Source organism: Emydura macquarii, unplaced genomic scaffold, assembly GCF_026122565.2.
Source record: "Emydura macquarii macquarii isolate MOO-44397 ecotype Brisbane River unplaced genomic scaffold, CSIRO-AGI_Emac_v2 contig_670, whole genome shotgun sequence".
NCBI lineage: Eukaryota > Metazoa > Chordata > Testudines > Chelidae > Emydura > Emydura macquarii.
In genome coordinates this window covers 345,448-417,233 of record NW_027130807.1, presented here as the reverse complement: position 1 = coordinate 417,233, position 71,786 = coordinate 345,448, and the positions used below count along the sequence as shown (strand labels likewise).

The following is a 71,786-nucleotide window of genomic DNA, read 5'->3' as shown; positions in this document are numbered from 1 at the left end:
AATTTTGAGAGGTATAATCTGCCTCATTCATCTCAGTGAGGGGTTAGCTCAGATGGCCAATGATAACTGCAATCTCAAAACTTTACTATTACATTCCTCATGTCAGAAAGGAGAAGGAAGGTCACAGAGCTTCACAATTTACTGAATGATGTTTTATTTTGGTGCCATAAGTGGGTGGCATTTGGGAGATCTCATCTTTTTTTTCCCTTATTCAAGAAAGAGCCAAGATCAAGTAGCCCTGCAGGGCCTGTGGGCATATTGAAGCTGCAACAAGGGGGAACCAAACTCAGGGAGACTAGTTGAGCCAACAGCACACATGATCATTTATTGAACATCTGCATAATTTACTGTGAGAGGTGTCTCATTCTGGCAAATCTCCTGGGCAGAGCACTAACACCATTTTTTCCCCAGACTTGCCCTCTCTTGCCTCTGTAGCATATCAACCCTGCCCTTTTAGCACATGAACTCATATTTCTCCAGACACATCCCATCTGAAGATCCTGTATATGCAGTAAATCCTGTGCAGCAGTACATGCTTCTTCTCCACATATTTAAATCTGTCTCCAGGCTGGAAGGAAAAGTCCTCTCTGTCTGCTTTCTAGGAGGATTTAAATTGGGAGGCTATGGCAATTGCTGGGTGTGAACTTGCTCATTCCACATGCACGTGCCAGTTGTGTGGATGGGCCTATCTTACCCCTTCTATTAGCCTTCATTGATTAGAGGATGGACAGAAAGTGGAATTGGCTTCTCTGCCCAGAGCCCTAGTTGGTTGAAAAACTGGAAGGAAACCTCATTACTGACTTCCTGCTGCCATCCTGCCTCTCACTGGAGGAGGGGAATGTGGTTCCAGAGAGAGAACACAGCCCTGCCCAAGGAGGGACAAGGGATTGGTTGCAGATCACCTGGTTGGCTCTGGGCTAATTGGCTGACATGGAAACAGGGCTGGGAGAGAGCCATAGGCTTGGGCAGTGAGCGTTTATTGCTGCTGAAGGCAGCAGGCTCAAAAACAGCTTGAACCCAGGGCTAGGGGATTTGCTCAGAGAGAGACCAGGCCCCAACTGCAGCTGGACTGGTCCCTGCAGAGGAACCATGACCAACACAGCACTCACAAGGATGAAGGCCTGGTGATGCAGCAGAAACTGGGCTTCATGACTCCAAAACACTATGACTGAGCAGCTTGGACTCAATTGGGATAGATAGTATTGCTCTGTATATTTAAGTGTTCGAGATCCAGCACATTGTACTATTGCTAGGTGGTATATGTGACCACCCATAAGGGCCTTGAATGGTCCCTTTTGTTAGTTGAGATTTTGCCTCTGCCCAGATAAATGCATTGATATTATATCAGAAACCAACATTTATATGGGGTTAATTCCTGTCTCTCCAAAGGTTGTGGAAGGGAACCAAAAACGCTTCGGTGTAGTGAAAGGCAGTTGGAGTTCTCTACCCCCCTCCCGGCATGTGGCTTAGAATGTGGGGCCTGCACAACAAATGAGGGTGCCCCTACTGCACTGGTGATTGCCTGATGGTAGCGCAGGAACAAGGAGATACTCACTGATGAAGTATTTGTGCTGATGGTTGTATGGCATCCATTTCTCCTTCTTCATCCCAAGCTGTGAAGGAAAGACCACAACACGTCAGCTAGACTATGGAGATGCTGACATAGGCATCTCCTATTCTTCCCTGAGAAACGCCCACAGAGGCACTTCCCCACTTCTATTTCCTCCTTAAGATGCATCTTTAGACAGCTCTTAACTCTCTCTCTCCTCAAGCAAATAAAAAAAATATTACCATGACAAGCTATATTGATACTACCAAAGTGTAAGAGGGACAGAAGCCTCTGATTTCTCTCAGAGGAAGATATGGTCTAAAACTTTTCACCAGGTTAAGGCTTGATAGTAATTTTGGGGTTTTATTCCAAGTTCATTTGTTGTTTGCTCATTCCTAATTTGCTGGCAGGTTACTATATGGTGTGATGCTGTCTCTTCTGCTGCTTTCCTTTCTCTGAGGGTGAGGAACAGTTTTTTTCTTCACCAGTCTTTTTCTTTAAATATATTTTAGCATCTCTGATAGTTTGAGGAAGCAACTGTCTTACTTTCCTTGGAGTAAAAATACCTTTGTTTTAATCTGTCACATTAGATAGACAGTCTATGGGTTTTCCACATTACTATGCACCTCACTTTTACTATTCAGATTATGATTACTGATTCTTAATTTGGTAAAAATCTGCCTGTCCTTTGCATATTTCACATGGTAATGTGGTTTGCTACTGTGAAATTTCTGTTTGAGGGATTTGCACCAGCCTAGCTTTTTTATTTTTAATCTGTTTTTCCTTATGGTTTGCCTATTGATTTTTTTTTTCCAGTCACCTAAGTATCATTCACGTTTGGTTGTGATTTTTGATTTGTTGTTCAGGAAGATAGTGGTATTGAGTGACATGCTGAGAGTGCTGCTATGAGAACAGAGTGTGTTCCATTAGGTTAGTTTGGGTTCCTATTGGTTTGATTAAGATACTTCATATTTTGGTACCTAAGTAGGAGCTGAGCACTTTCCAAAATCTGGCCTCTAAAGCACCAATGATGAGAGGAAGAATCTCTAGGATGTTAGGTATATTTCTATTACTGTCCAGAGCCAGGTACTTGGGGGCACTGATTTCTTATGGGACAGTTTTGAATTTCTGAATCACAAAGTTATATGAAATAATCACAGTCCTAACAAAGCTATAGGATACCTTCCTCTGTAAACTACACTCCCCATGCTGAATGATTAATTCACTCACACTTAACATACAAGGTGGACCTTCCTGAAAACTCTTTGTTTCTCAAGAAACCAGTAGGGTTCCAAGCAACAGGTATGTCTCAGCACCAGCCCTTTTCCAGAATGGCTGCAATCAAACAGTGACTCTGTAGCTCCAAAGTCTCAGACATTGGGCAGTTTGCTCCCAATACACTATAACTTCCTGACTTCAGGGTTTTTTAGCACCATATCCTTTCAGAAACCAGGTTTTTTTCAAAACCATTCCCTCACACTCACCTCCACAGAGAGTGTCTTTCCTAAGGCAAACAGGGAGGGATGTAGTAGGATGTCAGTATCCTTGGGGAAGCAGTTGGGTTTGGCATGGTGCTGGTTGTGCTGGCGATTCCACCAACTGGATGAAAACCCCTGCAAGAGAGCAGGAGACCACAGGAATCAAAACCACCACTGCCAAATATAAATTGCCTAATTTATTATTAGTTTATAATTTGTATGATGGTAGTGCCTAGAAACCCTAACTGAGATCAGAGCCCCATTAAGAGACAGTCCCTGCACTGGAAAGGTTACATTTTAAATAGACAAGACAAAGAGGTGGGACGGGGGGAGGGAGAGGAAGCAGAGTGAACAATATTATGGTTGCAAACATGTTAGTTCCACAAAATAAAGAAATAAAAATGATTTTTGAGTGGGGTTTCGTTGGGAAGGAATTAGGTAAACGAAGTAAGAGAAAGGGGACATAGAAAGGAAGGGGATAAAAGAAAAGGGGAAAGAAAAAAAAGGAGCGAAGAAGGGGAACATGGGGGCAGGTTGAGTGAGATTGAAGTGAAGAGTTTCTGAAGGGGGAAATTGGAGTGAAGAGTGAACAGCCATTAACATAAGGGAAATGACATCCAAAGGTCTCTGCTGCAATGGCTTGCCTCTATTCCTGTTGGGTGAGTTTTTGGGTGGCCCCTCCAACAGTTTTTCTTCCATGAACACACAAGGCTGGGGCATGGAGGAGCCTGCGTGAGCACTCATCCATTACTTATTGACCCCTTCCTTGAGAACAGCATCATGTTCTCCTCCCTGCCACATTTATGGGGCAGATCTTCCAGGAGATACTTTCTGAACAGAAGATGCCCATTCTTTTAATCTGTTTTGCTGAAGTTCCAGTGGACATGCCCAGAATCAGACACTTACCTTTAGATGGCACATCACAAACTCATGACACAAGTGGTTCCATTTGGACTTGCTGAAGACTGAAAGATGCCCCAAATCATGCTGGAACCACCAGCCCTGGACCTGGAAGAGAAAAGAAATCACTGATGAAACAGGGTCAGGCCTCCTTGCACTTCTGTAGCAGGGCCAGGGCAGTGCTATGTCATCTATGCCAGTAGTTTTCAACCAGGAGTCCAGGGCCCAACTTCTGTCAGTGAACCCCAGCTCCAACTGGATGGCAGTGCCCCTGCTGGCACCAGGAATCAACTTCAATCCTCCACACTCATAGTGCAGGGTACAGGATGTCCCTAGGGTATCATTTAAACAACCTAACTTGATGAAAGTCCCCCATAATAGCAAATAGCACATGTTTTGTACCCTCTTTATACTCAGTCCTAAAGAACACCCCCGCTTTATAATCAGTGCATCCCAAGCCCATATTGGTGAAAGAACAGTGAAAGGAACAAGAAACACATTTGTCTCTATACATTAATTCTGGGGAACAAGGAGCTCACAGCTTTTCTAATCAGTGCCAGCAATGATGATTTATTGAGTTGTTCAGGCATTTTTTGCATTTTTAGCTGTTCTGAACAACTGTGCCTGAACCAGTCTATAAGTCATCATTGGTGGCACTGACAGACACTCCATTGGAGAAGTTGCACATTATGAAATAGGGCATAGGGCCATAGCAGAGTCAGCAGCTGAAGGAGTACCTGGAGTAGGAATATACAACATGTAAATACATGTGTCCCTCACAACAGTGATTTGGGCAGTTTACCTGGGCAGTTGTCAGCAGCAATGTTGCAATGAGAAAGGATATGACGGCCGTCCCATTGTACCAGAGGGTGAACCAGGTGGCAACCTCTAGCATCAGAATTTGCAGGAAATTCAGGAAGAAAAAAAGATAACTAGGGTTGAAAAGTCCCATCCTCTTGACAGTGGCCCTCAGTTCACGGAAATTTTCTACCAGTAATTTCTGTGGGGAGATTTATTATTACAGAACTTTAGGAACATACTTAAAACTAATGAAACAAGGGTATTTGTGACTTCAGCCATTGTTGCTGAACTGGTTCATCTCTACACTTGATAAGGGAATATGATTGAGTCAGAGTTAGAGACTTTCATTTTCCTTTTGTTACTCTGTAACTTTCCCAAAGTTGAGGAAGTTTTGAAAAGTTATGGAATGCACCAAAAAGAAGAAGGGGGAAAAAAACAAAACACATTGACATATAATTCATTCCGTTGTATTAAGAGGAGGAAAAAGGTAAGAAAGGGGGGGAAAACAACCTTCCAAAATTTCAAAAGTTTGAAATTTCAAAAGTTTCAAATGTTAAATTTAAATGAAGAAAAACAAATTTTTGAAAAATTAATAAACGCTTTTGGTTTATTAAAAATACCCTTTTTAATCAGAAAAGCGTTTCCAACAAAAAAAATGGATCAGTTCTACCACCATATAAAACGATTACAGAGAAAATCAGGATCAGTTTTCAGAGGAATAACTGCAGACCCTGTTCTTGGGGGTAAGGGACTAATGTATGTTTCTGTGTTGGTGTCTTTCTGTGAAGGCTGCATGCTTGAAATTATACTGTGTTTGGTGAGGGCTGTGTGACTGGGCTGTGAGACTGGGCTGTGAGGCCTTTGATTAAGCCATGAGCTCAATAGAGCACATATTAAATGGACTAAGAATTGGATAAGTGACAGATTACAAAGTAGCTGTCAATGGGGAATCATTGTATTCAGGTGTTTGTAGTGGGGTTCTACAGGGTTCTGTTTTAGGCCTCATGCTATTCAACATTTTCATCAATGATCTGGAAGTAAATATAAAATCACCACTGATAACATTTATGGATGACACAAAGATAAGATTAGTGGAATGGTAAATGATGAGGAAAGGGCACTCATACAAAGTTATTTGGATCTGATGGTAAGCTGGCCTAATCAAACAAAATGTGTTTTATTACACTTGCATCTAGGAACAAAGAATGCAGGTCATTTCTAAAGAATGAGGGACTTGTATCCTGGAAAGCAGTGGATTTTGAAGAGGATTTACAGGGTCATAGTGGACAAGCCACTGCACGTGAGCTTCCAGTGTAATGCTGTGGCACAAAGGGCTAATGCAAGCTTTAGAGGTATAAATAAGCAAGTGGTAAGTAAGAGTAGGAAGGTGACTTAATCTCTGTTTACCAGCACTGGTCACTGCATGCTGACTGGAATACTCCATGCACTTCTGGTGTCCACATTTTAAAAAAGATATTGAAAAAATTGAGAGGGTGCAGAGAAGAGCCACAAAAGTGATAAAAGGGTTGGAAAAAATTCCTTTTCATTCAAAGACTTAAAGAGCTTAATCTGTCTAGTTTATTAGAAAGAAGACTGAGAGGTGACTTAATTAGGGCATATAAATACTTCATGGCAAAAATATCCCAGGTACTAAAGGGCTCTTTAATCTAGTGGAGAAGGGCATACCAAGAACCCATGGCTGGAAGTTAAAGGCAGACAAACTCAAATTAGAAATAAGGCACACATATTTAACAGTGAAGGAAATTAATCAATGGAACAAACTATGAAGGAGAAGTGGTAGATTCTCCATCTTGCCTGATGTCTTCAAATCAAAACTGGATGCCTTCCTCGAAAATATGCTTTAGTAAAACACAAGTTATTGAGCTGAAAGAACTGGTTGAAATTATACAGTCTGGTGTTATATGGGTCAGACTAAATAATTTAATGGTCACTTCTGGCCTTGTACTCTATGAATCTACTGAATATTGCTGATTCATGCCATAGAATTTTACCCAGTAATTCCTGCATTGACTTGTGGATGAACTAGAGCATATCTTTTAGAAAGGCATCCAATCTTGATTTAAAGCAGCAGTTCCCAAACTATGGGTCAAGAACCCACGTGGGGTGAAGCCATGAGCAGATGGAGTCATGATATCAACTGAGTATTCAAACCAATGATGAACGCGTCCGAACCTGCTCTACAAAATGGCTTCTTCCACGTGGCGTGACTTCCCACATACATACTCATTGGGACAGTATGCATCTGACAGGCTGTTCCATACCTAGCGGGAGTCTGTGATGCTGGGGCTATTTAATGGCTTATGGGTTCTTCCTACATGCTACCACTATGTGGAGAATTACTGTAATGGGGGGAATGTGTGCGGGAGTCAGTGAGGATCAATGTTGCACCAAGATAAAAGCATGGCCGATCAGCATTCCCGTCCATTGGCACTGTGGCTCTATGTTGCAATGTGATGTATAATGTGTACCAGGAGTTCCGCCTGCCATTGAATGAATGAAAAATCTGGCTTTGTATTTTTTAAGAACAACCTTAACTCCCAGATCCCATCCCACATCCATCCCTTAAAGACACTCACATTTTTGCAGGGCTCAAAGCTGGGCTGACCAGGTGCCAGCTCCCCAATCAGCAGCAAGTTCATGTATTTTCTCACCAGTATTTTATTGACATGGAATGCTACAAAGGCATCCTGCACATGCACAAAGGAATAGGGTGAGAAAACAACACACCACGCATGGGGAAAAACACAAAAACAACATGTAACAGTAAGAAGCAATATTGTTCAGGAAGGCCCCCTCTTCCTTCTCTATCTATTCAAGATATTGCTAGAATAAAGTTTAATACAACACTGTATGCTTTCTTTTTTAAGCTTCATTAATTAAAATGAAACTGTGATTGGTTGGTATATATCTGTATATGTCTATCAAACTACAAACCCCATTTTGTTTTATGATTGCCATTTGGACTGTAAACTGGACTGTCTCTTCACTTTGCCCCTTAAACTCCATTTTGAGCTGAAACACACTGGAGACTTAGGAAAAATTCCTGCACCTAACAGAGGGCTAAAAATAGAGAGTGATCAAAGATGGAAGACCATCAGGTCAACAATTCAAATGGAAGCACCATGGAACAATGAACTGGCTGCAGTCCAGAGGAACCCTTTCCGCCCAGTGAGCTTGTAACCAAGCAATGAATCAGCTGAGGAGAGACTTGAAGCCATTTAGGTGAGTGACTCACCTGGGAGAGGGGACTTAAATTTATAAAAGGCATCATCTCTTAGCAAGTGGTCATTTTAGAAGAGACTAAAAAGAGATGGCAAGGCTGAGTAGAAGAGGAGGACCCTTTTATTTTCTAAACAAAGTATAAGTAGAGAGTCAATCTAGTGAAATATCATAACAGCATCAGCAAAGAGATATGTCTGAGTCCAATAAGATTGTTCAGAGATTATTGGAGGTCTAGCAGTAAGAGCTACAAATAGTGGAAAGGAAAAGTCATTCCACTCCGTAGTTTGTGCAATTTCAGATAGGTTCAAAATCACGCTGCTGCATATTTTGGGCTATGAAAAAACAAACCTTTTATTTCTAATATGTATCTGTAGACTGTGAAATTTCAGCTAAGATGGGCCTACTTATAAAATTAAACTACCAAATTAATAAGTGCATATTGCAGAATATGTGAAATGGTGGCTGGAGTCCCTTTTGAAAAGGGGGATTGTTTCTCATTGTAACACACCCATGCTGTCTTTCTATTCTCAAAGTATGTCTGGTATTTCATTAAGATAACTCTTTATTAATTGCCTCTCTGTCTAGACCATTTTCCCTAATGAATGTATCCTCCGGGAGTAACTCATCTATGCAGTAAACAAAAATGTGTTAAATGCAGGGCGTGCTAGACCTCCAGGGCTCCAGACCTCTCAAAATACCTTAGGATCAAAGCTAATGGCTGGATGCCACCCCAGGTATTACTCAATTTAATCACAACAACCCCAATACCTCTTTGTTTGAAGGGTGGAACACTGAAACTAAACACCACATTTAGGTGGCTAGCACCTTTTCACTAATTAAAGCACATGGGTCTCACCCTCTTGTATTGTTTTCTGAAATTCCTGTGTTTACTCATGTAAATTACCAAAATGCTTTGAAAAACATTGGATTGAAGAATATAAAAGAGAAGCAATGGAAATAAGCAAGCAGGCAAGCTTCAAGAGAAAAAGAATCACTCTCGACAAGAAACTGAGAAGAACTACCATCTTGCCCAGCTGCCTTCTGAGACCATGGATCCAGGCTCTTGGGGGAAGCTGCTAAGAAACCATCACTGCCTCTTGCCTGCATTGGTGAGGATAATTGCTTTTGCAGCTAAAATATACTGGACTTTTGGTTTGGGGGCTCATTTTATATGTTTATAAGTATAGTAATTAAAGCCTTTCTGTCATTATCGAATGAGAGTCGTGTCAATTCCTGAGCACACGAATAGCAGATTCCAGTCTGTGAGTTAAAAGTATCAAATAGCTTTGTCTCTTTGTGGTTTAAAAAAAAATATACCTGAATTTAAATATTCATGTTAAGAGAGAAAGGAATGGAAGTTGCACCACCTTTCTCAATTGTTCCTTTCTGCTACTTCATAAACATCCCAAATCAGGATTTATGTAACCTTAGCCGTGACAGAAAATATGATTCTTACTACAGCTGGTTGGGAATTTTATGTCTTTTTTTGTTACTAGAAAATTCCAGTTAATTGAACCTGAAATGTTTCACAGGAATATACTAGTTTTGATGGGAAAAGATTCTCAGTTCCAGGCTGGAATATATGAGATACCAAACCCAGAATAGCCAATCACCTGGTGGTCAAAACACTGATTTGCAATGTGGGAGACCAAAGTGCAAGTCTTTTCTCTGCCTGATTCAGAGGATGGTCTTGAACTGTTGACTGTGAGGGACACTGGACAAATGAGAGACATTTCACCCTGTATAGACCTATATACTCTTTCTATTAAAACATGCCCCAATGGTTCTCCTATACATTGAAATGCTCCCTCATGCCCATATATCTCCTTGTAAACCTTAAACCTAACACCACCACCCCCCCATCCGGGATACTGCAGCCCAGCCCACCCCACCATTGTCCTCCCCAGACCCACACTCCCACCCCCATGCATGGACTCGCTTGCTCCTCTTGCCAAATACCTCCCAGGGATCCTCCCCACACGATGGATAGCCTCCCCCACTCCCCATATATCTCCCTGCACGCCATTGTACTCCCCAGACCTCCACACCCACACATGGACTCGCTTGCCTTCCTTGGCAAATGCCTCCCAGGGACCCTCCCCCCACACTGGATAGCGTCCCCCTCTCCCCACATACCGCCCTGCAACCCTCAAGTCTCACACTTCCAGCCCCTCCTACGGGGCCACAGCTTATCATGCTGCTGCCACCCCCTGATCTCCGATCACCCCCCAACCACCCCACTGCATACCATCCCTGGATATTGTATTACTGTGCCTTGTAAACCCTGACCGTTGCTTTTTTGTTTTTTTGCTTAAACATTTCCTAATAAAAACGTTTAAATCTGATATCTCACGTGCAGGCCTTAACGACCAGGCTATTCTGTCTCACATACATGTGCACACACACACACTCTTACTTTTGAAAGATCTTAGGTTCATTTCAGAGGGCAGAAAAATAGTTTCCCATCCTCCTCTATTCTTAATCCCTAAAAATCGTGGCCCACAGCTGAAAACACCTGCTCTATGTGCAGTGACAGTCAAAAAAGCTAACAGAATGTTAGGAATCATTAGGAAATAAATAAATAATAGGACAGTAAATATACTGCCACTACATAAATTCATGGTAAGCCCACATCTTGAATACAGTGCAGATCTGCTCACCCCATCTCAAAAAAGATAGAAGTACAGAGAGGGGAAACAAAAATGATTAAGGGTATGGAACAGCTTCCATATGAGCAGAGATTAAAAAGACTGGGATTTTCCAGCTTGGAAAAGAAATGACTAAGGGTGGGGGGGATTTGATATAAAATCATGCATATTGTGAAGAAAGTGAATAAGGAAGTTTTATTTACTCCTTCACATAACACAAGAACCAGGGGTCACCCAATGAAATTAATAGCTAGCAGGTTTAAAATAAATAAAAGAAAGTACTTCTTCAGACAATGCAGTCAACCTCTGCAACTTGTTGTCAGGGGATGTTGTAAAGGCCAAAAGTATGACTGGGTTAAAAAAAGAATTAGATAAATTCATGTAGGATAGGTCTATCTATTATTATTATCCAAGATGGACTTGGACACAACATATGCCCTGGGTGTCCCTAGTCTCTGACTGGCAGAATCTGGGAGTGGACATCAGGAGATGGATCACTTGATAATTGACCTGTTCTGATCATTCCCTTAGAAGCACCTGCCATTGGCCACTTTCAGACAACAGGATACTGGGCTAGATGGACCATTGGTCTGACCCTGTATGGTTGTTCTTATGTTCTTAGCTCTTCTTAGTGCAGCTTGGGCAGAGGTGGAGGACAAGGGAGCCATAAGCCAGCTCTGTATTTCCTTGCACACCTGCACTATTAAGGGCCAGTTCAGTTCCAGACATAATTTAGACTTCTCTTAGGCTGCTCTACATTATGGCTTGTTGGCATAGCCTCAAGGAGGCTTTCCCAGTGTGACCAGAAGCACCCTTGTATTTAGACACTACACACTTTGTAATAATTTTTGTACAAAATATGTCTTGTGATGTATTATTTGAAAACTAATAACCTTCCGGTCAATAGTATCATGGTGAAAAGTATGTAGCAATATTATATGTAAAGTTATGAAAGCCCCCTTATGATGTCATTAGCACATGTTCAAAAATCACACAGCCCTTCCTAGGAAAAAGTTGTTAAACAGATCTGTCCTAAACAAAGAAAGTTGGGTGTACCTCAATTTACATATATGTAGTACACAGAGTCCTCAGTACAGTAAAGGGGGGGCAGGAGGGGATGGGCGTGAATGCAGGAGACAAGGCAAATCTGCATTTCAACAAACCAAGGAGAGAAGAAAGAGCATGGAGCCACCTTCACCATCGGGCTTAATGTTGCCTTCTTGAAGAAGGCAACTGTTTGAATAAACTTTGCTTTGGGAATGGCTCAGGTTGGAAGCTACAACAGCAAAGCATTGCGAGGCACCCAAGGTTGCAAGGCAGGCAGTGACAACTCCTCACTGGTCTGGACTGCACCCTGGCATGTGACACAAAATTAGGGGTTATTGAAGTCCAGTCAGTCCAGCCCTTTATTATTCCACCTGATTCACTTGCAACTACCCTCCTGAGGTCTGGGGAAGGGGTGCGGGAGGCATAAAGTTGACTAGAACATCTCTGTATTTCCCATGAATTCATTCATGATACAAGAAATCCCAGCTAACTTTTTAAGCCAGTTTTACAGCCCCTTTGATTGGTTGATCACACCTTGACAAATCTCCTGGCTCTCACCATTGTATCCTGTCCCACATGGTAGCTACCAAGCAACATGCCCCTTCCCTACTTCTCAGTTCTCACTGTGACATCTTGCCCTGCACAGTGGCTGGTAAGCCAGTTGTCCCTTCTGCTACCCCCTCTCCTGGCTCTCACCGTAGCATCCTGTCCAGCATAGTGGTTAATAAGCCGGGCACCCCCTGGGTGCTGCCAGTAGAACTGGCTGATATCATAGACCTTCCGGTTGATCACCAGCCATCGCTCCTGCTGGGAGTGCTCCTGGCCTGTGCGCAGCCCGATCTCCTCCCAGGTGAAGAGCTGCAGGGAGGAGCCTGACCCCTCTGCTGGATCCTCCATCCGCATTTTAGAATGCTTTGACTCTGAAGATATCCTTATCTGCCTCAGTACTGAGCAACTTCACTGTTCTTCCTGCTGCTGTCACACTCCTGACATGGTACTGAGCTAGCTGCCTTCTCTGCATTATCCACATTGAAAGTGACCCCACCCAGTCCTGCCTACCTAAGAGCCAATTGGCTACCACACACCTCTCAGTTCCACCTCTCTCAGGGTCCTGTAAAGCCACTGGTTCTGCCAAACTCTTCCCTGTTCAACCTCTATTAGAATTCCCCTTACACCTTGAGGTGTATTCAGGAGCTCTGATTACTCCCTTCTACACCAGTCTCACGTTGGGGGTGTCACGCTGGCTGGATTGGGGGGGGAAGGGGAGCATTTATGATATTGTTTGACATCAGTATGTCAAAATCATAATAGTTCATGTAAGATATGCCATGTCAGGTACTGTTAGAAAGGCTATAACGTGCTAAATAAGATGAGGATGTTTATGTTCATGTGTTATGTGTGTAATGGAAGTTATGGATATGTTTGATATATCAGTATTTCAAATTGTGCTGTCTGAGTGGCACCCCAGACAGGATGGCTGCAGAACAATAGCTTGCTTAATGGCCCATTGAGACATTCCCAGGTGCAAAGGTCCCAGGGGAAGAAGCCAGAGATATACCTGATGAGTCACCAGGACTTGCCCATGTGACTCTGGACTCCATTTTGGTTCCTGTAAAATTCCACAAGCAGCATGGCAAAGGCCAAAGGACATATAAGGCAGAAGCCTTGGAATCCATTTTGTCTTCAATCCTGTTCAGCTTTCAGCCACCTATCTACCTCTGGATCAAGTCATCTGCAAATGAAGCTGTGAAACAAAGGACTGAGACCCATCCAGGTACTGGACATGCACCAGAGGGACTATACAAGCCTGCAAACTCCACAATTCTTCTAGAAACCTGATGTATATGGACTTTCAAATCATTTGTATGTATCTGATTGCTTTAATCCTTTAACATTTCTCTTATTGTTTGTTCCTTTCTTTTTATAATAAACCTTTAGTTTTAGTTATTAAAGGATTGGCTGGCAGTGTGGTATTTTGGGTAAAGATCCAAACTTATATTGATCTGGTACTGTGGCTGACCCTTTGGGGTCAGAGGGAACCTTTTTAGTAAAGAGCATAGAGTTTAAATAACTGGTCTCTTTACTGGACCTAGTGGCTGATTGGGAGCCAGAGACTGACATGCAGTAAAGGGGGCTGTGTGTGTTTGTGTACTGGCTTCTTGATAACCGGTGTGGAGGATCAGAAGCACAGTTTGTGGCTGGTTGGGAAGTCTGACTTCAGTGTCACCCACCAGTGTTGGAAGAATCTGCTCTCCTTTTGCAGCCTGCCTTGGCTTGGAGTAAGATTCTTATTTACTCATCATGTGCTGCTCTGTTTTATTTCCTTTATCCAAAATAAACAAACAAAATAACCTTTTTATTTACTTGTTTCCAACCTTCTTATTTGTGAATCTCAGTATTGATATTATCTGGCTCCACTGTCCCTCATGCAGGTTAGCAATAGATACTCTCCAATCCCAATAGTCTACCAAGTGTCCCCCTGAAGTTTCCAGCCCCTTATCCACTGGACACTCACAGAATTTCCAGATCCTTTATTCCCAAAGGAACATTACACCACAGCTTACTAACTACATCTTAGAACAACACTGTTTAACACACAGCACTTAATTTGTTTACAGAAGAAGCAAGTATAAGTTTATTTAACAAAGAACAGATTCAAATGATAGCAAAGAGAACTATTGGAAACAAAAGGTTACATACAAAATAAAACCATAACATACATTCTAGAGCAGGGGTGGGCAAACTATGGCCTGCGAGCTGCATACGGCCTGTCTGAGCTTTTCATCAGTCTCTCCAGCTCAACCAGTGGTCTGCGAGCTCCATTCAGATGGTCCGCAGAAAGATTGAGGAACAAGCTGTGTGGCGCAGTGGTGGCTGCTACCCCTTTCAGCCCCTCCCTTGCCCCTGCCCCCCTCCCACCACATGTGCCCAGGGGCGCCCTGGCCGGAGTGCGGCAACTGCTTTCCCTCCCGGCCTTGCCCCTTCCTCCCCCCCCTTCTCCCACCACATGGGCTCAGCGGCGCCCTGACTGGAGCCGCTCTCAGAGCATTAATGACCTGCCATGCAATTTCTATATCCAGATGTGGCCATCAGGCCAAAAAGTTTGCCCACCCCTGTTCTAGAGCCTAAATTCAGCTAACAAGATGCCCTCTTATCTAATAAAGTACTGCTTACCCCAAAGTCCTTCTCACAGTGTTTTTCAACCAGGACCCTCCTTTCATGAGGTCAAGCCTGATGGCAATTTATCTCTCCAGATGGCATCTTTCTGTACCCTCAGATATATCAGACCAGTCTTTTGTTCTTCACCTGTAAACAAGGTTCTACCACCAGTTTACTTCTTTGTTAATTTTGCTTCTGAAGTTCCTGCAACCTCTTCATTAGTATTTGGCTCATTATGCTAATAGATGTCTATTGTGATATACGCAATACACAATGGTCAGCTAGGGAGAGAAGGGTGTCTCCCGTCTCCTGTCTGGAGGAATCTATCTCAAGGCACACTACCTTTGGGTGACCTGCCTTTAAAAACATAATGACCACTATATATAGAAATCTACTTTCATATTATCTGCACATACATTTCACAAAGATTATTATGCCCACTGTGACACAGACTTTCAGTAGAAACCCTACATGACACTCTTTGGTGAACTAGACTGTAAACACCAGACCCATGGGATCCGTGTAACTCTTATACATCCCTGTGTCTGAGTGTCTGAGTAAAGGGGGGCACATTATTTGCATGGGCTTGGTATCTGCATGAGTACAATTAAGTACTTAGCATAATTTACCTAGGTGTGGAGCATAATGGGAGATGGTTAGCAGGGCTGGGTTTGGGTTACAAACCACTTTTGTGTTAACTGCTGGGGTAATGAAATGTTGTCCTTCAATTGTATGAACAGATGTCAGCAAAACTGTGCTTAGTCTGTTATGATAGAACACTTCACCCCAAACTAGACAGAGCTCCACAAGGGTGGCAGGCCGATGTTCCAGCCTGGAAAAGGGAGGTGGAGGAGTCTCCTATTGGGATTGCAGGGGTCAGCGAAAGGGCTGCCCCAGGCAGGGAGTGACTCTCACCTCCCATTGTTAAAAGGTAGACTTAATGACTCACCTTGGAGTCTTTTGTCTCTTGAAAGCAGGAACATTCTCTGTATGACAGCAGAAGGTTTACCTATGAGCTGAAATCACTAAGAGCTGAAATCACTAGGAGCTGAAATCACTGAGAGCTGAACTTTGCCTGACCACTAACAGAGCTGAGTGGGCAACAGGCAACTCTGGTGGGAGGCTAGCACAGTTGGTGCCAGCCCAGGGCGGCCAGTGGTTGATGGAGGGGCCGGCACAGTCGGTGCCAGCCCAAGGCGGTCGGCGGAGGGGCCGGGCACAGTCGGTGCCAGCCCAAGGCGGTCGGCGGTTGGTGGAGGGGCCGGGCACAGTCGGTGCCAGCCCAAGGCGATCGGCGGAGGGGCCGGGCACAGTCGGTGCCAGCCCAAGGCGGCCGGCGGTTGGTGGAGGGGCCGGGCACAGTCGGTGCCAGCCCAGCGATCGGCGGAGGGGCCGGGCACAGTCGGTGCCAGCCCAAGGCGGCCAGCGGTCGGTGGAGGGGCCGGGCACAGTCGGTGCCAGCCCAAGGCGATCGGCGGAGGGGCCGGGCACAGTCGGTGCCAGCCCAAGGCGATCGGCGGAGGGGCCGGGCACAGTCGGTGCCAGCCCAGCCAGCAGTCGGTGGGAGATCGGCGTGGTCGTTGCCAGCGGTGGGGGACTCAGTGAGGCCCACAGGCGATAGGAGACAGCGGCAGTGGGGGCCTGGACAGGCCTGTGTTGGACCGTTGCAGCCGACGGGGCGGAGTCACACCTGAGAGGTGGATATTGCAACTACAACGGTCAGTACAGGGGCAAGAAGGAAGGGAGAGGCGAAGGACACGCCCTGTACCCTGGGATGGGTTTGGGCCCATTGAGTTCATAGGCAAAGGACACGCCCTGTACTCTGGGATGGGTTTGGGCCCATTGAGTTCATGAACTCTGTTCGCACTGTTTCCCAAACCAGTGCGGTGTTATCTCTGTTTTGCTATTAAAAGGTTTCTTCCACACTCAGACTCTGTGCTTGCGAGAGGGGAAGTATTGCCCTTTGGAGGGCGCCCAGGGGATAGTGTGTAATTTCCCAGGTGACTGGGTGGGGGCTCGAGCCAGTTGGTGTTGCATCATTTACAGGGACCCCTATATATAGAACCCGGCCCTTGCTGCTGCCGACTGGGTCTGGCAGAAGGGTTACATTTTTGGGGGCTCGTCCGGGATCCCTGGGTCAGTACCCCTCGCAAGCACATGTTGAGTGATCCATTTAATTGGGAAAACTATGCTGTATATTTGGAGGAAATTATAGTGGTATGATGGCTAATATGTCAGGTGGGTTGGGTCCTGACTCAGCAGCCCCAAGCTTGGGCGCTGCAGCCTCACCTGATGAGTGGGTCAAGGCCCTAGGGCAAGCATTGGAAAGGGTAGTGCTGTCCCATTGTATGTCAAGACCCTACTGTAAGTTAAGGCTCTTTGCTGGAGGTCCCATCCCAATACCTGGGGAGGAGGAGTTCGAACTCTGGTTGGAACACACCACTGAAGTGCTGCAGGAGTGGGCAGCACCAGAGGCAGAGAAGCGAAGATGTCTATTGGAGAGTCTCAGGGGCCCAGCGTTAGATGTGATTCGCACCCTGAGAATCACTAATCCTGAAGCCAGTGTGAAGGACTGTCTAGAGGCCCTAAATCTCACCTTTGGGAGCGCAGAGGGCTCTGAGGACATCTACTGTAAGTTCCTTAACACCAGACAGCAAAAGGGTGAGAAAGTTTCAGCCTATGTACAGAGGTTGGAGAAACCATTGCAGAGGGCTGTCCTGAGGAGAGCAGTGACTGCTGAGCAAATGGACCGGACTAGATTGGTCCAAATTGTGCGAGGGGTTTGGTCTCAGAGCCCAATTCTGCCTCATCTGCGTTTAAGAGGACGACTGGAAAATCCCCCCAGTTTCTCCCAGCTGATGAAAGAGATCAGAGAGGAGGAAGAAAGACTGGCCGCCAGTGAGCTGTGGGAAGCCCACCCAGCTAAACCAGACAGCACAGCACTCCTGCGGACAGCAAATGTGTCGATGGTAAGCAGCAGAGAGGAACTTGTCCAGCAAATGCAGGTATTGACAGAAGAGTTAGCTGAGCTACGTGGTACCAGGGACCGAGCTAAGACGGTCAGGCCTGGAGAGCCCCTGGCTGTGGTGAAGGAGAAGTCAGCAGTTAGAGCTGCTGTCCCACCCGAGCGGAGGAAGAAGGGACCATCCTTCTGCTACCGGTGTGGCCAGGATGGACACATTGCAGCTAAGTGTCGTAATGAAGAAAATCCCTCCTTGATGCATGGAAAACTGATGGACCATTGGGGAGGTTCAAGGAGCTTCCAGAGGAGCTTGCATAGGAGGTCACCCAGGCCCATGGGATTTGAAGACTCTCCTGGAAATAACTGTCCAGCCGGGATCCCACCAGGGCTGATAGGTCCCAGAGCAGAGGTCATGGTGAGGATTGAAGGGACGGAATGCAGGGCAGTACTTGACACTGGGTCTCAAGTGACTATTATATTTCAGTCATTCTACCAACAGAGACTTGCACACATACCTATACAGCCCCTGACAGGGCTTGGCCTGTGTGGTCTTAGCATGGATGAATACCCCTACCAAGGGTATGTTATAGTGCATCTGGAATTTCCAGAGGAGGTTGCTGGGGTGAGGGAAGAGGTGGACACTGCTGCCTTGATATGCCCTGACCCTAAAGGGATTTCCGAGGTGTCTGTGCTGATAGGGACTAACTCCAGTCTCTTCAAGGTACTCGCTGACTACTGCAGACAACGAGCTGGGGATCAGTACATAAACACCCTGATGATCCATACGCTTTGTGCTGAAGCTTATAGGAAAATTGAGAGCACTAAGATGGAGATGTCTGAGCTACCTGTGGGAGCTCTGAAGTACGCAGATGTGACCCCCCTAGTAGTGCCTGCAAGGGGGGAGCAAGAAGTGCCTGTCGTGAGTACCTGTTTAAACGGCAGTAAGGGAACAATAGCAATGGTAGAGCAGCCAGCTGAAGGAGGACTCCCTGAAGGAGTGCTGGTCCCCAGTGGAATCATAACTCTACCCACTGAAGCCCACGAAAAGGTGGTTATATTGATGACTAATGAAACAAGCCGTGATGTCATCGTGAAGCAAGGGCAGAAGATAGCAGACCTCTTTGAGCCCGAAACTATTGTAAGACCCGAAAATGAGACCGGGGTTCCGCCAATAGATCCTGCAAGGTTTGACTTCGGAGACTCGCCATTGTCGGAAGAGTGGAAGGATCGCCTGAGGAGGAAGCTTTGTGAAAGATCCAGGGTATTCTCATTAGATGAGTGGGATGTCGGATGCGCCAAAGGAGTGGAACACAACATCAGGCTTCAAGACTCCCGACCATTCAGGGAAAGATCTAGGAAAATTGCTATATCAGAAATGGAAGATGTGCGACACCATCTCCAGGAGCTGCTTGCAAATGGCATCATTACAGAGTCCCACAGCCCGTATGCCTCTCCTATTGTGGTGGTCCGTAAAAAAAGTGGAAAAATCCGGATGTGTATTGACTATCGTACCTTAAACCGACGCACTGTAATTGACCAGTACACCATGCCTCGAATCCAAGATGCATTAGACTGTTTACTGGGGAGCCAGTGGTTCTCAGTATTGGATCTTCGAAGTGGATACTACCAGATCCCTTTGCGAGAAGAAGATAAAGAGAAGACAGCCTTCATATGTCCACTGGGCTTCTATCAATTTGAACGCATGCCTCAAGGGATCTCGGGGGCACCTGCCACATTTCAACGTCTCATGGAGAGAGTTGTGGGAGACATGAATTTACTGCAAGTCTTAGTTTACCTGGATGACCTGATCGTGTTTGGGAGAACCTTGGAAGAGCATGAAGAAAGACTTCTAAAAGTGTTAGACAGGTTGGAGGCTTACGGACTGAAACTCTCAATTGACAAATGTCAATTCTGTAGAACCTCAGTGAAGTATGTGGGCCACATTGTGTCCCAGGAAGGTGTGAGTACTGATCCGGATAAAATAGACGCACTCACTACTTGGCCGTGCCCAAGAAATTACAGAGAGCTCAAGACTTTTCTTGGGTTTAGTGGTTACTATCGCAGGTTTGTGAAGAATTACGCTGCCATTGTAAAGCCTCTGAATGATCTTACCAGGGGATGCCCATCCAGCAAGAACAAATCAAAGACCAAGAGTAAAAGGGGGTCCTCAAAGCCCCCTGTGGCGAGACTCTATGGTCCCCTAGAGCCTTTTGGATCACGATGGGATGAGAACTGTGAAAGGGCCTTTCGAGAAATCATAAATTGCCTAACTCATGCTCCAGTCCTGGTCTTTGCTGACCCAGGCAAACCATTTATCCTACACACAGATGCTAGTTTGGAGGGTCTAGGAGCCGTACTATACCAGGAAGTTGGAGACACACGAAAACCTGTGGCCTTTGCCAGCCGAGGGCTATCAGATAGTGAAACCCGCTACCCTGCCCATAAACTGGAATTCTTGGCCTTGAAATGGGCCATTACTGAGAAATTTCGGGACTACTTGTATGGTGCTCAATTTCAAGTATGGACAGACAACAATCCATTGACTTATGTGTTAACAAGTGCTAAGTTGGATGCTACTGGGCAAAGATGGGTGGCTGCCTTGGCCGACTATGAGTTCAGCATTCAGTACCGATCAGGGAGAAGCAATGTGGATGCGGATGCGTTGTCCCGGCGCCCACAAGCATCAGACCATGCTGTGATCCCTGTGGATGGAGTGAGAGCTATTTGCAGTGGGAACTGTCAAGAGCCAGAGGACCAGAAGAGCCCTAATGGTTGTGTGGCAGAAACTCTGGGGCTGCCTTCTGAAAGTGTGCCACTTGCCTCAGTGAACTATATTGTTTTAGACCAGTCCCCGCTGCCCATGCTCAGTGCTGCCGACTGGGAAAAAGCCCAGCTGCAAGATGTTGACATTTGCGACATAATGCGTGCCAAAAGGGATGGGCAAAACCCAGGCACAGTGATTCCAGCTACCCCTGAGGGCAGACTCCTATTGAGAGAATGGAGCAAACTAAGACTGATTCAGGGTGTGCTGCACCGGGTCACCACAGACCCTTTGCAAAAGCAAAGAACGCAACTAGTGCTACCAAAAACGTTCAGAGCCCTGGCCATGAGGGCTCTTCATGATGATTTTGGGCATCTGGGAATGGAAAGAACCTTAGAGCTCATTCGTAGTAGGTTCTATTGGCCCCGGATGGCTGAGGATGTCCGCCAGAAATGTGAGACCTGTGCTCGGTGTGTTCAAAGGAAAACCCTGCCCACCAGAGCAGCATATTTGAAGAATATCACCAGCAGCAAACCATTGGAGCTGGTATGCATCGACTTCTTGTCTTTGGAAGTGGACAGGAAGAATATGGGAAACATCTTAGTGGTAACAGACCATTTTACGCGTTATGCACAGGCCTACCCCACACGTGACCAAAAGGCTACTACTGTTGCTCGAGTGTTGTGGGAAAAATATTTTTCAGTGTATGGATTCCCGGCTCGGATACACTCTGATCAAGGACGGGACTTTGAGAGTCGCCTTCTGAAGGAAGTACTGAGGATGGCCGGAATTAAGAAGTCCAGAACGACACCCTACCATCCACAAGGTGACCCTCAGCCAGAGCGGTTTAATCGAACTTTGTTGGATATGCTGGGGACTTTACGGCCAGAGCAAAAGGCAACCTGGAGCCAGCATGTAGCATTTTTGGTGCACGCCTACAATGCCACAAAGAATGATGCTACTGGCGTCACCCCTTATCTTTTAATGTTTGGACGAGAACCAAGATTACCCATAGATTTGTGTTTCGGTGTATCTCAGGATGGAGATAGCTATGAGACACATCAGCAATATGTTTCACGACTAAGAGAAAAGCTGCAGGATGCGTACCGCTTAGCCACAGCTGCTGCCCGCAAGAACTCAGATAGAAACAAGCACAGATATGACACCAGGGTGCGGTCTCAAGACCTTCAGCCAGGAGACAGAGTCCTGCTACGTAACCTGGGGGTTGCTGGCAAACACAAGATAGCTGACCGATGGAAAGCAATACCTTACCTAGTGGAGGAAAAACTGGGAGATCTGCCGGTTTACAAGATTAAACCTGAAGCAGGGTCAGGACCAATGAAGACGGTACATAGGAACCTTTTGCTACCTGTGGGAGAGTTAGTAGGTGCCCCTAATGGACTGGACTATGACTTGGGACTGGGGTGCAGCAGAGACACTGGACCAAATCCACCACCCAACCCGTGCCGTAGGTCCCCAGGGACTAACCAACCTCTACTAAGAGCATCTGAGAGTGAGTCGGAAGAGGAGGATATTCCCATAGTGTATCCCAGGGTGGAGACCAGATACCGCCCTCTAGCCGAGGAACCCAGCCAGAGCGCCAATTCGTCAGCTCTGAACCCCATGGCAGAAGCATTTAGGCCTGTTCCTGATGCACCCACATTGACAGCAAGACCAGGTTGGGATAATGAGCTTGTCCCCCCAACATTCTCAGAGCCAGAGGAAGCACAACAGACCAGTGATGACATGGCTAGGCTGTTGGACCGTGGGGGGACACAGGTCAGAGGTGTCCCTGAAGTCCTGGATCTGCTCAGGTTGGAGCAAGAGATGCAGGGGCCTGTGCCTGCACCCAAGGGACCCTCCATGGAACCCTCACCACTCTCAGACCAAGAAGAAGCTCCCCCGGCCCCTGACAGACCCACGCTCCATAGGCGTGACAGGATTATAAAGCCAGTCAACAGGTTGACGTATGATGCACCTGGAGTAAATAGTGAGGAAGTAATACACCTGGCCCACAGACTTGTGGCAGCTATAGTAGGTTTCCTTAGACCCTTTGAGGAGAACTCATGTGGAAGGTACAATCTGGAGCATGATTTGCCGGGACGACAAATTCTCGACTGGGGGGAGGATGTAAGCAAGGTCTGAGTGTCTGAGTAAAGGGGGGCACATTATTTGCATGGGCTTGGTATCTGCATGAGTACAATTAAGTACTTAGCATAATTTACCTAGGTGTGGAGCATAATGGGAGATGGTTAGCAGGGCTGGGTTTGGGTTACAAACCACTTTTGTGTTAACTGCTGGGGTAATGAAATGTTGTCCTTCAATTGTATGAACAGATGTCAGCAAAACTGTGCTTAGTCTGTTATGATAGAACACTTCACCCCAAACTAGACAGAGCTCCACAAAGGTGGCAGGCCGATGTTCCAGCCTGGAAAAGGGGGGTGGAGGAGTCTCCTATTGGGATTGCAGGGGCCAAGCGAAAGGGCTGCCCCAGGCAGGGAGTGACTCTCACCTCCCATTGTTAAAAGGTAGACTTAATGACTCACCTTGGAGTCTTTTGTCTCTTGAAAGCAGGAACATTCTCTGTATGACAGCAGAAGGTTTACCTATGAGCTGAAATCACTAAGAGCTGAAATCATTAGGAGCTGAAATCACTGAGAGCTGAACTTTGCCTGACCACTAACAGAGCTGAGTGGGCAACAGGCAACTCTGGTGGGAGGCTAGCACAGTTGGTGCCAGCCCAGGGCGGCCAGTGGTTGATGGAGGGGCCGGCACAGTCAGTGCCAGCCTAAGGCGGGCGGCGGAGGGGCTGGGCACAGTCGGTGCCAGCCCAAGGCGGTCGGCGGAGGGGCCGGCACAGTCGGTGCCAGCCCAGGGCGGCCGGGGCCGGCACAGTCGGTGCCAGCCCAGGGCGGCCAGCGGTTGGCGGAGGGGCCGGCACAGTCGGTGCCAGCCCAGGGCGGCCAGCGGTCGGCGGAGGGGCCGGCACAGTCGGTGCCAGCCCAGGGCGGCCAGCGGTCGGCGGAGGGGCCGGGCACAGTCGGTGCCAGCCCAGGGCGGCCAGTCGGTGCCAGGCGGAGGGGCCGGCACAGTCGGTGCCAGCCCAGGGCGGCCAGCGGTCGGCGGAGGGGCCGGCACAGTCGGTGCCAGCCCAGGGCGGCCAGTCGGTCGGCGGAGGGGCCGGCACAGTCGGTGCCAGCCCAGGGCGGCCAGCGGTGGGGGGCCGGCACAGGGTGCCAGCCCAGGGCGGCCAGCGGTCGGCGGGAGACAGCAGCAGAGGCGGCCTGGACAAGACTGTGTTGGACTGGTGCGGCATACGGGGCGGAGCCACACCTGAGAGGTGGATATTGCAACTACGACGGTCAGTACAGGGGCAAGAAGGAAGGGAGAGGCGAAGGACATGCCCTGTACTCTGGGATGGGTTTGGGCTCATTGAGTTCATGAACTCTGTTGCACTGTTTCCCAAACCAGTGCGGTGTTATCTCTGTTTTGCTATTAAAAGGTTTCTTCTACACTCAGACTCTGTGCTTGCGAGAGGGGAAGTATTGCCCTTTGGAGGGCGCCCAGGGGTTAGTGTGTAATTTCCCAGGTGACTGGGTGGGGGCTCGAGCCAGTTTGGTGTTGTATCATTTACAGGGACACAAAGTGCATCTTGTCCCTCTTTAGTAGTGATCCATATGGAAAATAACAGCTGGGCAGTACCAGTTATTCTGTTAGCTCTGGTAGAGATCTGTATGTCTCAGCCCTGAAGATGACCCATGTGGGGGGTCAATACAGTTTCACAGAATGGGATTTTTCTTTTTTCAGTTTCCCTTTTTAAAAAAAATCCATTAAAAGAAAGATAAGGTTGCAAAGTCAAGCTACTGGAAGTTAGGAAACACCAGAATTCAGATTACCCTTGCAATTCCAATTCTTTCAAATTGAATCAAAACTGCCTCTGGGACATGTTTGGAGGTTTTGAATGTACAGCAAATCAATCAGGTGATGCATCAGTCCTGAAAAGTTCTAAAGAAATCTAATTTAAAAGTAGATTTTGTAATGTGTTTGTGCATGCTCACAATAGCGTCTCAGCTGGGCACAGATATGCACAATAAGAAATTGCCGCTGATACTCTCAGGGCTGAAGCTGCTGTATCCAAGTTAATCTGAGTGATCTCTTGTCTGTGGGTTTGGCAGGAATACTCCCTAAACTGATTTGACTATACCTTTACTAAGGAGACTGCACAGGCTTAATCTTAGGCAGATTAATGAAGACCTTTTAGTCCTTAGGTACAAATGTCTGGATAGAAATTTCCATTTCACTGTAATTGCAATCTGATAGATCAGGCGAGAAAAAGTTACATAGCTCTTCATCTTCACAAGGTTGGTTTGTTTTGGGATTTGCTGGAGGAGTGGTGGAGAGAGGGGTTGTTTCATTTTCTAAAAACATAAGCATCCATGAAGTTAGAGCTGGATTCATACTTACTCATTTAATTCTGGGAAGCTTAGCTGAAAGTCTCAGGAATCTCATTCAAACTCCTGGTTTTAGAAATGTATGCTCTTTAGGCTGTAGAGGAGAGACTCTCTCATAAGAGGTTTCAAGACTTTGCTCACAAGCTGCTCTTAAAGGAGCAGCACAAATTCACAATTTTTTCACACATCCCTGGGTCCTACCCTGAAGAGAAGTGGGGTAGGGTCCTGTAAGAGGGAAAACATGTTGCCAGAAAGATTTAAAGGACAGGCTACAGGCACATATCCTATATGTCTCAGTGAGGAAAACAGCAGCCACTTCATGACCTTCTCTGAGACCCCTGGAGGCTGGAAGGAGAGGGGATGGGACAGGAAAGGAGGTAGATCCATTTCCCAAGGGAAGGGAATCTAAATCACTTCCCCCATGCTCCCTGCTGTTGTGTCTGGGCTGAGTGTGGACCAATCATACAGAATGAGCAGTAAGCTAGAGTCACTGGAGACAAATCACTCGTGTGTATCAGAGAAATTGTAGGAGCTGGGGGAATTCTGTGCCACTGTGCACACACAAAATTCATGACCCCTGCAGATTTCTTTGCTTCCCTGCAGAAAATGATGGGAAAGCAAAGGGAAGCCATAAGAGTGGTCATGTGCCCCTCCCGAGCACTACAGGTGCATCATTGCAGGCACCTGGAGCTGCTAGTGGAGAGGTAAATCACCCTCGTTGGAGTGGTGGTTGCAAGGCTCGGAATGCCCCGGCCAGTGGCTCCTACCCTGTGCTGGGTTCAGCTGCTAGTCCCGGCTGGGCTAAGGAGAATGGGTTTTCCTCTTCCCCTGCAAGAAGCGGCCAGGCCCAAACCCATTCCCAGAAACCTCCCCTACCTGCAGGAAGCTTCCTGCCCCCATCACTCCTCAGCCATGGGGGGAGGGAGGGGGATCACTTTACGGGGAGTTGCTCCTCTATACACCCAACCCCTGTGCATTCTGAGGCCCCTTGCACCCACACCCCCCTCCGCCAAGCCTCCTTCCCCCCTGCATCTAGACAACCCCAACAAGCCCATCCGACCCCGGACTCCCACCCCACCAAGTCCCACTCCCCCAGCACCTGGACCCCCTGCTGAGCTCCCCCTACACACACCCACACCACCCCTGCTCAGCCCCAACCACTTTCACCTGGACCCCACGGTAGAGTTCCATTCAGATTGCAATCAGATCCCCCACAGACGTGGAACCCCCACTGAGCCATCCGCATCCAGATTGCCCCACACAGAACACTCTCACTGCACACTAAGCCCCTTCATACTTGGATCCTGCTGGGCTGAGTCTGCCTGCCCAGGGGAGGGAGGGTGATTGCAGGGGGATATCCAACCTCTGTGCAGCCAGTGGCCTGTGCTCCCTCCTGCCATGCTGGAGCATCCAAATTTATTTATTGACAAATAAAAATTACAGAATTTTGCAATATTGTGCGTAGAATTATTTTTTTGGCACAGAATTCCCTCAGGAGTAATAACACAGATTCTGGCCTAGTCTCAGTGAAGGCGCTTCCATGTGGCCTCTTCAGCTGACTTGGTGTGTACCTTGCACGGATGCTGGCAAAAACCAGGTGTCCCTACAGGCTGCTCACCTGTCTAGGCATGACCCTCACCCATGTACTGGCACCAGCCAGGTTTTCTTGAAAACTGGCTGACAGGCTTCCCTGAAAATGGGCTGTTTTTCTTGGTGTGGACCTCGCCCATGTGCTGGGAACAGATAGGTTTCCCTGAAAGCTGCTTGACTCTTTTGCCCACATGCCAGTTGGGAGCTGGGTGCCTGCAGGCTGCTGTGTATCTTCTATTCCTAAGCAGGGAGGGAATGAGAAGGGCTGTCCTTCAAACCTTCCTCATAAAGATAAAAGGATTTTTTTCTTTTTGTTTAGTGGTTTTGAGAAGGGAGAGCCTGCAAGCCAATGAAGATACAGAGAAACTTAGTTTAAATTCTTTTTAAAATACTGTGAAAGTTCTGCTACAAAGGGACGCCTGGAGTCTTCCAAATGCTGCTTGGAGGCAGAGGATTCTGCAGAGTTCGTCCTGGTCTACACTACGTGGTCAAATTGACACAAGGCAGCTTATATTGACCTAACTGTGGATGTGTCATCACTTAAATTTGGCTCCTACTGACATAAGTACCTCGCTACGGTGGCTTAACAACACCACTTCCACAAGCACTGTAGAGTCATGATTGATGTAGTTAGGTCAGTGCAGTGAGAGTGTAGACACTGCATTACTTACATTGGGATTGTCCTGGGGTCTCCAGGGATTAAAATGAATCTTTAATTAAAGATTGTCATGTGATAAATCCTCCAGGAATATGTCCAACCAAAATTGGCAACCCTACTGGCTCCAGCAGCTGTCTCACAACACTCCACATGGATCGCTCTGGTCCCTGTTGTGAACTCTGCTGCCCAGGGTTCAGGTAGACAGGAAGTCCCCGCTCCCCTTTAAAGCCCCAAGAATTTTTGAAATTCCTTTTCCTGGTTGTCTGGCTTGGTGAACACACCTAGCAGCTCTCCACTGTTGAGTGTAACTGCCCAGCTACAGCCTCCAGCTCTGTTCCTGCCTGGAGTAGACAGGAGATATTGGATTTCCTATGCCTGTCCACATTAATCAACTGAAGGTCTCAACTCAGCTCTTTTAGGGATAATGGGATCGTTACCACCATAAAGGTGTTCTCAGGAATGAGCAGCCTCTTTCCTCTCAAACTTTGGCTCTTCCCAGGGCCTCTTACCCAATGTTGGCAAACAAACACCAGTAAGGGAGACCTCGTACCCAGACCTAGTGTTAGAATCAGTGTTCTCTGGCTACAGGCCCAGGATAAGGAATACATGCTTCTTGCACTGTGAACATAGAGTGAACACATGCTTCTTGTATTATGTCCTACAAGGTGCCAAACTTGGGCTTAGGCAGACCCTTGAAGGGAGTGAATTCCAAAGCTGAAGGTTCTCTACTGAGGATGCCCTGCTACTCACTTCTTACCTTCTGTGGAGTTCAACACTGGGTATAGATGGGAGGGCATATCATGAGAATGAAAATGCCATGACCCTGGTATAGTGTGAGAGACTGTCACAGAGACACTCAGCTCCCACCCATTCAAAGCTTTATGGAAGGTAACAAACAAGGAGTTGGTGCAGTTACTAGAACAACTTACATGACAAATGAGAAATTTTGTGGGGAGGGTGTCAGAATTGTGCTTTAAAATTAAATCTAATTACAATCTTCCCTATGAAGAACTCACCATTCTGCCATAATTTAGTGATATACATCTTCAAACCACTGCATGTACCATTGTAAACAAAATGTTTTGTTATAAAAGTGTTAAGATTGGGAACTTTGATAAAGCCTGCAACTGCCCTCTGATTGTGGTGTTGTGAGATTTACAATCACTGCAACAAATGCTTTCCAGCAAATTTCAGAGTATGAGATCTACCAAGTAGGGGACTATAGTATAATATCTCATGAGGTCACAGTAGCCTGCCATTGAGACAGGGAAGTGTGTAAGGGAACAATGGCAGAGCTGAAGATGATGTCTGTCTGTTCTCTGCTGCTGGCAGCTGGTGTGACCAGGGCAGCAGTAAGCATTCAACTTTTTCTTTGTTAAGCTAAATACATTGAGCTTTGAGTCTATAATTAAGGCATGTTTTCTAATGCTTTAATCATACTTGTGGCTCTTCTTTGAACCCTTTCCAATTTATCGACATCCTTCTTGAATTGTTGGCACCAGAACTGGACACAGTATTCCAGCTGCGGTCACAGTTGTGCCAATAACAAAGGAAAAATAACCTCTCTCTGCTCCTACTTGAGATTGCCCTGTTTATGTATCACAGGATAGCATTCGCTCTTTCAGCCACTGCCTCACACTGGGAGCTCCTGTTCAGCAGATTGTCCACCATGACCCACAAATCTTTTTCAGAGTCACTGCTTCCCAGGGTAGACTCTCCCATCATGTGAGTATGACTTACATTCCTCCTTGTTCCTAGATGTATATATTTTCATTTAGCCATATTAAAATGCATAGTGTTTGCTTGCACCCAGTTTACTAAGTGATCCAGAGCACTCTGAATTAGTGAGCCTTTCTCTACATATTCCCCTCTCTGTGTGTCATCTGCAAACATCCAGTGATGATTTTATGTTGTCTTCCAGGTCATTGATAAAAATGTTAAATAGTATAGGGCCATGAACCATTCTCTGCAGAACCCCAATGGAAACACATCCGCTTGATGACAATTCCTTGTCAACTGATACACCTCAAAACATTTCTAAAGTCAAGAATCAATGCCTGGATCAAACCCATTGTGCTATGCATAACAAAAAAAACAATGAAAAAGAGTCTTAATCCCAAAGAACCAATAATTTAAGCTCGCTGGGGCAAGGAGTATGCCTTCCTGTATCTGTGGACAGGACTTTGCATGTTGTGAGTGTTGCCAGAATACATAATTATAATAGGGGTAATAAAGGGGAGGGGGGAAGAGGAGGAAATATGGAGAAACAGGTCCTATGTAAGGGAAGGGACTTTAAAAGGCTAGCTCATCAAGCAACTACATGCCTGAAATTTAAATACCCATCCATCCACCTGGCACATGCATTTGATTGGAGAGTCCAAACTAGTCATGGCTCCTGAGCATAAGACCATGGAGGCCAAGCCACTGGGTAAGGGGACAGGCTTGAATGTCAATGCTCAGCATCTGCATCTCATGCTTTATATCTGAGATTTCTATTTATGACAATACAGACTCACCTAAACCTAGCAACCAGCTCTCTAACCACCACCACTGTGAAAGGGTTTGAAAAAATCATTACTGGTGGTGTCATTGTCTTTGTCCACCAAATATGAAATGAGGGACAAATCACTGCTCTGTAGCCATCGACCGGGAAGCATAGAAAAGAGAAAGGAAGAGGCTATAAGGGCAGAGTCCAGGTGCAATTTTCAAAATGCTATTGACTTTCAATGGCACTTGTGCTTTTGAAAAGTTTAACCTCCTTCCCAGCCTTTCAGTATTCTTTGCCTCTTCTCCTGGAAGCATTAAACCTATCTCAGCTATTTGAATCCAATTCTTCATTTCCATCCAGTAATTCTTTGCGGGATCATAAAAGCAGAGTAAGGAGGACTTGGAAAAGAGGGATAACAAGAAGAATCACAATAGGAAAAAGACCTAAGACTAACCACTGACTATGTATGTTCCCAGCACCAAAAAGAATCCCATAAAGCACCTTTCAAGGGATCCCACCCCCAACATGCAAGTACTTACAGGCAGAAGTGTCTTAGGACACCCTGCAGGGGCCATTACTGCAAAATAAATATTATTTATTGTTTCATCATTCAATTCTAGGTGTGAGGAAGGGAACCCTACAGGGAAACTTTTCAGGATTGAGGCTACATCTGCATTTGGAGCATGGGGTCTGTAGACCATGAAATTTCAGCTAGGCTGGGCCTACTTATAAAATTAAGCTACCAAATTAATAAATTGCATATTGCAGAGTATGTGAAATGCTGGCTGGAGTCCCTTTTGAAAAGGGGGGATTGTTTCTCATTGCAACACACCCATGCTGTCTTTCTATTCTCAAAGTACATCTGATATTTCATTAAGATAACTTTATTAATTGCCTCTCTGTCTGGACCATTTTCCCTAATGAACTTATCCTCTGGGAGTAACTCATCTATGCAGTAAACAAAAATGTGTTAAATGCAGGGTGTGCTAGACCTCCATGGCTCCAGACCTCTCAAAATACCTTAGGATCAAAGCTAATGGCTGGATGCCACCCCAGGTATTGCTCAATTTAATCACAACAACCCCAATACCCCTTTGTTTGAAGGGTGGAACACTGAAACTAAACACCACATCTAGGTGGCTAGCACCCTTTTCACTAAGTAAAGTACATGGGTCTCTCCCTCTTGTATTGTTTTCTGAAATTCCTGTGTTTACTCATGTAAATTACCAAAATGCTTTGAAAAACATTGGATTTAAGAATATAAAAGAGAAGCAATGGAAATAAGCAAGCAGGCAAGCTTCAAGAGAAAAAGAATCACTCTCGACAAGAAACTGACAAGAAGTGCCATCTTGCCCAGCTGTCTTCTGAGACCAGGGATCCAGGCTCTTGGGGGAAGCTGCTAAGAAACCATCACCACCTCTTGCCTGCACTGGTGAGGATAATTGCTTTTGCAGCTAAAATATACTGGACTTTTGGTTTGGGGGCTATTTTATATGTTTATAAGTATAGTAATTAAAGCCTTTCTGTCATTATTGAACAAGAGTCATGTCAATTCCTGAGCACACTAATAGCAGATCCCAGTCTGTGAGTTAACAGGGTCCAGGAAGGTTTGTACTCAGGACAGCTAAGCCCATGCCACTGCAGCAACACTATTTTTAGCATGCTAGGATAAGTATATTTACTCAAGCTGGGAATCACATCCCCAGCTCCAAGTGTAGACATACACAAACTGAGGTAACAGATTCCACTATAAGTTAAAATAAGGAGCTGTCAAGTTTATCTGCTTGTGGATCAAGATTTCCCAACTAGGTATAAGAGGACAGGCAATTCCCCACCTGTATGTAACTTAATCTGGGCCTAAAATGTCAACAGTCTCAGTCCTGCTTTGTAGTGTAGCACTTTGCACAGTGAGAAAGGGTGCAGCTGAGAGTGCCTATAGTGTGTGCAAATAATATCATGTGAGGGAGCACAGAAAGGAAGAAGATCCCATAGTGAATAGTGATGTGATAGTGGGAAGGAGAGAGAGAAAGGAACCAGGACCACATCTTGGATCTGAAATGCAAGGTAGGAGCACCAGGTCCCCCCATAGAATAGGAAAAACTCATATCCTAAAATGGGAGAATAAGGCCCCAGCAGGAGACTGGAATTATTAAAACACAGTGGTGGGATTTGGAGCCACAACTGCCTGCACTAAAGTGGGAGAAGGAGGTAGGATCCAGACCCGTAGAGTCATTTACCAGTGACAGAACTGGCGGGAGCCAAACTCAGAGTCAGATGAGTCATGGTGGTGTGTTGCAGTAGGTAGCATCCAGAATCACAGCTGGCTGTGTTGCAGTAGGAGTGAGGCTGCATCCAGACTCATGACTGGGGATCCTGTTGTAGGACAGAGGGGCTGTATCTGAATCCACATTTCAGTGCACCAATAGGAAGGATCTAGATTCACACCTGTTTGCGTTCAGCATGAAAGCTTCTGATAGTTGTTCCATTGAGGAAATGGATGGGAACTGATGGGCAACCACTACTGCAGCATTCCTAGAAATCACTTTGGGCCTCTTCTCAGGTAGTATTATACATGTCCCATGTATACATCCCCTACAGGGAACATGGAAGAATTTTGTGCTAGTTCTTATTTGCTCTCCATTCTTCAGGGCTTTCCACACTGTTCCTCTGCTGCTTCCCAATGTACTCACTGAACCCAAGGGAAATATGTACCCATCCACTATGCCTGCATTCCACCTGTTATTAGGCTTGGCTACTTGCTCTTCACACTCCCCCTTAAGTCTCCTACTTCCCATTTTACCTCACATTGTAGTTTATATTTCTTTCTGTTGACATCACTTGGGCTGGATTTGCACTTTTTGAATTATACAATTTTGGCCTGAATATATTCTTGTCATTGAGGCTTTCTGCTTGACCCACAGTGCTGATTCTAAGAAATAATTATCACCTTTTGTCTTTAGATTTTAAGGGTAATTAACTTAATTATATTCCATTAAAAAGACTACATTAAGAGAAAATTAAAGTTGAACTAATAGGCATTCAAAAGTAAAGAAAAGTTAAGGTTACTTGCTTCCTTGTGCATATAAATTAAAATACAGTCTGTACTTCCATGAGCATATACTATTTCTCAAATAACAAAAGTCATTCAACCTAGACTGAGGTTGCAGAAAAATTGTGAGTTCACAGACTGCCTTGGGTAAGGCACAACATATAGCTTAATTGCCCTAGGAGCAGATCAGTTGGGGAACTGAGAGTCAGAATCCCAATTCTATCTCTGGCTCCCCACTTGGCAAAAGGATAAGCAATCTGCCACTGTTCTGCCCACAATGCTGGGATCTGCTGGGTACATAGCCCCTTTGAATGCAGCAACAATTGGAGTGGTTGCTTCTACTCCCAGTGTAAGTCTCACTATTAGTGTACTTTGACTCATCTAAAGATGGCAGCTTAGTTACAATAGAATCTGTATCTGATATATACTCACTGATATATTCCTAACAACTGTGGTTTACCTTCACAGAATCAAGGAACTCTGACTTACCTGGGCAATACAAGCAAGATCACCTCTCCTCTACATTTAAACTCAACATAACTCACTCTCCTTTAGCATTACACTGAATCAGGTCCACAATATATTTTAAAAGCAAGAATTAACAACTACATTCAGAGCAAGAATTAATTTTCTCTAGCAGTTCTACCCCAGAGAAAAGAACCTAATCTGGGACTATCTGTAAGGTGCTCTACAGTGGAATGGAAAGATCCAGGATCCAATGAGCACCAAATTATATTATTGGAGTGAGGCCAATTGCATGTAACGTTTTACACCAATAGCCCACAATGAGTAAGCTTTCTAGTACTGCAGAGGGATGATGGTCTGTGAGAGAGCATTTCTTTTCCTTCTGGGGAGGAGGATGGACAGAGAAGTGCAGCCAGTCCCTGTCAGTAACTCTCAGAGATAAATAGCTGGGGGACAAATATGTTTAGATGAGCCTTGATTAGGGGTTTAAATGATAAACACTTATTAAAAGGGACATCGCTCCTACTTCCTGCTCATACTTGTGAGCAATGGGAGTTTCTGCTCATATTTGATCATAAGTGCTAGAACAAGAGATGCTGGGGGTGCTGCTGGACCCCCTGGCTTGAAGTGGTTTCCATTATATACTTCCATTATATACTATACTTCTACAAAAAAGCTTCAAAAACAGACTTCAAAGAGAAACTGCAGAATTGGAACTTATCTGCAAACTTGGCACAATCAAACTGGGTCTAAATAGGGACTTGGAATGGTTCTCTCATTACAAGAAGTAATTGTCACTGTTCACACATTCTCACTTCCTAATCAATGGCTGTGAATAGGCCTCAACTACTCTAACTGAATGGACTTTGCTTATACCTAACTTCCCCATTGTTGTTCCTTAACCTTAGATGTATATATAGACCCCCAATCTGATTTCTATTCCTTACATCTGACAAAATGGGTTACAGCCCACGAAAGCTTATGCCTGCAGAAATTAAATTTGTTAGTTTTTAAAGTGCTACAGAACTCTCGTTTTTCCATTATATAAGGGCTTATTACTGTTTAGTTCAATCGCTCTCAGCACCCCCACTATAAAAATTGTTCCAGTACCCCTGCATTTGATCTCACCTCTGTAGACACTGCACTAACAAAGACTGTAAAAACTCCAATTTCAGGAAATTCACAGAGATATTCCACAGGACCATAGGAATTGTCATGCTGCATCAGACCAGCAGTGCATCTACTATGGTATCCTGCCTCTGGCAGGCCCAGTATCACAGGCTTCAAAGGAAGGTGTAAAATCATGACAGCCAAACATTTATACAATAACTTCTCCCCATGGGATAAACCAGGTTTTTACTGGTTGGCTTTTGTCCTGATGCATGAAGCTTTTCATGACTTATGATTTTTGTTGCTGTTCTCTGGATTTTCCCATTTCTGCTGTATCTCTTTGAAATGGGGAAAGTTCATCATGGTACATATTGGTACCAAACATATGGTTAAGTGAGAATCTCAGAAGTTAGTTTTATATTACTAAAAAGAGTTTAAAATTCACATCCTGTAGCGTACCTTTATTTTTAAAACCTTCCATTTTCACATACAGGGCTAGTTAGACAAGGTGAGATATAGGAATGACAAGATAGAATCATAGTTTAGGGTTGGAAGGGACCTCAGGAGGTCATCTCTAGTCCAACCCCGTCCCCTTTTCTGTACCTAATATGTAATCCCTCTGTTGAATAAATCATTTAGTTATAAATATGAAATATTTTTGAGAAGTTTATTTATCCAAAACATTTAATAAATGTTTAATAAAAATAAGTCTTATATACTGCTTTGTGTTTAATTAAGTTCCAGTTACCAATCTAATGAAGCTTGACAAGTCATGAGCAAAAAGTTAATTACATAGTAAATAAGAAATGTCATTCACCATTTTGTAAAATACTAAAAATATACAGTTAATCTGAAAATATTAAGCTATATAATTGCTTAAATAAATGTACATATAGTGTACTCTCCTAGGAAGCAAAAAAATTTACCAGATCTAGTTTAAAGGCTCTATTTAACGTCTTAATGACCACCAATGAGAATGACACCATTCTTTAGAAAATGACTGAAGCACAACTGGAAAAGTTGATTAAAATCAGTGATTTGAATCAAGGCTTTCTAGTTGGTGATTTAAATCAACCCACCATGGAACAAAGACTGTGACCGGCTCCACACCCACCTCTAAGACATCTCAGAAAAGAAAGATTTGAGGCACTGACCAACATCCACCCCTGACAGATTTTCAGGAGAATCGGTAACACCCTGTGGTCAGAGGCACCAACAGCTGCTCGTAGACAAGTCACGCAGGGCTCTTGAGTTCAGCCAGAGCAGCCTGGACCCCCCCTGGCCCAGAGAGCACCCAGACACAGGCAGCTGGGCTCTGGTGAGAGGCTCTTTCTTACCTTGCGGCTGAGCTAATGCAGCTGCTGCCTCAGTTTCTCCCAAGTGAGAGGTTGGTCCTTCAGTGAGCTGGCTGGGGGGTTAGTGCCAGTCAGTCTCTCTCTCTGGAAGGTATTTATATCCCTGCCCCCTTTCCCAGGATTCCTTGCTGCAGCCTCCCTGGTCCCTCTGGCAACAACCACTCCCAGGATGCACCTGGCTTCTGGGCTGACACTGGGATAGGCGGGGCTGGACCTGAGGCCCATCCTCAAAGGGCGGCACACCCTGCTGCTCATATTATAAATACCGAACTGGCCCACCTGGCGGGGGGGATGTTTAGTGAACACGAGCTGGGCGAGGCAACCACTCGTGCCCTGTCCCTTCCCGCCCCCAGCAGCACCGCACTGAGGCACAGCCGGGAGCCATGTCTCCCCCATGCCGCTTCCTCAGTCCGTTTCTTTCTCTCCTTCCTTGCTCTCCTTTCCCCCAGGGCAGGTGGGTCTGTCACTCTCCCCCTGCCCGGCTTTTGCACTTACTTCAGGTGGCTACTACCCCTCCAACTGCCAATCCCAACTGCCACGGAACCTTCCAGCCCCAACATTCCACCCCATCTGTTTGAATGGCCGGAGGGAGGGGATGTTTCACCCCAGGCATTACCATCACATGCAGACTGACTAGGAGGCAGGAGCCGCTAGTTCCCCTCTCTCCCTCCAGCCCCGTGAAATCACTAGAACTGTTATCACGAAGAACTAGGCGAGGTGGTGGAGCCTCAAAACACATCCTTGGCCTGAGAGCCGCAGGCAGCCTGGTGGTGAGAGATGCTGCGGCAGCAAGGCGCCCTCTGCCCAGCAATCCTAGCACTGTGATCATTGCTGGGCTAGGTGGTCACAGTGCTGCGTGTCGGATAGGACAACTGGAGAGGCAGCAGTACAGTGGGAGGCAGCAGTGGTGAGACGAGCAACAAAAGGCCTCTCCTCACGGCAGCCAGACAGCACTCCTTTCCCCATCTGGTGCTGGAGTTGAACTCCCTTTAATGCGCCCCTGGATACTGGGATTTCCGTAATGTCTGCCAACAAACCATAAGTGGGGTGGAGCGGAGGGAAGAGGTGTGTGTGACAGAGTGCTGGGCAATAACAGTGGAGCCAGCCCTGTGGTCGCTGCAGCTCCAATTAAACACGGCAGAACAGACCTTGTTGAGAAGAACTGTGCCTAACTGGTGGGAGGAGGAGAGGTGGAAGGCTAATTAAGCCATTAGGCAGAAGTAGGGGGACCATATGTCCCATTTTGGCTGGGACAGGCCCTTTTTTAAGCCCTGTCCTGGCTGTCCTGATTTTTTGGGCAAAAGTGGTCATTTGTCCCGTTTGCTCTTGACAATTGATCAAGTTGGCAAGAGCAAATGGGACAAATGCCCACCTTTGTCCAAAAATATGGGGTGTGGAGGAATGTGCAAGGGAGAAGGTGAGCAGTGATGCCGGGGAAGGTAGGGCTCATGCAGGGGGCAGGTAGGGCTCAGTGAGCAGCAATGCCAGCGCCAACCCTAGCCTTAGCCCCGCACAGGGGGCATGCATGGATCAAGTGATCAATGACCATGCCTTTGCCGGATGGGGGTGAGGGGAGGTGACAAGCAGCTCAGGCCAGCCCTGTGTGGGGTGGAGGAGGGCTCAGGCTAGCCCAATGCTGTGTCCCATATACCCTTTGGGAAATATGATCACCCTAGGCAGAAGTACAAAAAGACACAGGAAGGAAGTAGGAGGGGGAAACAGACAGCAAGAGGAAGGGAGAGAGATTGCTCTTCCCTGCTTGCCTCAGGAGCTGAAGGCTCCCTAAGGCTGTAGGAGTAAGGCTGAATATTGAACAAAGATGGTGGGAACCTACATTGTAAATAAATTGCACTGAGGGTTTCACCATCATAAAGGTCTCCAAGCTGTTTGTGGACTCAAGCAGAGGCAGGAGTGAGTGGGCCCTGCCACAGTGTGTTAAAAGGACATTTGCCCACTGCAAGGTGGGGAAACTGAGGTGAAAGACTGCTGCCCAAGAAGGGGTGGATATGGAAATCTTTGTGGTTTGAGGAGAGTGTTCTTCCTCAGGGGAAGAGATGGAACAGATGGAAAAGGAAAAGGTGGTGGGATGCTTTTTAGGTCCTGGTGTGGTTCCAGGCCTTTCTGACTTTCTTAATTTCCTTTGGCTGTTATGGAGAGAGATTTTCCTCTATGGCAGGGTTTGGTTCCATTTCTTAGCCCCAGGGCCTTTGTTCCTCATCTGCATATGTACCTGAAAGGGTAGGGGATATCCCTGTACAGGCTCAGCTCCTTCTCTTGAGAAGAAGGGGAGTCAGATGGAAGGTGATTTAAGCACATGAGACAGGATCCTCTAGCTTTTCCTCATAGAATGGCCCTGGGGTTAAAGGAAAATATATAATACTGGATTTTTGAGCCCCCATATTAGAGAGGATTTATTTATCTTTACAGAGGTGTTTTCAGAGGAGTCTTAGCTGGTATGAGGGGATGCAGAACTCTTACATGCCATCCAGACTCTGAATCCATCTCCCTGATAGCCTGAGGGGCCATGATTTGGAGTAATTGATAACAAAGGTTCCCTTCCGAGGCTTCTGAGATGGCCTCCTCACAGATGGAGCCTCTTCTGGCCACTGGCATACTCTATATAGTCTGCTCAGCCATGCTGGGGAGAAGGAAACAAATAGAGAAAAACCTCTACAGAGCATAGCTCCATTAAAATTGTACGGTGAAGGAGAGAAACATGATTTTTGCTCACTACCACCTCACAATTAGCTTGGAAAGCAAGGATGGAAATACATAAAGTGAGAGTACTGAGCTGCTGCTCTGTTTGCACATGTAGGAAAATAATCAGGTTATAAAAAGTCAGTGCGTGGCATGCTAACTACTATCAGTTCTTCTCACTCACCTCCTGGCATCAAGGCTTGTATGTTGTCCATACATTCGTACTTCTACTCTGTTCTTCATAGTTCGTAATTAGAAGTGTTATTGCCCATTGGCATAATTTCCCCACACTCTCTCTTCAAAACCGTCTCCCCGTAACACAATGGGGCTGAATCTCCTCTTTCACCCATTTCAGTATTATTCTTAACTGGAGTGGAGCTATTTCTGATTTAGCACAAGTGTAAGTGAGAGGAGAAAAAGGACCAATGTATTTAGTGGATTTCCCACTTCAAATGTTCCAGGCTTTGATTGGTGAAGATTTAAACTTGCTCCTAATTCAGGAAATTAAAGTACTTTTCAGGTTAAACGCTACCCAACTGATTCTTTTTAGCACAACATCAGGGCTGAGAGATGGAAATGATTGAAGTCGTGCTGTAAGTGGAACTTCCCAGGAAAACTGCTGCTTCCAATCCCAGCCCATTTATTGGGTTGCAAAAGCACCAGAGTTGGATTTAACATGAACTTTACTTTGGACATTTGGAACCTGAGCCAATGCCCACTGAAGTAAGTGAAAAGAGTCCTATTTACTTTAAGGGGCATTAGATTCCTCCAATCCACTTCTACTTTAAGTTCTATCTCTGTTACAAGGCTAGGCTGCACAACTGCCTTGTTTCTGGTTTCTCTTTTAGCACCCGGCTCAGGCCTTGTGCTTCTTGCCCTTACCTGTCTTGAGGTGGAATCTTGTCATTTTTCCACTCCTAAACCAGGATCTGCTTATACAGAACAACCTCAGAGATATGAAACCAGAGTTACGAACTGACCGGTCAACCACATACCTATTTGGAACCGGAAGTAGGCAATCAGGCAGCTGCAGAGACCAAAAATAAATAAATAAATAAATAAAAAGCAAATACAGTACAGTGGTGAGTTGAACATAAACTACTAAAAAAAAATGAAAGTTGTAAAAAAAAAGATTTGACAAGGTAAGGAAACTGTTTCTATGTTTGTTTCATTTCAGTGATCCATTAACCCATGCCCTCCTTAAAACAAAGTAGTTTTATTTAGCAAAGCATTAATGAAAAAGGGATTTAAAATCAACAAACAGCCTACATGCATATTTAATCTCATTTAAATGTATGCTTTTGAAAATCTCACTGGCCACCTATCTCCATTTTTAAGTGCCTAAATATCTTTAAAAATCTGGAATGCGGGCTCCTAAATTTACTTAAGGTACTACTACACTGCAGGCTTCTTTCAGCAGCATGTAGTATACATACCCATGTAGCTCCCCTAGCAAGGGCATAAATAGCGGTTTAGATGGTGAGGCATGGCTCAACAGAGTAAAGACACGACTGAAGGGCATGAGTATGTACTTGAGTATTTACCCTATGTGGCTCTCTGCTTGCCCAAGCTGTGCCTCTCCATCTATACTGCTATTTTAGCTGCATAGCATCCCCTGCCTCCCTGCTGCTAGAACCTTTCTCCTCTGCCTCTTCCCAGCTAAAGCCTTTCACCACCACAGTGAAAGGTGCAGCAAAGAACTGCTGATGCCTTTCCACGCTGCCTCACCTCTGCCATAGACTTTCATTGACATGGAGCTACACACCGCAGCATGAACATGGTGTGCTTTTCACTGCGGCATGCAGTCACATTACACATATGCAACATTCTGCCAAAAGTGATGTGTACTGAAGATGTAGCCTCAGATACTTTTGAAAATTTTACCCCTGGACTTCTTTGTTGTCATCTTTCTTTTTGGTCATCACTGTCTTTGTCATTAGTGTTCTCCATATTCAATGTTCTTTGTATTCAATCAATCATCATTGATCTTCATGACAGGTTATCTGTCTTTTTCATTAGGTCATCATCCTGGCCATGTAGGCGAGGTGGCCTAAGTGGGGGGGGGGGGGGGTGTTCAGGAGGATTGGTGTGATTGGGGATGGTGGGCTAATGGTGGCCTGGGATTTGCTTGTTTTCTAGTGTTCATTTGTCTTTTGCATTGCTTATTTAGATAGGTTAGTGACATAGTGCAATGTTTTGCAAAACCAATTTAAAAAATCATAACATTTCATTTTTGAAAGTTACCTATTTCTAAACAAAAACAAACATTTTGATAAAAATTCTACAGAATTTTTTTTAAATTGGCCTGTTTAAAAAATAAATGGAATAAAAATGGTTTAAATTTTCATATTTTTCTTTCAGATTTTTGACCAGCTGTAGCAATTATTTGATAGTAGAATGTTTAATATGTTGATTATCCTAAAATCCATTGGTTGCAGACAGGAGATACAGTTTCCTGGAAGCCATATTCTATCTGTTTTCAGGCTGAGAACCAGACAGATCTTGGCAGTGTATGTCCAGTTCATAACAGTTTGCTCACAGATAAACAACCTAACCACACAAGTGTGTATTTTTAATTGTTTTTATTTACCTTTATGCAGAGACAATACATAGTCTTTCCATAGTTAAAGCTGTAATGAGCTCTCCATTATAATCCTGATTTAAACACCTCTTCTACATTCCTCAAATTATATCTAATCTGCATGACATTTTCTGTTTCAATTCCTTGACACAGATTTTTTTTCCTCCCAGATTTGAAGTGAATCAGACAAGGCATCTGAGAGATAGCTTTAAAAAATAAAGTGATATTGAAAGAGTGGAAAATCTGTAAGCCTATTTATACATATTGCTAATTTTAATTAACTGTAAACACTCAGGAAAAGACCAGGATTTCACTGTGGACTGCTCATTGAAAACTTCTACACAATGTATAAAGAAAGTGTTGTAGTTCATTATTTCAATCACTGGTCAAGCCTTACTCGAAATGCTGTTTGCAGTTCTGCTTAACTTATGTCAAAAACGTACAGCAGAAGTTGAAGGGATCCAGATATGGATAATCAAAATGAGTAGATGCATGGAAAGACTTCCATTTGAAGACAGATTGAAAATATTGTGACTGTTTAGTACAGACAGGAGTCATACAAGAGAACATAATAGTTATACAAAATAATGAATGGTATGCAGAGAATAATTTGGGTACATCTTTTCTCTTATGAGAAGAGAACATATAATTAAATTGAAAGACAAGGGAATTTAAAGTTGATCAAAGAAAATCTCCCCCTCCCACACACAACATAATAAATGTTTGGAACACATGGCCACTACACACCATTGAGGCTAAGAGCTTAGCAGAATTTAAAAGAAGAGTGGACATTTATACGGTTAACTACAATATCAGTTACATTAGGCAGAATAGCAACCAAATATATTAAGAACATGAACCCTCAAGAGTCAAAGCATAAGCCAACCCTTAACTTATGATGGTTGGGGGATGAAAAAGATCCCCATTTACTATGGTTAGATCCTTCTGAAATTCCCCAGTCTTCTCCAATTTTGACTAACCTACATAATTTTGTGTTCTCTACAAATTTTGCTGTCTCACTATTCACCACTCTTTTAAAAGTCATTCCCCCTAGCCTGTCAGCAGCATCTCTTCCTTACTTAGGTAACCCTCAAGACACCAATCTTGGCAAGATATTAAGCAAGCTAAGTGACTATCTTTTCAAAATTTGATCAAAAAGAGGAGTGTTATTAGCATACTGACAGAATTGCAGCCAAAACTATGTCGCTGTTTCCCTCAGCAATTTCACATTATATATTCATAGAGTTTAAGGCCAGAAGGGACGATTAGATTATCTAGTCTGACCCTCTGTGCATAACAGGCCACTAAAGTTCACCTAGATACCCACATAATGAGCCCAATAATTTGTGTTTGGCTAAAGCATATTTTCCAGAAAGCCATCCAATCTTGATTTGAAGACATTAAGAGATGGAGAATCCACCACTTCCATGAGCAAAATGAAGAGTGACAAAATAAATTTGCAGCATCCCACTTGATACAACTCTGACGAGAAGAATCATCCAGTACTAATTAGTGGATATTTTAGACTTTCTCCATTGCCAGGAGGAGATCATTGATTAGTAAGATCAAAGCACTCTCTGTATTACTACTAAGTCTTGAATCAGCTGGACAATAAGAAACACTCAATTCAATATATTAAGTGAAGGCAGCACAGATTGACCCAGGCTGTCTACCATCTAGAACTGTTCCTTTTCATTTCTGAAGTCCCAATTAGTGTAAGTGACTGTTTCTTCTTTGCTGGGAATTACACTGTAATTTCTCATCAAATTGCTCTGTGTTGCTTTTAGGTTTCATTTGTAATCATAGTTAGTTTTCTTTTGTTTCTGTACAATCATAATTGTATTTATTTATTATATATAGGCCACTGAAGGAACATGTTTTCCATCTTTTTCTCTTATCTAATTCAGTTTCTGTTTAACAAAAGACTTTTTTTTAGTTGTTTTTTGTAATCTATAACTTTATAAGGCACCATTACTATTTTTTTCAAAATTACCCTGTCACAGCAGAAACTTACATTATACCGACAAGATTTTGCAAGTTGGATACTTCTTGCACCATCCTGATCACTCAGTGCTTGCAAGAGATCAGCTCTATTCTGTGTCTGGTTCCACCAAGTGGCTGTACATTAATGAGAGCTTCACAGCAACCCACCTTGGATCTCTGTCTGGGAAGCTCAGTCCTTAAAGGCACAGTCTCCCATACCATAACCCCTTGCTGCATTCATGCTCCTCCCAAAGGGAGGAGAGCCACAGGGAGGCCCCATATAAATAAAATTCAGCCCTGGTTGAGAGTTTGGGATTTAGACTCTAATGCACCTTTTAGCAGTCATATTACTGAGGCTGCAGAGCTAAGAGCTACAGGATCTTGGATTACTTTTACTAGACCTGAATTCCCAGGATGGAGAGCGAATTGTGAGAAGGCAACATTCACTCCACCTCAGCTCCTCTGACGGGCAGCTGCCCAGATGTGTCTAGCTCTATACGTGTGACAACATTATATTACCCACCTCCAGCTCTGGGCACCTACACTGTGTAAGTGCTTCTCCTTCCATTGAACCAGGGAACAGATGACAATCTTGTGGAGGGTGTTTGAGCTCATATTTCCTCAAGCTGCCTGCCCAAGTGTTAGTAGAGAAAGGGCTGTCATGCAAGTGTCCTCAGATCACAGGCTCCAAGAAGAAAGCAATACCACCCTGTCCAAACCACCCCCTCAGTTCCATTGCATTCCTGATGTTTATTGATTGAAAATGGTCCAAAAGGCCATAGCTCAGCCAATGAGACCCACACAGCAGATGTGCCCAATGTGAGGGAGCTCAGGAGCCACTGACCATGATTTAGGGAGAGTGGGGCAAGGAAAGAAACCAGCAAAAAGACAATTTAACCTGCAGATGCTATTTCCCTGAATTGCTTCAGATTCAACACTTCCTGGGCTTTTGCCCACCTCATAAAACAAGCAGACAGGAACACCAATGAAACTGCAGGTGTTTTTTAATGCCTCGAGGCACTGACCTTTCTCCTGCCACTCCCTAGCAGCTGCTGCCATAGAACTGAGAAGTGAAATTCAGTGTTAATTTAAAGAATGAGAGGGGGGAGAAGGCATCTGCATTAACCTTCGGAAAGGAGAAAGCTAATAAAAAAATATTTGCTTCACATCCACGTTTGGAGTATCTCCTGCCCCCTTGCACACACTATTTTCCACTTCAACCTTCCCTCACACATCTATGTCTTCTGTCCTCATCCCAGCTCCCCTTCTTTCCCTCTGCAATGTCCCTCTTCCCAGGGCTCATAATATAAAATCATAATCATAAATGAAAAACCTGAGTGGTGATCTGCTAATGCATATGGGTGCATCACAGCTGTAACGCAGCCTAGTGATTCCAGTGGAGGACACATGAAAGGAGGAGCTTTTTCAGATATAGATCATGAGTCCCCCAAACACCCTGGAGAGGTGTGTGGATGAACATAAAACAATTCAGAGAAATAATGTCTGTAAACAAAATCTCTTTCATCTGATTCATCTTTCAGCATAGTTCCACTTACAGGGCTCCAGTCAGCAGCCCCAGTCAGTGGGTGTGGTCTGACAGTGGAAGCAAGTCAGTGAATGAAACTCTCTTTGAAGGAAGTCCGGAGCATTTACGAAATCTCTCATGCTGTGTTGCAGAGGCAACAGAGGAAACACAGGCTAAAGGCCCCATGGCGCACACGATTTAAATGGCATCTCTGTTGGCTTCTGGTAGGGCTGACTGTAGTGCTTTGGGAGCTGGGTCTTTGCTGCTGATGCAAACAGGCCTACAAATGGTCCTCTGCTCCATGGCCTCCTGTCCTTCATTAACATACGCTTTTAAAAAAAAAATCCCCATAAAAATCATACCTGCTCTTCTACCTTCTACCTGGAAAATGTGGGGTTAAAATGACTGCTCAAACCAGACAAACAAAACGAACCTCAAATGTCAGAAAATCAGAAAACACAGACTTAAGGCTGCACTTCTAAAAGGGGGAATCACACAAACTGCTTCTGATCTGAGTGCCCCCATCCCCAGCCTGAGCAAAGCCTGACCAACTCCCAAGTGAAAAGTTGTGGAAAGCATTCACTGAGCTCTTGCTCCTCCCAAGGTGCCGGACAGTGGAGGGCTATGGCCAGTGTATTGTCAGCAGTTACAAGTGACCACACAGCTCTTTCTAAGCAAACACATTTATCCTAAAGGTAAAAGCATTACAGAGAAAACATTAAAAAACCCAGTAAATTCCTATACACATGCTCAGAGCTTACCAGAGGTCACCCATCAGCCTTATGAGGCCCTAGTAGGTCAAAGTCTTACCAATCCTGCCACAAGGTTTGAGGTCCCTCTTGGATAGAAGGTCCTCTCTCTTTGTTGGATCAGAAAAAAGGCCCTGACCATTTAATTGCAGCCTTTTTAAACCACAAGCCCTTCCTTCATTTTCCTAGTCTCTAGAAACCCAGCTTGAAGCAGTATATGCAAACCTCCCCAGGGGGTGCTCTCTCTCTAGAGGTGTTTATAATGTGAGTGATTGTAACCCTGATCAATCCCCACTATTTTAGTTCCTGAAGGAGCTGTGGTAACCCTCCCCCAAGGATCAGAACACAATCATTACTACAGTCCCTGATCCCTGGCCCACAGCGATACATAAACTTAATACAATATTTCCCCTTAAAGATACTACATGCAGCTGCAATATCTGTCACACCAGCCCTGGCTTTTAGGCAAACTGGCTTGCTGGGGATATCACAAGGTAAAGCAGGGAGCTGTGCAGACTTAAAACCTCCCATCAGAAGGGAGTGAGTTGCATATCTCCACCTAAGGCTGGGAGATAGAATCCTTAAGTGGGTGCCCTCAAGGGACCACAGAAGGTATGTCTACACAGCAATTAAACACCTGCACTGAGCCAGGATACAGGAACCCAAGGTTTCTCTTCCTGGTTTCACTATTGGCCTGCTGGGTGATCTTGGACATCTCTTCTTTGTGCCTCACTTTCCCCATCTGTAAAAACGGAGATGATGTGACCTCCTTTTTAGAGTGCTTGGAGATTACAGAGTAATGCTATATAAGAACCAGGTATAATATTGTTATGCATCTTCATCCTTTCTGTGTTTGGTCATCACCATCTTCTTGTGGTTAGTCATTGGCTTTGGCCTTGGGCCTTTAGGAGCAGCTGTTTGTCAGCACTCACTGATAGTAGTCAGTGTTTGTTTTCTGAGATCACAATTTTGATGAATCATTGGATGGGACTTTCTTGTAAAAATGAATTTTCATGTTAAAATATTACCAGTTTTGAAACAGAAAAAACTTTTTGATAAAATAACTCCATGGAAATTTTCAAAAAGAGAGAAATCAGTTGATTTTGAAAAAGTACAGAGTGGAAATGCCTTCAAAACTTTAAAACTTCCCAGAAAATGTCTCTCTTTTTTGACCATGTTTCTTGACTACAATATCTTAGAACAGCAAGATCTTAGCAATGCTCAGTCACAGTGAGTGGATAGATGGAGGAGGAAGTCCAAAAGGGTCTGTTCCGCAATTTGAAATTACTTAGGGGTCCGCAAATGAAAAAAAGTTGAAAACCACTGTTTTAATGTATTCATACATGTTCTGATCTCTCCCACTTAATAATGGTCAGTAAGTTTCAGGAAGCCTTCTCTCTCACATTAGCAAAAACAGGCTTTGAACTGTGCATTGATTGCTGCTTTCTTGAACAAAGTTCTGACCTTTTAAATATTCATCAGTGTTTCTCAAATATCCAGTAAAGCTTTTCAGCCTTCCAAATTCCTCTCCTCTCTGCTATCACTGGGTGGTCATTTCATGTCATTCATATAAGGCTACATTAATTATGTTAAAGGTGATCTACACCGTTCGTAAGAAAATGAGTACTAAATGCTCCTTTAAACTACACTGTCAGGGTAATCAACTGAGGAATACATTTTAATTTACCTTTTGAACCATCTCCAGTACATACAGAAGAAACCATGTGGTAGTTCAGTGCAAGTGGAAATTTCAGACTCTGAAAGTTCAGTGGCTCTTCTGGATTCACTAGAAAAGTCCCAGAATGCATTATTCTGGGATAGACAAGGTGGGTGAGGTAATATCTTTTATTAGACCAACTTCTGTTGGTGAAAGAGAGAAGCTTTTGAGCTGAGCTCTGGCTCATCTTGAAAGTTTGTCTATTTCACCAAGAGAAGTTGGCACAGTAAAAGATAATACCTCACCCACCTTGTGTTTTATATCCTAGGACCAATACAGCAACAATAACACTGCAATACTTCTGGGATGTCTGTGATACCAGAAATCTCCAGGACTCTTCTGGAATGTGTGGCACTGGAGGATAACACGTCCTAGGGCATCTTTAAAGAATATGAAAGAGCCAGTGGATTTTCACAAAGAGGAAAAATTTTTTGTTAAAATTGTAAGTTTTAGATGAGATCTTTTAAAACTGTGGCTTTGTCTGAACAGTGATACTGAAAGTCTCACCATTACCTGCTTTTGTGGTAACTGAACAGCCCAGAATGAAGAAAGCTGCTACAGAAAGGTAAGATTATTAGAATTTATTTCTGCTCTAGGATTCTCCTATAGCTGGGTGACTTGGATCAGAGTCAGCACATGCAGCATTTCCGGCCTTTACTCATTCTTCCTTATGTTTTGTACATTAAGGCTTCCCCTCAATTTTTTTTTACCCCGATTGCTATTTTAGTACATGCTACCTTTCTTGGTGAACTGGATGACTGGGTCACTGCACTGTAGATGTTTCTTTTTCCAGTGAGACAGAAGGAGAAAATGTGAGTTTCAAGAAAAGTTCTGGATAGTGTCGAGCTTGGAAGATGTTCATGGATGAAATGTTAAGTGTCTTGAAATAATATAAAGTGGGAAGAGAGCCTTCCTTGGATAAACTGCCCATAGCCCAACAGATGAGAGAATTCCTTGCATAGATGTGGAAAGATTTTTCCAGAACCTGAGAAACCTGCCTAGGGAGTAGATGACCAGGGTAGAGCAGCCACTGCTGCTGCAGCATGGACAAATAGTTGTTCTCCTGAAAACTCCTTTCACTTGATGGATTCTATCCTAATCTTCATAGGTTCTTATACTGCCCTCATCTCCAGATTATCTCAGCACCTTTCAGGCCTGCATTCAGTGATGTGACTAACTTCTGTCAGACATAGTCCATTTCCCCTCTCATTCTCACCCGATGGGGAGAATGGGATGTGAAGGGTAGTACTTTGTTTTGGTAGGATTTTGTCTGTTTGTGTAAAATGTACATGCTTTGTTTATGATAGTGAGGGCAAGATTGAAGAAGTATGCCTTGAAGTTGGAGCAGACGGTGACAAAGTTTGTGATGGTCCTTAGCTCCTATGGGAGCTCATTCCACAATTGCAGACAATCCCCCCAAAAGCCATGTCTCCTGCACAGATGTGATTTACCCTTAAAGTGGAAGGATTGCGGAGGGCAGGAGGTATACTTACTAATCCCTCAATCAAAGATAATGATGGGGAAAAAAAGGGACAGAGCAGGGGACAACAACCACAGGAGCCAAGAGGATTTGATTTTATTTATATTCTTTATTCAACACTTTGAATGTATGATTGAATGGCAATTTAATTATTTCCATTAAACAAAAATGAATTCCCATTCCAGCTGTTGTGGAGGGACGGATAACACTGCCCATTTCACACGCCCTCCACTCTTTTGGATGGTAGCCAGAGAGGGGGAAAAACAGTTACTAATCTTCCCTAACTGTTGTTCTTTGAGATGTCTTGCTCATGTCCATTCCAAATAGGTGTGCACACGCCGGGTACACAGTCACTGGAAGGCTTTTCCCCGAATGGTATCTGTAGGTTTGGCTCCAGAGCCCCCTGGAGTCGCACCTTCATGGTACCATATGTAGGGCCCTGCCAACCCTCTGCCTCTTCAGTTCCTTCTTGCTAGCTGGCACTGACAGAGGGGAAGGTGAGAGGGTCTTGGAATGGACATGAGCAACACATCTCAACAAACAGCAGTTACGTAAGGTTAACCATTTTTTCTGCTTCGAGTGCTTGCTCATGTCAATTCCAAGTAGGTGACTCGCAAGCAGATCTAGAGGAGGAGGTGCTTGAGCTTAATGACCTGCCCATTGCAGTACCGTTCACCCAAAAGCAGCGTCGTCTCTGGCTTGCTGGGTAATGGCATAGTGCGCCACGAAGGTGTGAATAGTCGCGGCTTTACAGATGTCCTGGATCAGGATTTGAGTGAGGAACTCTACAAGGGCGAGTGAGCTGTCAGCACTGGGTCCAGTATTTTTGCCAGTTCATAACATGTCCTGATGCACAACATGATCCGGGAGGAGACCCTTTGTGACTAAACTGGAAGGCCTTTCATTCTGTCTGCTACTGCTACAAGAGCTGCATTGTTTTCCTAAAGAGTTTAGTCCTTTTGATGTAAAAAGCCATAGCCCATCTAACATCCCGCGTGTGCAGCCTCTGCTCTTGGTTGTTGGAGTATGACTTTGGGTAGAAAACTGGAAAGAATATGTCCTGGTTTGCATGGAATTGTGACACCATCTTTGGAAGGAAAACTAGGTGAGGGCACAGCTGAACCTTATCTTTGAAGAAAACAGTATAAGGAGGCTCAGACGTGAAGGACCTGAGTTCTGAAACTCTTCTGGCCAAAGTTATGGCCACCAGAAAGGCTACCTTCCATGACAGATAAAGGAGGGGGCATGTCGCTAGCGATTTGAACCGGAGGACCCATCAGTCTCGATAGTACAAGGTTAAAATCCCACAGTGGAATCAGCTGACGTGTTTGAGGGGATAGCCTGTCTAGACCCTTAAGGAAACACAACACCATGGTGTTGACAAAGACTGAGAGGCCTGCCACCCAAGGATGGAACGCCAACATTGCGACCAGGTAGACCTTGAGTACACCGACAGCATCAGGTGCTTCTTCGACACTGGTGGTCTGGTGTCCAGAGCACTCTTGTGCTTGGGAGGGAATGACGGCGCCACGCGCTCTAAGGTCCATGGCCACTTTGAAGGTTTCTGGCATCGAGGGAAGCTGCAGGTCCTCCTCGTGAATCTCCCTGGCTGGGGAAGCCAGAGGCACCGGACTTTCCCAGGCTGGAATCAACAGTACTGCAGCCACGGATGTGGCGCTTGAGTGGCCCAATGTGGGTTGCACTCCGCTCAAGCCTTTCTGATCTGCTGATTTGGGTGTTGGTGAGCACCCCCCATCTGTTTTCCTCTGCTTCTTGTTCAGTATAGGGGAATGGGAGCAGTGCCACACCCATGAGGAATCCCTTGGTGCCTGTGATCTGTGATGATGCCAAGGTTCTTTAGTCACAGAGTCCTTCCTTGGCGCAGTCTCTCTCACAGATGCCGGTGTGCTTCGCATCGAAGCCGACATACTGGGTGTCAACTCAGCCAGGCCAGATGTTGGTCGGAGAGCCGCTTCTATAAGGATAAACTTCAATCTCTTGCTCCTCTCCTCCCTTGTCCTTGGGCAGAAATCCCTGAAGATCTTACAGCAATCCCTCTGATAGGTGTCCCCGAGACACTTAAGGCAAGTGGTGTGGGGATTGCTCCCAGACATGGGCCTTTTACAGGCCCTGCACAGTTTGAAGCTGGGGGGAACGAGGATGGAAAAACCAGGATGGAAAAAATTGACCCTGATAAGCAGGATCCTAACTAACTAAACTAACAATAACTATACACTATTTAGAGGTAACAGTCCAAAAAGCCACTGGAGAGAGACTTGCAAAGCAGGAGAAAATGAACGTTCCAGCGACCGTCACGGGCGGTAAGAAGGAACTGAAGAGGCAGGGGTCGGCAGGGCCCACGCGACTCCAGGGGGCACCAGAGTCATCCCTATAGATACCACCAGGGGAAAAACCTTCTGACAACTGTGCACATGGCATGCACACACCTACTTGGAATCGACATGAGCAAGCACTCGCAGAAGTAGTTACCTTTCTTTCCCAGTCCCCTGGGGACACTATGGCCACGTCTACACCAGGGGCTGGCATATACTGACATACTCTACCAGTTGTATACTCTACTGGCAAAGCTTGCCAAGTGTGGACACAGCTATACCAGCAAAACTGCACTTTGTAATGGTAGAACTTATTTCAGCCACACTACAAGGGTGAAACCAGCTATCTAAGGAATAGCACAGTTATGCTAGCATAGCTCTGTCTGCACTAGGGGCTTTTGCTGGCACAGATATGCTGGTCAGAGATCACACCTCTTCTCGCCCCTGACATAGCTGTGCCAGCAGAAGTCTGTGGTGTAAACATGGCCTAAATCATCTGTTACCTTAGTTTAGCAAAGTGGTCACTATGTTGGCTGGCTGCAGTAGGCACCACAGGAGTGAGGGGAAGGCAGGGAAGATGGGGAGTGTACTTGTGTCACACTTGTCCATGTGAGAGCCCCAGAGAGAGAGAAGGAAAGAGCTTGGACCCAAAACTTGGAGAGGGGAGGCTCAAACACAAAGAAGTGATGGGTGGGGAGGGTGAGAGTGATCAAACTGCAGCCTTTAGAAAGGTCACGAGGTGCTACTTCTACTTTGGCAGTTGGGCCTTGTAAGTAGTGTCAGCAAACGCTGTACGGCTCATTAACATTCTGGCCATGTTACAATGAAGAGCATACCCTTCCATAGCATGTCTTGGAGGCACATTACCTAATAGGTTACATCTACACAGCAATCAAAGACCCTTAGGGGGATCTTGGAGCCTGGGCTCCTGCCTGAACCCTTACAGCTACACTGCTATCTTTATCTCCAAAGCCCAAGCCCCCCAAACCCAAGTCAGCTGACTCAGTGCCATGGGTTTTTATTGTAGTGTAGCCATACTTACTCACAGAGAACCAGCGGTGCACCATACTGGCCTGCGTGCAATGCGTGTACGCCTCTGCTGGCAGGAGTGCTGGACATGTTCAAGTGGTGTCCTGAACCCTTAGGCCTCAACAGCAGCAGATTTGCCTGTTGCTCACATGGGAGTATACTGTGCTTTAGATGCAGAAAATCCTGAGTTCTCTCCCTATTTACAAAGTTCTCAGTAGCCCAGGGGTGCAGTATAATGAGTGTACACTCCCAAGGGGCCAAGGATTGGTTATAGTGTCTTTTTCTTCCTAATATAAACTGCTGGAGGCATAGTAGCAGCTAATCTGAGGGACTAGAGTTTCCACTTGCACTACAGTGTATCAAAAATCAATACCAAACTCAATCAAATATCAATAACTGGTCCATCACCTCTTTCATTTGTAGGAGTATGGCACTGTGGAAGCTACTGATGCCATCTCCAGTGGAAGTTGAAAGCTGGTGATTAACCCAGAAATCCTGCGGCTCACTGTCCTGGCTCTACAAAAAAAAAGCACTCAAGGAATGTATGTAGCAGCACTCCCATTGGGCACAGCATGCCAAGCACCCCACATCCAGGGAACAGCTTTGGCATCCCACCTGTGCCCACACTGTGGTTTGGTCTCTCTTCTCCTCACACTCATCCCTACAAAGCAGTCTAGCCCTCTACCTGGTGGCTTAGCCTCTCTTCTCTACCTCACTCCCTCAAGGTTTGGACATTTGGTTTACAGTCCTTAAATGCACACCTGTCTTCACTGACCTCAGACAGTCCTAACTTCCTTGAGGAAGGAGCAGGGCAGGGGTTAGATACCAAGGTGCTAGGCATCACAAAAATATCTATGTTAGATAAGATCTCTCCTATAGACACTGCAAATGAAATATCACCAGACAGAAGGGTGTTAATTCCCAGACCTTCAGGCTCCTCCTTCCTGGCGGGTGGTTTTCTCCATTCTTATCCTCGATTATTCAGTACCAGAATAGGAGAAGCATGAGAAGGACTAAGAATAAACATTTAAAAAAAAAAAAAAAAAAAAAAAAAAAAAAAAACCCCACCACTCATTACTGGAAGTAAGCTTGCCCAGCTCCACACCCCTGGCTCAGCCAGCTCTCTGCCCTCTGTGCGGTATCTTCATGGTAACCACAGTGGGAGGCAGCGAGGATAGGGAATATTTCAGTGTGGAGCTGCTGCTGCTTATTTATGTAGATAGGCATCAAGCCAGAGCTCCCCCGAATCCTTCAGAGAGCTGCAGGGATAGAGAGAGAGGGAGTCTGATTAGTTTAGAAACAAAATGATGAAATATAGCAGCAAATTAAAGATCAAGAAAGCAAGTCTGGGAGAAGGGAGGGAATAAAATCTAGTGTAGTATTCAAATCCCCTTGTATGGAACACATCAAGAAGATCCTCAAAGACACAGCAATTCAGGCTACAGATCCTGGTAAAGGCATAGGACAAGAAAGTCACTATGGAGTCACAAGGGAATGCTCTCTGATCCAAGAGTTAAAAAACAAACAACCCAACAGGAGACAAAAGGAAGGAGGCATGCAAAGGAGAGGACATGGTCAAGTAAGGCTTCAAGGCCACAAATAAAGGCTACAAAAAAAGAAAGAATCAATGAGGTTTGGGACAGATCTGTCTAGGAAACACCCTCCCACACCCCTGACTCCTCCCACCAACATAATCCTAAAAAGAGTCAGTAGTCGGGGCACCAGAACCAGGGCTTCATTGGGAGAAGAGGCTGCTGGCAGTGTGTTCTCCATTAGAGAGTGTCCACACTAGCTATCTGCAGCTGATTGAAATCAGTGACTGGATATAAAAAAAAAAGAGTCCATATTCCATCCTCAGTCCCCTGAACCATCCCATCCTATTTCTACCGCATCTCTTCTGTTCTAGATGCAGCCCTCCCACCCCACATCCCTAGCTAACCTGTTCTCCCACAATGGTCACTGTCTTCCCACAAGGCCCAGCGTCCCCATCTTGTCAAAGGCTACTGCACCACATTTTTACATTGACTGATACCTACTGCACAATGTCTGCAAAGGCAGTGAACAGGGGTTTGGACTGGTACTCGATGCCATGCTTGGCACACAGGGACTTCACCAAGGGGGCCACTTTCCAGTAGTTGTGTCGAGGCATTGTGGGGAAAAGGCTGTGGAGAGAGTAGGAGGCTGTTTCAGTGAGATCTCAGACTAGATGATCATGATGGTCCCTTTTAGCCTTAAAGTCTGAGTCTGACTTCCTGCACATGGCAGGCCACAGAACCTCATCCACCTATTCCTGTAATAGACCCATAACCTCTGGCTCAGTTACTGAAGTCCTCAAATCATGATTTAAAGACTACCAAATTACAGAGAATCCACCATTTACATTCATTTAAACCTGCAAGAGATCTGGTCTTTCACTTAGTGCTTCACAGGCTTCCTGCCTCCCCTCGAGGAGCCAACCTCACAGGTGCCTTATTCTCACCTTGTGCTTGAGATCAACCGGTGCCCTATAGTGTTTCCATCTCACTATATTCAATGTGTACACTCACTGATACTTACATGGTTCCCACTCTGTATACCCCAATGGATGTAGTCATTGGTGTCCTTCCATCTGATGCCCAATATAGTTCCCACTCCTCCTCCATGTCTTGTGCCCCATAGATTTCCTGCTCTTTCCTTTGTGCCTGTTTTCACTGATGCCTCACAGGGTCCCTGGCCCTCCCCTATTGCCCATAGTCTCTCATGTTCCTTAAGATTTCTTCCCTCACCCCATGGCCCATACTCACTGGTGCTCGATCTGGAAGTTCAAGTGCCCGCTAAACCAGTCATTGAACAGAGACTGGTGAACATTACACGTTGCCTGGAGCTGGGGAAGGAAGGGGAGCAGTGAGTGTTGTTCCATGAATGCTTCATCTCTCATTTGCCTGGACAGCAGGATAAGTTGGTGCTATTGTCTCATCCTCACTCTCCTCTAGACGGAACAGATTCATCTGAGGATGGGGATGACAGCGCTCATTCCTGAGGCCAGGCCTTGGTGAGAACAACATGCTGGGATATGGGAATCATAGTCTTAACCAGTCCTGAACTGGTCTCACCAGCAGGATTAGGCCAAAACTGCCCCGACACTCCTCTGTGGAGACCTCCGCACACTTACAGAAATGGGCACAGGGTCAAGGCATAAGAAAAGAGAAGGACATAGAAGTCTCTTGCACTGGGAGAGCTCTATGTAAAACCCCAGATCACTCTGCAATCTCTGTGTCACCCCCAGTGAGTGCAGGCTTGCATCCCATTACCACAAATTTCAGAATGATCACAAGGCCCTTCCCTACTGAATGCTGTGACGCTCTATGAGCTCCCTGCGAAACCCTAGTATCTACGGCAAAGTGCTATCTGGTCTGGAGTTTACACCCACAGCTCCCAGGAGAGGAGAGGGTCATACCTGGGTAGAGAACCAGTCCACGTTCTTATCATAATCGATGTGCATGGGGATGTGGTTCATTTGCGTCACCCAGACAAACCAGTTGCTTTCTATGAACCTGTCCAGACAAATACACACAAAGCAGTCACTCACCACATGCCCGCCTAAGCCTGTGACAGCCCAGGAACAGTCACTTGCACTGGGCCAAATTAGTCACTGCTTGATAAAGCCTCCCCCATGGCCTCCAACCAATCAGACAGCAAAGGGCCCACACAGGTGATGATGCCATAGGGAAAACCATCTCCCCACTCAGGTGATAGAAAGTCACAATGTACAGAAGATTAGGGGCAGATAAGAATAGAAGAGATGGGAAAGGGGGCTAGAGGACTAGGGAGGGGCAGAACAGAGGGATTGATAAGAGACAGCTATGAGCTGAAGCAGTCATAGGGGGTAGTAGGGTAAGTGATACCTGACCAGGAGGAAGAGCCCTAGGAGTCCTTTTACCCCCAGTAAAGGCAAGTAGGTGAGGACGAATCGGATGTAGAAGGTTAGCATCCAGACCAGGTCCTGCCAGAGAAGAGAGAAAGAAATCTGCATCAAGAATGTAGACCCCCGCAGGCCAGAAACCACCACTGTAATCCCCAATCTCTATCTCCCCCCAACACGCACCATCTGAAATGCAGTCCTACAGACGCGTCCCTGTTTTTATTGCCCATAGGCATTAGTTCTCTTCCACTAGCCAGCACATAATTAGCCTGACCTGGGCCACGGGCCAAAAGAAAGGCGCATGCTGAAGGGCTGTATCTCGTTCACCTCTGAAGACAGGATGGGCAGGGACAGCAGAAAGGAGAGACTCAGGAAGTGGAAGGAAAAAAGCAGCAGCAGCTATAGTCGACTTTGTTCTGCCACATTTCCCTCACACCTTTTCTTGTTTCTCTTCACTGTTCCTGCAGGCTTTTCTCTGGTACTTATTCCCTTTCCTACATTCATCTTCTCTCAGTCACTCCTCTTCCCAGTCAAGAATCAGACACTGCACCCAAATCTCAGATTAGAGCTCTTCCTTTTCTGCATTTGCCTCCAAACCCCCATTATCCCTCTGTCCCAGCATCCCCTCCTACCATGCACTCTCCTTACCAGCTCCTGAATCCTCCCCGCCACCCATATTCTTCTTTGTCTGATCCATTCTATGCTGCTGGAGGACTGGGATCTAGGCCATTTGGAAGGCCCAACAGTGAAAAGGGGGGATAGCAAGATAGCTTCTGGAGGCAGGAAGAAGTGACAGGTGAGGCCAGATCTTTGCTACAGGAGCCTGGCATGCTACTCTGGGGGCTCTTTCATGCTAGGCTGTAGAGTACAGACTGGAGGCCACACCACTGAACCTGGATGAAGGAACTGGGAGAAAGGGGCCTTTCCCCTTCAATGAGAAAATCTACCTTTTTTTTTTTTTTTTCCTGTGTAGCTATCCCAGGAAGACTGAGCATTGAATCCCATTCTCAGCCCCTCTCATTTCTACTGCTTTCCTTCCCATTCCCCTCAGCTTTCAATGGTTTTTCCCCTCAGGCAGCCACGGAAGGGTAAGCACTGTCTCGCTTCCTGCCCCAAATCAGCCCCTTGTGCCATTTGATGATCAGGCTCCATAGAGCTGCACCAACTCCACAACACGAGAAGATGGCTCCAGAAACCCTCATCAACTGACCACATCATTGCACAGCAGCAGAGCCCAGACAGTTCAGTTTGTGACCATAGTGGGTGCTGATCCCTCACAGACAGAGCAGCACATGAATCAGGTGGAAGACACCCACTCTCATCCTTTGACAGAGGATACGGCACCAGTGATGCACCCACCCTCTGTGTCACAGAGTTATGGTGACCATCCACTCCCGGCTCAGGACCCCTTCCTCTGACATTTCAGTCCCAACTTGCCACACCAAACCTTATCCATAAAATTAAGCGGAGGCCCTGTGGGGTCTGGCAAAGCTGGACATACTCACCACCCACTGTCTGCGCTGTACTGCGAAGTAGAATATGTACCACTGGAAGTAAAGAGGCACCAGGGCTGGGGGTCCGACTAGAGGAGAGAAAAATGAGAATGCAGAGAAATGAAGCAGGTAATCTTATCCCAAAGGAATTAATTTTGAGGGTTCGGGCCATTGCTGGCACTGCGAGGGAGTGGAGATACTCACCGATGAAGAAGTACTTGTGCTGGTGATTGTAAGGCATGAACTTCTTTTTCTTTATCCCGAGCTGGGAAAGGAAAAAAAGGATCACGGCAGGTTATCTGGGCTATAGAGACACCAATATAAGTACATACGTCCATCGCCCTACTTGAGAGAAATACTCACACCCCCCCTACCAACTCCATCAGGACAAATGCCTGCTTAGATACCTCCCAGAGAGAGGCCGTATCAGGCACCCGCCAGTTGTCTATTCATGCCTATGTCCCCCCCAGCACTACTTCATTCTATTTTATATCCATGTTATATCTTCTAAAGAGACCCCTCCCCACCCTGCCTCTGATGCACAACTGCCTAGTCTAGGCCCTTGAAGTGTGAATGCTGACATGCACAACAACAAGCTCTGCCCCAGCAGGAGGTGCTGGAGCCACATCACAAATGTGATTCCATTTATTACTATGACCACTGCCAAGGTTTTGTCTTATCACAAGTGCTCTCAAGAGACTGCAGAGCTGATAAGAGCCTCACTGACAAATAATGGCACTCGCTACTAAATAATACATCCAACGGAAGGCCCTATCATCAAGTTTCTCTGTGTTGTCAGGATTAACTCACACCAGCCTGTTAACCAAAAGGAGAAGATAGCCAAGATGGGAAACAAAACACCCCCCCAAACCTCTCCAGTGTCAAAAGGGACCTGAAGAAGAGCTCTGGTGTGGCTCAAAAGATTTTCTTTCACCAACAGAAGTTGGTCCAATAAAAGTTATGATCTCCCCCACCTTGTCTCTAAATTATTAAGACAGATCTGCAGCAGGCTTGGATTAGAGCTGTCAGCTTTGTAGAGAAGGGAACTACTCTGATCTATCTTCCCTCACTGAAGGTATGAAGATCAACAAAATGGTTCTATGTGGATGATTTTAATCCAGAAAGCTCCCTTCATTCTGACATACACAAAAGGTCCCACCACATGGTCATGGGAGAGTGCTTATCTGGGTACTGCAGATAAAGCACAGACTGAATGGCAGCTGAATTTTGCCTTCAATAAGGTTCTGGAATAAACCAGAGAGCAGGAGGGGTCCTTGGATCTGAGATGTGTTCATCTTCACCTCCAACAATACTTATGTGAGTAGTCCCATGGAAAGCCAATGGGACTACTCATGGACTGGGGCATTACTCTCCACTGTAACTTACTATTGGTAGGCACATAGCCTTCTAGTACAACTACTTAATGTAGTTCCTAGAACTGGAAAAATGCATGTGGTACAAAGCATAATTTGTATCCTACGTAAAAATACAGAAACCAAAATAAAACACGATGCTATTAATATATGTGGCAGTGTTTAGAACGCCCACTTACATCAGATTAGCCTCCAAAGCATAATCACCTAAACTGTAGACTGTCTCCATGGAAACAAGGGTGAATAGATTTTCCTACCTCAGAGACACCTGATTTTCAGTGCCCTATGTACAGATAAGTGAGACTATATCACTGCCATCCTCAAACAATTCCACTAGCTCCCTGTACACAGAATCATAGAAATGTAAGGTTGGAAGGAACTTCGAGAGGTCATCTAGTCCAGCCCCTCATAGGAAGATTGGACCAAGTGTACCTAGACTATCCCTGACAGGTGTTTGTCTAACCTGTGCTTAAAAACCTCCAATTATGGGGATTCCATGACCTTCTGAGATAATCTGTTCCAGTGCTTAACTATAGAGCTTTTCCTCATATCTAACTTAAATCTCCCTTGCTCCAAACTAAGCTAGTTACTTCTTGTCCTACCTTTGGAGGACATGGAGAACAATTGACCACAGTCTCTCTATAACAGCCCTTAACATATTTGAAGACTTATGTTCCCCCTCAGCCTTCCCTTCTTTAGATTCCACATGCCCAGGGTTTTTTTTAACCTTTCTTCAAAGGTCAGATTTTCTAAACCTCTTATTTTTCCTTGCTCTCCTCTGGACTCTCTCCAATTTGTCTACATCTTTCTTAAAGTGTAGAGCATAAATCGGGACACAATACTCCAACTGAGGCCTCACCAGTGCCGAGCGGAACACTTACCTCCCATGTCTTACATATGACACTCCTGTTAATACATCCCAGAATTATATTTGCTTCCCCCCCCCCCCCCAACAGCACCACACTGTTGATGCATATTCAATCTGTGATCCACTATAACCTCCAGATCCTTTCCTCCAGTGCTACTGCCTAGCTACTTTTCCCATTTTGTATTTGTGCATTTAAATTTTTCCTTCCTAAGTGTAGTACTTTATACTTGTCTTTACTGAATTTCATCTTACTGATTTCAGACCAATTCTCCAATTTATCAAGATAATTTTGAATTCTAATCCTGTCCTCCAAAGCGCTTGTAACCTCTCCCAGCCTGGTGTCATCCGCAAATTTTATAAGCATATTCTCCATTCCATTATTCTAGTCGTTAATGAAAATATTGAATGGTACCAGTAAAAACCCCTGCAGGACTCCACTGGATATGCCCTACCAGTTTGACAGTGACCCATTGCTAACTAGTTTTTGAGACTGGTCTTTCAACCAGTTCTGCACCCATCTTACAGTAACTGCATCAAGACCATTATTTCCCTAGTTTGCTTATGAGAATATCATGGTGGGACTATGTTAAAAAACTTATTGAAGTCCAGATATATCACATCTACTGCTTCCCTGCATCAACTAGACCAACAATTCCTTAGTTTCACTGAAAGTTAGAAAGTCTGAGCCAGTTAGCTATAGTCATTTGAGTTCATATTTTAAAAAATCCAAAAGGTCAAAACTATTCCTGGTATAACACCATTGATTTCAGAGATTTTATACCAGGGATGCATTTGCACTCCAGCTGGGACCCATTCCAAGTCTCATTGAAATTGACTGTCAGGCTTCCATTGATTTCAGTGGGCCAGCACTGAATTAGCTAGTGTTTTGGCTGAAATGCATAGAAATCTTGAATCACTCATTTGCTAGCTCTTGCTTCACTTGCTGAAGCACTAAAATTAGTCAAGCTAATCTAAAAATTAACAAAACAAACAACTTGTATCCAAATTCGTATCTCATCACAGCCCTCCTTCAGCTGAGAAAACAAATACAGACTCAATCATGAAACAATCTTTAACACATTCTAAAACATAGCCCAAAAAAAAGCAACTTGTAATGGAAAGTTTGAAGAAGGTGTAACAAGCTGTTTGGAGCTGAGGGAAACAAAGTAATGTTAGATATAAGAAAACATTTCAAATCTGGGTAGCTTTTACAGTGATTCAAAACCAGTTTAATCTGGAAATTTTCAGGCCAAACCAATTTTCCAAGTCAAAGTTATACCAGACAAAAAATAATGGGAGCTGGTTGCAACCTCAGCTACAGGGAGGCTACTGCCACTCCATGATTTTTCATTTCTCTTCCTCTCTCCCACAGGAGATTAGATTGTAAGCAAAAGGTCCATTCCCCCCGAACTCCTTCCTCAGATGCCTGAAATACAGAGGCAGCCCAGCTGATCTGAAGCTCTGAATGATAGTCAACGTTCTCCCCAACTTACTGATTTTGGATCTTTTAGCACCACATCCTTCCAGTGACCCAACCTGACCCCAGACATCCCTCAGACTCACCTCCACAGACAGCGTCTTTCCCAAAGCAAAAAACAAGGGGTGCATGTTAATATCAGGGTCCTTGCGGAAGCAGTTGGGTTTGGCATGATGCTGGAAGTGCAGGTGATTCCACCAGCTGGCTGGCGCACCCTGCAGGAACAAATGAGACCAGAGGATTCAAACTGCAAGGCTGCCAAAAATAAGTCAAATCCTCCACCAGTTATTCACCCCTCCCCAAGAGCTGCACCACATTCCCCTCCCTGTCATGTTTAGGGAATGAGATGCTTCTTGAACTGATGGGGCTCCCTTGCTTAGGAGTCCTGTTGAAATTCTGGTAACTGCTCTCAGCACTGAACACTTACCTTCAGATGGCCAATCACAAACTTGTGAACCAAATGGTTCCATTTGGACTTGCTGAACACTGAAAGGTGCCCAAAATCGTGCTGGAGCCATCCAGCCTGGGCCTGGAAGACAAAAGGGATCACTGAGAAAACAGTCGAAGCTCCGTGAGCTTCTGCAACCGTGTTCATTCTTCACACATACAGCTGTAGGGACAACACGCCTACTTTCCAACGACTGTTCACCTCAAGCAGGCGAGAGAACCCTCTGCTGGTCACAAAGAGATATTTCCATTCTCCACACAATCCCAGACATCGCTCCCTCACCCGTACTGCCACTACTAGACTCCAGCCCAGACCGGGTGAGGTAACAGAGCACTGGATAGTTGTTTACGTGGAGAAGGAGGGCCATGAAGAAAAGGCTATGGAACAAGAATCAGGGCATTTATTCTCTTCCAAAATGGTCGGAGCGCTGTAACAAAGTAGCCTTTGAAGGAGAAGCCTGCCTCCTCTGAGCGTTTGTAATTCCAGAGGGACCACCTGGGCAGAGGAGGAACAGCTGGGGCTTTCAGAGCTGCTATGTCCTCAGCTCCACTGCACTAGTGTTCCCATGGGAACACTAGGAAGGCGTGGCTACTGCATAGTGCCTCTCAAAGTTCACACGCAAGAGCACAGAGAAGTATAGCCCCGTTTCCACTGTAGCAAGAAGTCTGGGATGAAGGAAGTGCTCTAGCAGACTATGGGGAGGAGATACGTAGGATAACAGTTCTAACGCCACTCACTCAAAAAGCATGTGTCAAGGGGCTATATTCCCTCCCCTGAACCAGAAGCTGGGAAGGAGGGGACTGGAATTCTTGTGAGCCTGCCACATCCAGAGCTTCTGCTGAATTTCCAACAGTACCTCCTCCTAAGAGAGGCTGAGTCTAAAATAGCTGGGAGCTTCCCACAAATCACTGCTCCCACCCTCATCTCCTACAGTCCCTCCTGTTAAGGCAGGCAAGGAATAGAGAAGCTGTGAGCTCTCCACATCCAGAACTCCTACAGTGCGCTTCACAGTGCCTCCAGTTGGGAGAGACCAAAAATGCAGTCACTCTCAGCTCCCCACTCCCAGCATTCCTGAAGCATCTCATGTTTATCTTTCCCTAGATCACCAAGTAAGAGAGCATCACAGGTATTGACAGATGCACCAGGGGATGATTAAGGAGTAGGAATACATCACTGGTCCTGCGTTTGTGGAAGGACAGGATGGTCCTTAAGCAGTTTACCTGGACAGTGCCTAGCAGCAATGAAGAGAAGAGGAAAGGCAGGAAGGATGACCCAAAATACCAGATGATGAGCCAGGCAGCAGCATCCAGCAGCAGGATGTGAAAGAGAAGCAGGACGAAGAAGAGATGGTTGGAGTTGAGGAGTCCCATCTTCTCGACAGTGGTGCGCAGCTTACGGAAGTCCTCCACCAGCAATTTCTGCAGGGAGACCCAAAATTCAGCACTCTGCCCTGGGTGTGCAGCCCTACAGCTTCAGGAACACCGGGAGCTCCAAAGGGGTCACTACAACAGCCGTGGAAATCTGGGGTCCCCTCAGAGGCAGCAGCTGTGACATCAGGGAAAGCATGCGGCTGACATGCTATGACCCGTGGGTGGGAGAAGGGTCTCTGTGACACTGGGGAGAGCCCATGGCTTACTGGCTCTGCCCTCCTCACTTCCACCCTCAAGTGAGGGTCACTATGACACCAAAGTGATCTCCTGGTCAATAGGAGCTGCCTTCTCAGGTCTGTCTCTGTATCACTGAGGTGAGCCTGCAGCTAACATGTTCTGCTCCCCACTCCACATGTAATGCTGTACACAGGAGGGAACCTGTGACCAATGGACCCCGTTTTTCCAGGCTGGTATTGCTGCGACACCAAAGGGAAGCCTCAAACAGGCATGATTCCAAGATGCAACGTGCTTTACTATTTACTGGGAGCTCTGGCTGCCGGTAAATGAGGGATATCAGCACATCCCCACTGCTGCCACAATCCCATTTCAAAGTCCGGCTTTTACAACACTCACATTTTTGCTGGGCTCAAAGCTGGGTTGATCTGATGCCAGTTCCCCAATCAGGAGTGAGCTCATGTACTTTCTCACAAGAGCTTTGTCAAGGTGGAACGCTGTGAAGGGATCCTGAAATACACACAAGGTAATAGGTTGAGATAAATCACACATTGGGGCAGAGGAGCAGATAAGTTGCTACATGTCTATCTCCAGCCCACTGAGAAATAATCCCATGGTGGAGCTACTGGAACCTTCTTCTTTCCCTGCCCAAGATCTTGACTATATCTTCAAACCCAAAATGGGTATCTTGCAACAAGAGTTCTCTGCCACTTTCTAGCTAGACATTTCTAATGCATGTCACCATGGCATCTAGGCACTCTTCCTCTCTACCCGGAATCAGAAGTCTTTCTTTTCCTGTTCAACCCATAACATGTCTCTTGATCCCATTCTCTTCTGCCTCCTTTTCCTCTCATTCCTCTCTCTTCATTTGGCGCCAGCCATTCCCTCTTCTGGCTCCAACCCCTCCACTTTCAAAATATGAACTTATGTGCCCTCTTCTGTATTCCACCTGATTCTCCAACACTCAATTTCCCCCATCCTTTTGCCTCTACAAATTTCAAGCAATGGTTTACTCCCATTCCCTCCATTTCCCACACTTTCAGCAGAGCTAAGGGCAGCCAGCAAAGCTTATGCTGAAATTGCGCTCCCTGACTATAGGATCATGTGGCACCTTCAGCAGGCATTGCTGCTTGGGATGCTCTGTACAGTACTGTATTCTTCCTCCTGGTTCATCCACCACAAAGGGCTAGAGGCAATGGGTGCTGCCTCAGTGACCTGGAGAATGGGCGGACGGGAGCAAATGTGGAGACAGGATAGGGACTGGGGCAATTGGAGGGTAGGGACAGGACTGAGCTGACTGAATAGAAAAGGTCAATCAGGGGATGAACAGCGTGGAGGATATTTCTCCACCTTTCCCCCAAATTCTGTCACTCTCAGCAAACAAAACCCTCAGGCTGTTCCAGGCGCGTCCCTGCTGACAATCTCCCATCATCCCATCCCCTAGCTTCCCTGCTTACTACTGTTCCCCCTCCAGCTGCCTTTGGTTCCTCCAAATGCCACCCCCTATATTCCTGAGCAGTCTGAGTAATTAGCTCCTGACAGCCCCAACACCTGCATGCACTGCTTGGGAGAGCCCTGCAAGGGAAGGAAATCAGTGACTTCTTGTCACTTGGAAAACGTGTCCATCACTTTGCAGCTTTATTTCCCTGGGCACTCTCTGGAAAAGTGTGGCCTCAACCAAGCAAGTCAGGGTTTATAAACCTATATCACTATATTCAAAGTCCACCTTGCTTTAGATTCCAAACCCTCTGGTGGGGGCACACATTAGTTTGATGCTCTACTCCCATTGAAAGTCTCCCACTTTGTCCCATGTTACATTTCCTCTCCCTGTGTCTGCCCTATCACTGCAGTCACAGTCTTCCCAGCACTAACATAGCTTTCTCTTTTTGAAGGAATCCCTGCCCCCCTGGTTTTCTTTGTTTCCAGCACATTGCTCCGCACTGCACATGCCCACATGGCTGTGTGTTCTTTTACAAAGTGCTGGCCCTTTAAATGGCCCCTACCTGGGAAACAAACAGTTTTCAACTGTGGCTGATGCAGCCAATTCCAGCTCAGCCTTGTTGTATTTCATCAGGGAGGGGATAGGGGTGGAGAGGATGCCCTCTCCCCGTTTAGATAAACCTGGGAGGGAGAGGGGTATTTTCATCTCTGTTCTCCAATTGGAAGAGAGGAAAAAAAAAGGGGTGGTACATGGGCAGACCAGGAGATGGTGGTACCACAAGTTTTAGACCAATCATTACAATGGTGGTTGTACAATCTGGCAGTAAAGTCTCAAGTGGGATGGGGGGTGGGGAGGTTATGGAATTACAATGGGGCTTCTTCTAATGCACCTTCTGGGAATCATGGTACTGAGGCAGCAAGCCACACAATTAAAGGGGAAGTGCTTTTCCTTTCTGTTTTTTCTATGAGTCTGATTTTAGATTTCCAATATAGAAATATCCAAAAAGCTGGGATTCACTCCAGCTCAGCCACTTCAAAGTCAGCAGTTCAGTTTCACCCAGTTGTATCTTCAGAGAGTAACAGAGTGTAAAGCTTGCCATGTATGTCACAGTTCAGGGCAACTGCTCCCATATTCCCTCCTCTACGGTCCAGCAAGGGCATCCCACTCTAGGTTTCTGGCTCCCCAGCCATTGCCTCTCTTGAGTGGAAACCCATGTCTCTCTCCCTTCTGAATGAGGTATTTCCAGGCTGAACAGTTCCCTGCCTCCACTGTGTTATTCCCCAGCAAGGCAGACTGTCTCAACACGCCAAGATCTATGCTTTGCTTTCTCTTCAGAGATTAACAAGGTGATTGTCAATAGTTGAGAGTTACCACACAGCTCTTTCTAAGCAAGCACTTTTATTCTAAAGGGCAAAGCACCTACAGGCACCTACATCTCCCAACCTTTTCCTTAGGATTGGGGTCTCCTTTGGAGAAGAGGTCCTGGCTGTTTGCTGGATCAGAAAGAAGGCCTGAGTCAGTTTTAAGTCAGGCTATTTAAGCAAAATTCTCTCTTTGGATGTTGGTCCCTGGAGAATCCAGTTTATGCAAACCTCACCAGAGAGTGGTGCTTCTCTGGAGTTGCTACAGTCTGAATGCCTTTGACTAATCACCCCTTCCCTATTTTCTCAGTTCCTGAAGGAGCTGTGTTTACCTCTTCCCATGGAAATACATACAATACCTGGCCTACAAAGCTATATAAGCCATTCATCTAATACAATGGACTCCAAATATATTAAACACAATTCAATAAAGTAAGGTTTAACTCAGGTCAATAAGGTTTGTCCAGCATATTGCAGGATATATCAGTCACAGTTTGCCCCCCAGGGTCAGTTAATACTTGATATCACATAAATCCAACATTAGATACCCATTGCCCTTATGACTGACTCATTTCTCAGAGATCCCTCACTGGAACAGAGATTAAAATGGATGGAATTGTCATGATCTTGCAGAGGTTGTGAAGGTCTGCACATTGCCTTGGGCTGCTGGCTACGCCCATATTGTACAGCTCTAGAAGGCACTCTCAAATTCTATTCCTACCCCTATCAGTGTCTGGGATTAAAAGGGACATAATGAAATTGAAATGTAGTCAATCACAATAAATTAAGAATCATTTCAGGTACCATGTTTGCCCTTGAGTCCATGTGCCAAATTTTGTGCTTTACAATGACATTGTCCTAATTTTTTTAAATGCTTTTCCTAATGTTACTGTGTGAAAGACCCAGGCAGCCAACAGAGAGAAACTGACTATATGGGGAAAGAGTCAATACGATGCGACTACCCACATGGGTGCTAACAAATGCACATATTCTTCCAGTTCTAGTCATCTTAATTCTTGTAAAAGTAGTAGGTAAAACATTTTCAGACATCAGTGTGATTTTTAAGTTGATAGTACCCTTTAATAATAGATTTTCAATGTTAGAGGAATATAGGTTCACACACATTTGCATATGTTTAATTTACTCAGGCAAATATTGGATGTGTACAAGTCAGGTATTTGTGTGCAGATGGGGCTGGCTGACCGTGTTTGAATGCATGTGTGCAAGAGTTGGCATCTAACTTGAAAACCTGGCCCATTACGGAGATCGCATTTGAAAATCTTCCAGTATTGCCTTACATAGTTTTACCTCCTATGAGCAGCTGCTCATACCCACCACAGTATCTTGTGCTTAGTACAGACAATACCTAGTAACACTGCAAATACTGATGTTATCTAAAACGACTGACACGTGACGTACTCTTATGCTATGTATTAGTTATGAAGTATTAGGCATTTTTCATAATACCTTTGTTAGAGACAGGGAAACTGCAGCTAAGAGGTTAAGGCCTAAGGCCTTGACTGTGCAAACACTTACTTCAGTGGGACTACTCAGGTGAATAAAATTAAATCTGTACAGAAGTGTTTACAAGTTCAGGGCCATAATTTTCAAAAGTGTTCACTAATTTTGGGTGCCTAATTTGAAGACAACTTAAACAAAGGGATACCATTAGGCACCCCCAGTCAAAAATGTTGGCCTTTTTAAGCCTCAGTTTCCAAATACGTAAAATGTAATACCCACACGTGGCCATGAAGATTTTTAATGTGGTATTTTTTCAGATTGTTCTCTACAGATAAAGTTCTCATTGCCCCTCACCCCATTGTACAAATGAGGAATCTCAAATCCAAAGAGGTACATTGCATTATTGGGCTGGGCATGTTGTAGTCTACTGGATCAGGCATGGAGCGGACAATTAAAATTGCTTTTTGAGTTTTCTCACATCTCATTACACCAAAAAAAAAAAAAAAAAGGTCTTCTGAAATCTTTACAAACCTCACAGTTGGGGGGTCTGCAACAACCACACAAAGTGAACTGGTGAAAAAACTTGGGTGTGAAAATCATTTTGCATTTTTACCCAGCTCAAGTCCCTACCCTCTGATTTCAGCTCCCCCCATTGAGATGCCATGGGACAATACACAGCTGACAGTTGGGGTGCAGGTAGCCAGAGTGTAAATGCAAAAACATGTACCATGCTTTAACAATGTAAGCATTTATCTGCTCTCCAGTAAACCACAAAAACTCTGAAGAGCCACCAGTCTGTCAACTCATGAAGTAGTATTGACTTATACACCGTTAAGGACTACAAATCATTATATATTTAAAGCAAAACAATTTGATGCTACTGTGCTCATTTTTATTCACTATTTTATTCCTACAAATTACTCACAGTATGACACACACTCACAGACAAAGCACTAGTGCAGATGAGTGACTGTCATTACACACTGAAGCACATGGCCTGGCAGCTAAGTCACGGTGGGTGGCTGCGGTGGCCTGCTACGTGCAGGCCAAACAGGAAGGCATGGATTTTTAGAGTCCTGCCCCTCTCATCAAGCATGGTGGGTCCTGGCTGCTCTGCCAGCAGCCCCTCCTCCTGGCTCCTCTCACTGTAGCCAGACAGAAGTTTAACAAGGAGGCTGCCTCCTTGCTGATCTCTCACCCCCCTGGCTGCAGGAGAGAAACCTCACACATCCTGTAGCCCCGTGTGCTCCACCTGGATCCCTAGGCAGTGCCTCCCTTCTGCAGGCAGGGGGATGGGAGATCAATGCTCCCCTCCCTGGGGCTCCAGCAGGGACCCTAGTGCCTACAGTCCCAGGCAGAGCGCTTTACCATGCTCCCTGCTGGAGTCAGGGGAGGGGAGCGCTGATTTCCCATCCCTTTGGGTGCAGCAAGGAGCCTGTACTGGTCTTGTAGCCCCATGGCAATGCACTCCAACTGGGTCCTTAGGCAGCAGCTCTTTTCCGCAGCCAGCGGGAGGGGAGTGACAGGCCACTTTGAAAGACCCCATGGGCTCCAGGTTGGGAACCTGTGGCTTAGAAGGTTAGGTGCTTTGTAAACCCCACTAGATACCTAGCTGTATCTTTGGATGCCTAAACATCTTTGAAACTCTGTCCCTAAGCTACTGGCCTGAGGTCACACAGGAAGTCCATAGGGAAAGTAGAACCCAGGTCTCTGAAGGCTAGCTCCCAGTCCACTGGACCAGCCTCTCTCTCTGCTGCAAAAAAAAGGAGTCTGGTAGATGGGAGCAAAACTAAGAAGGCCAGTTCTCTGAGACTCCAGCAAACGGTCTCAGATGGTTGGGAAGGAGGTCATCGTTGACAGCATGAAAAGCTGCACAGAGGTCAGGAAAGATGAAGAAAGAGAGAACAAGAATCAGATGAAAGGAGATCACTTAACTCCCAAGGGGTGGCAGGTTCTGCCTCATGCTGGGTTCCAATAGCTGCTGTACAATTTTACACTTCAACTCAAAACCACTTTGTTTGGTCATTTTTTGTTCTCCATTTGAGAAAATGAAGGAATGAGAAACTGTTGTTTGAGCATCAGATGTTTTTATGCCTCAAATTCTTAGGGTTTCAGCTGTATTCAGGCCAATTCCAGAACAAAGAACAGAAACTGCATACAAAGAGTCCATAAAGTCAATGATTATTGTCATGATTTGTATTTTTACTGGGCACCATCTGTGTGCTCAGCACTGTTCAGAATATGCCAAAAAATACAGTGCCAATGCATAATAAATATGTAGCCCCAGATAACATGGCTCAGATAGTGAAGTATGAAGTGTATAATTATTGAGCACATGTTAATATCTATGAATGGCAGTGCTGATGGCAATTGAAGTTTTACCTGATTAAAGACTGGAAAGATTTGACCCTCCAACTTTTTTTCAAGAAGAGTTGCCCAGAGCTCCTATGCCTGTTTATTTTCCTTTCCTGCTCGTAATGGCCCTGATATACCTCAGAAAGACTCAATTTTTTTCCCTCAACTTTAAAATGTGGAATTTTTTTTGGTGTTTGGTTTTAAATATTCTCTTGTGAGAACTGCAACTCAGTCACTGTAGTGTTGTATTTTAGAACTTTCTGGAAAGTAACCAGACAGTAAGTAGAAATGCAATGTTGCCAACTCTCATGAATCTCATAATAATTATTGCTTTCCTTAAAGCCCCAGCTCCTGGAATCAAATGAATATGGGATGATTCAACTTTCATTCTTAAAGAAAAAGTAAGTTTCTAGCCCTCATGGCAGTAGAGAAAGCTTCAAAATGTGACCCCAGTGCACCCTAAAGGCTCAAAAAGCAGAAGGCAAAGAGAAGAACACCAAATCCATTATTTGTATGTAGTCTCATGATTTTTGGTGAACCTGATTTGGGATTTTTGAACATTTGGGCTTGGCAATACTGAAAGTGTCAGTTTCACTCCTGTTCAAAGTCACTTTCTAGTCTAATATTTGTAGTATGGTAACACCACCCCACAGCCTCAGGCAAGTATAGGATAAACTCAGGGGTTCTTGCCCTAGTAGAATGTTTCTAAAAGTCAAATGATCTATTCCAGGCTTGGTGAACTGCAAAAAGTAAGTAGCCTAAATGATAGAAAGTAATTCAGATTTTTCTACAATTGTTTCAATTGTTGTATTCAAGAGTAAGAATATACATTAAAATTTTAAACTTAACCAGTGTCACTTAAGTGACTTGACCCAAGATGTCAGAACATGTTCATATTAGAGCTGAATGTATCTAATATTTATTTAAGTTTCTTTTCTTATATAGGAATTGGACACAGGGCTCCTGTCAGCTAATTTCTAAATTCATATCTACAGGAAAAAAAAAAAAGAAAGAAAGAAAGAAAAAAAAAACCCTACAGTTTTCAAGTGCCTAAATAGCCCCTGGAATCGTTGTTAAAGTTGCCTCCCTCCACCACCACCAAAATCTGAAATGGTGCCCCTGGCAGGTGCCCATTTGGAGTCACAAGATACCGGGAACTGACTGAAAAGAAATTTCCAGAGCATGAAAATAGACCTGGCACTAAGGTTAACAGCTGATAACCAGGACTAACTCAGGTGTTCCACCATCTCTGCCCCATACACACTCCATGCTGCTCCTTCCTCTCCTGGTTTGCTCCTTCCATTCCCCTCATTTCCAGGCATTGCCTCTAGATACACTCCTCCACTACCAGCTGGATCCCTTCTTGCCCTCTTAACATTTTGCTTGTGCCTGGTACTGTCTCTCCCGTGCGCTCATCCCCCAGGCTCTGCTATCTTCCATCTCCCCAACCCTTGCCACACACAAAAGTCTCCCCAGGGCGTCCGTGGCTTGTCAGAAGGCACGGCCCATCCCTGCCCGCGGCGTCACACCGGGGCGCCACCCGCGCCACAAAGCAAGGCCCAGCACTGGTGCGATCCCAATTCAGTGCGGAGTTCGGCGCCCCGGGGGAGGAGATAACGGGCACCCCCCAGGCCCGGCCCTCACCGTGGCGTCCTGGCCTGCGTAGTGGCTGATGACTCGGGGGCCCCCCGGGTGCCGCCGGTAGAACTGGCTGATATCATAGACCTTCCGGTCGATCACCAGCCACCGCTCCTGCTGCGGGTGCCCCCGGCCCGTGCGCTGCCCGATCTCCTCCCAGGTGAAGCGCTGCGGGGAGGAGCCCGCACCCGGCTCCGGCTCCCCCATCCCCGCTGGCTGCTGCCTCCGCGCTCAGCCCAGCGCTCCCGGGCGGACTGCAGGCAACCTGCTCTGTCCAGCCCATTCACCCAGCAGCAGCCCTTTGTCAGCAGCGGCGCGCGAGCGCCCCGCCCGGACCCAGGACACGCCCCCTGATAGCTCATTGGCTAGCTCACTCATTCAGCCCGTCCGCTCGAGAGCGCATTGGGTAATCCGTTCCCTAACCTCGCCCCCACAGCCGCCCCGCCGAGAGCTCATTGGCTGCATCCCGGCACATTCGGTGCCGCAAACCCTGGGTCCCGCCTCTGCAGAGGTCCGCAACATCATTGGTTCTTGCGTCACTCCGGCCCACCCGTAGCT

General features: G+C 45.6%; 2 protein-coding genes across 2 annotated transcripts in view; both read right to left on the bottom strand.

Moving 5' to 3' along the window:
• Positions 1-12,563, bottom strand: part of LOC137148579 (acyl-CoA (8-3)-desaturase-like) — a 19,789-nt gene extending 7,226 nt beyond the window's left edge. Inside the window, exons 1-6 of the mRNA XM_067541462.1 lie at positions 12,363-12,563; positions 7,326-7,436; positions 4,730-4,927; positions 3,934-4,035; positions 3,034-3,162; positions 1,556-1,613 (exon numbers count right to left, since the gene is read on the bottom strand). Coding sequence (XP_067397563.1) covers positions 1,556-1,613; positions 3,034-3,162; positions 3,934-4,035; positions 4,730-4,927; positions 7,326-7,436; positions 12,363-12,563 — 799 coding nt within the window. The remainder of the gene's footprint in view (positions 1-1,555; positions 1,614-3,033; positions 3,163-3,933; positions 4,036-4,729; positions 4,928-7,325; positions 7,437-12,362) is intronic.
• Positions 12,564-48,535: 35,972 nt separating this feature from the next.
• LOC137148603 (acyl-CoA (8-3)-desaturase-like) lies at positions 48,536-71,503 on the bottom strand. The gene is made up of 12 exons (XM_067541498.1): positions 71,235-71,503; positions 63,372-63,482; positions 62,589-62,786; positions 61,348-61,449; positions 61,007-61,135; positions 57,407-57,467; positions 57,215-57,291; positions 55,693-55,790; positions 55,245-55,341; positions 54,592-54,671; positions 53,845-53,970; positions 48,536-53,067 (listed from the first exon to the last, which is right to left on the bottom strand). Exons 1-12 carry the CDS (start codon positions 71,433-71,435, stop codon positions 53,016-53,018), a joined length of 1,332 nt encoding a protein of 443 aa, XP_067397599.1. The 5' UTR covers positions 71,436-71,503; the 3' UTR covers positions 48,536-53,015.
• Between the last annotated feature and the right edge of the window lie 283 nt (positions 71,504-71,786).

Excerpts from the sequence above, each read along its gene's own strand:
- LOC137148603 (XM_067541498.1), bottom strand. The coding sequence starts at position 71,435 with ATGGGGGAGCCGGAGCCGGGTGCGGGCTCCTCCCCGCAGCGCTTCACC. Across the intron at positions 63,483-71,234 it reads ACGCAGGCCAGGACGCCACG|GATCCCTTCACAGCGTTCCA; the intron begins GTGAGGGCCGGG and ends TGTGTATTTCAG. Across the intron at positions 53,971-54,591 it reads AACTTCCAGATCGAGCACCA|CCTTTTCCCCACAATGCCTC; the intron begins GTGAGTATGGGC and ends CTCTCTCCACAG.